Consider the following 72,089-nt stretch of genomic DNA (forward strand, 5'->3'; position numbering starts at 1 on the left):
AAGACACGAGATTTATACTGGTTCGGGCCACCTTTGTGGTGTAATAACCTCCTCCGGTGTGGTGGTGGTGGATTGCCTCTAGGGCTGATGATGAACAGTACAAAGGGAAGAACAGCCTCCTGAGGTTGAGGTGTTCTTGTGCCTGGCTAACTTGTGTGGGTGAGAGCTGGATGAATTGCTCGATCGGGTTGGATCAAGCTAAGATGAGATGCCTCTACTATGGTGGCTAGCTCTACTTATATAGGCCCTGGTCCTCTTCCCAAATATCGAGCGGGAAGGGAGGCAACAACGGCGGGCAAATTTGAAGGGCGACAGCTAGTACAAGCTATCCTGACAAAAGCGGTCTTCGCCTGCGAAAAGCTCTGGTGGTGACGCTGCCCTGGGCTCCACGATGACCTCCGCCTTGCCGTCCTCCTGGTCTTGGTCTCGTTGCACCAATATAGCAACCTTTGCCTGATGCCTCGGTACTCTTCGCCTGCGCTGGCCTCCTTAGCACCAAAGAGGAAATAAGGACGCTGCGCGTGCTAGCACCCACCTGGCGCCCGCCTGGTGTCGTGCATCATGGCTCACGTCACGAGGGCCTCGTGAGGTTTGCCCTGCCTTGATATCTCCGCTCCTCATGAGCCTGCCTGGCTAGGCTACTCCAGAGGAGGTCTTGCGTCGTCTGCCTTGCGAGGCTTGGACCCTCGCGAGGGTCTTGGATGCCTTGTCGATAAAGATGGGACGTACGGCCTACTTGCTTAGCCACGCCGTGGGCCGCAGGCAGGCAAGTCTGGGGACCCCCATTCCCAGAACGCCGACACACGTAGCAGCCCGGAGACGGTTCTCCTCGAGAAGCACAACATCATCACACCGGTGCTGATCCTGCGCTACTTCATCATAGGCAAGCACTCGAGGCGACCCGCAAATGAGTTTCGTGGGGATAACAGCTTCTACCCCATAAACTAGGGAGTAGTGAGTCTGCCCAGTAGCTCGATTTGGTGTCATTCTGAGGGACCAGAGAACTACCGGCAGCTCATCGATCCATCGCCTGTCGCACTTCAGCAGCGTATCAAATGTTCTTGTCTTGAGTCTTCGCAACACTTCAGCGTTCTCCCTCTCAGCTTGTCCATTGCTTCTGGGATGTGCCACAGAGGCAAATTAGATCTTGCTTCCGAGGGCATGAACGTCTTGCATGAAGGCGCGGCTCGTGAACTGGGTGTCATTATCAGTGATGATCCGGACAGGGACCCCGAAGCGGCACACCAATCCTTTTAAGAACATGATAGCTGACTCAGCAGTCACCTTTCCCACGGCATCTACTTCCAGCCACTTTGTAAACTTGTCGATGGCAAAAAATAAGAATTCAAATCCCCCGGCAGCTCGGGGGAAAGGGTTGAGGATATCGAGCCCCAACACTGAAAACGACCATAACAAAGGGATTGTGTGAAGAGCTGTGGGCCAATAGAATCCTTGCCGGAATGCTTTCCCAAGTAATACCCTTGATCCAATGTGGGAGCAGCACATGCCTTTGTGTATTTCCGCCAGTAGTTCCTTTCCTTCTTTCCGGCAGATGCACTTCAATTTCACACCATTGGCCCATCTTCTGTATAGAGTGTCATCGACAAACTGATACATACTGGCCTTCTGGGCTACTCTTTCAGCTTCCTCCTGCTCATCGGGAAGTTCTCCAGTTTGGAGGAAATGGACTATGTCTCTTGCCGAAGTTGGAGCCTAGGGCTTGGCAACAAGGACTGCGGGAGTGCGTTCCTCGACCACGGGGACCAGTGGCCCGGCAGGAGAGCGCAGCCCAACAATCGATGGGGAGTCGTTTTCGGTAGGGTCCCTACCAGGAGCCCCCGGAGGCTCTACCAGGAGAGGCTTACCGGAGTCCAACTTCCTCCTCTTTCGGGCCATTGTTGCTGGGGATACAAAGGGCTGAGTAAGATGGAGAACAAAAGTTCCTGGTTCGACAGGAAGTTTTTGCGCAGCACACTTTGACAGATGATCAGCTATGTTGTTTTCTGCACGGGGTACATGCTCTGTTTGCAATATGTCAAAGCGCACCTCCAATCTTCTCACTTCCTCAACGTATGCCTCCATGAATGGACTTTGGTAATCCTTGTTGACTTGTCTCACCACAAGTTGTGAATCTCCTCGAATGACCAGCTTCTTGATTCCCAATTATGTGGCAATCCTGAGCCCGGCAAGGAGCCCTTCATACTTTGCTGTATTGTTGGTTGCCTCCTCCCAGGGAAAATGCATCTGGACGACATACTTCAAGTGCTCCCTTGTGGGAGCAATGAGAAGCACGCCAACCCCTACACCTTGCATGGAGAATGCACCATTGAAATACATGCTCCATTATTGTGGCGCTTCCTTGTCAGGTGTAACTATTTCCAGTACTTCCTCATCAGGGGTTGGCATCCATTCTGCAATAAACTCTGCAATTGCGTTGCTCTGAATTGTTGACGTGCTCTCAAATTTAAGCCAAAGCTAGATAAGTCCAAAGCCCATTCCACAATTCTGCCGGTAGCTATAGGGTTTCGGAGTATCCTTTGCAATGGAAAGTGGGTGACAACCGTCATCTCATGGGCTTCGAAGTAGTGGCGCAGTTTCCTTGAGGCCATGATGAGGCCAAAAATCAACTTTTGCACACCTGAGTACCTCAATCCAGCCCTCTGTAACAGGGAACTAACGAAGTATACTGGGCGCTGCACCACTTTCTTCCTTGCCACGTCCTTGGGGTTGCCCGTGCTGTCGTGCTCTTCTTTGTGCTGATCCTCATCCGGTCCAGCCACGCTTTCCTCACTCTCTGTTCCTCTACTTCCCGCTGTGCCACTAGGGCTGCACTAACCACTTGATTAGTTGCCACTAAGTACAGCAGCAATGGCTTTTGTAGTTTAGGGGTAACCAAAGTGGGCAGAGAGGACAAGTAGCTCTTCAAATCTTGTAAAATTGCGTCTCCTTCTAGGGTCCACTTCATGGGCCCCACCTTCTTTAAAATTTTGTAGAACGGCAGGGCGCACTCGATAGACTTGGAGATGAAGCTGCTAAGTGCGGCAACGCACCCTGCCAGACGCCTCACATCTTTGACTGTCTTGGATGCCTGGTTCTGCTCGATAGCCTTGATCTTGTTGGGTTCGCTTCGAACCCATGATGGTACACGAAGAACCAAAGTAGCTTGCCGGAGGGAACACCAAACACACCCTTCTCCAGATTTAGCTTCAAGTTGATCTTGCGCAGATTAGAAAATGTCTCCTCCAAATCCTGCATGAGGGTTGATCCGTCCTTGGTCTTGACCACAATATCATCCATATAAGCCTCAATGTTTCTATGCAACTGTGGTTCAAAACCAATTTGGACTGCTCTTGCAAAAGTGGATCCGGCACTCTTTAACCCAAAAGGCATGCGTACAAAGCAGTACGTACCGCATGGGGTGATGAACGAGGTCTTCTCTTCGTCTTCCTTGGACATGAAGATCTGATGATACCCAGAGTATGCATCCAGAAAGGAGAGCATATCACAAGCCAAAGTGGAGTCCACAATCTGGTCGATGTGCGGCAAGGGAAATGGGTTCTTGGGGCAAGCCTTGTTGAGATCTGTGAAATCTAGGCAAAGCCTCCATTTTTCCTTAGCCTTGTGTGCGACCACTGGGTTTGCTAACCATGTCGGATGCAGTACTCCTCTGACCAGACCAGCTGCCTCAAGCTTCTTAATCTCTTCGGCAATGAACTGCTGCCTCTCCAAGGCCTGCTTTCGAACCTTTTGCGTGACGGGTCGGGCATGTGGGCAGACAGCAAGGTGGTGCTCGATTAGCTCCCTGGGAACACCGAGGATATCAGATGGTTGCCAGGCAAACACATCGATATTTTCCCGCATGATGGCAACGAGCGTGCTTTCCTACTTGTCATCAAGGGTGGCACTGATAGTCAAGGTACCATCAACGCCAGCCAGCCCTGCCGAGACCTTCTTCACATGTGGTGCAGTGACCTTGGATCTCTTACTGTTGGAACTTTCCGGCAAGTCATCAATAGGCGCAGCGCACTCCGAAGAGGTACGTTTCCCGGATTCCTTGCTGGTGTCCCTGCTATCCTTCTTCTTTCCCCTGTTTTCCTTGGCGTGGACTGCTGCTGCTGCGGCATCTGCCGCGACTGCATCCTGGTACATCTTATCCACGCTAATGATTGCGTCTTTCTCGTCTGACGGAATGAAAATGACTCCTACCGGCCCTGGCATCTTCAAAGTGTTGTAGGCATAGTGGGATGCCGCCATGAATTTTGCCAGAGCTGGGCATCCAAGGATCCCATTGTACGACAAGGGGAGGACGACCACATCAAACACAACCTTCTCAGTCTGATAGTTCAATTCTCCCCCAAATGTCACTAGCAACGTGATCTTTCCCTTAGGATGACTCCTGCGGGGATTGACTCCTTGAAACATGCCTGTGGCCTTCAATTCTTCCTCTGCTATCTGAAGCTTGCTGATAACTTTTGGGGAAATCAGATTCAACGGCAAACACCCTACCGCGGTGGTGCGGTCAGTATGGTCCTCTTCTTCAAAGATGATGGGCATGCATGACCATTTGAGCGGCTTCCGAGAGTCTGCCACTGGCACCACGGCATTGACCTCACGCGCCGACCGTTTAAGTTGGCAGTGAGAGGAGTGGAATGATGCACCCCCATCAATGCATAGGGCGACAGTGGCCCTCTGGAATTCCTGCTCGTTGGTTTCCTCTTCATCCCCTCCATCACTCTCATCATTGCGAACTTCCTTCTCTTGGCCCCTGATGAGTTTTCCTTGGTTCTGAAAAGCCTTGCCAGGGTGATTTGCTTCACCACCTCGGCCCTTCCCGCCAGTGCCATTCTGACCTTTTTCCTTATCACGCTTCTCATATTCAGCCCTCTGCCTCTTGATGAGCTGCTCAACCTAATGACGCTCTTGGAGATCGTGGCCTTTGGTCTGATGGATCTTGCAGTACGGACCATCACCTTTCCCAGCCCTCTCGACAGTCGTAGCCTCCCGGCAGTCAGTTCACGTGGCAGCTTCCTTGCTGGGGGCTTCGGCCCTAGCATTCTTGCCGGTACTAAGCGTGCCCGATCCTTCGATGGTCATCACTGCCTTATCCTTGTGCCTCTTGTCGCGCTTCTTGCTCTTCTTCTTTTGACTAGAGGATTCACCGTCATCCTCTGAGTCGATGTCGATGCAATCTTCCTCTCCAGGGTGTTTCCTTCCCTCCTCCATCCGAGCGCATTTTTCCACCAAGGTGTAAAGCTCCTTCACAGTCTTGGGCAACCGCACATTCATCTTAGAACGTATCCTGCGGTTGTGCACATTGGATTGTGTCGGATTTTGGGTTCTGGCAAAACCCTTGAGGTTCGAACACTGGGGTGCGCACGAAGATCTCTCCCTACCTAATCACGCCCTCACCCTCACCGCGATCTCAAAGCCTAGCTCGACGAACTCGCAACACAGGAGACACAAGATTTATACTGGTTCGGGCCACCATTGTGGTGTAATACCCTACTCTAGTGTGGTGTGGTGGATTGCCTCTTGGGCTGAGGATGAACAGTGTAAGGGAAGAACAACCTACTGAGGAGAGGTGTTCTTGTGCTTGGAGATTGCCGGGATGGAATGGATCCAGTCCCCGATGAGATGAGATCAGTTTAGTTGCCTCCTACTCTGGTGGCTAGCCCTATTTATAGAGGCCCGGGTCCACTTCCCAAATATTGAGCGGGAAGGGATGCCACAACGGCCAATTTGAAGGGGGACAACTAATACAGGCTATCCTGACTAAAGGTGGTCTTCGCCTGCCAAAGGCTCTGGCGGTGACGCCGTCTTGGGCTCCATGGTGACATCTGTCCTGCCGTATTGCTGGTCTTGGTCTTGTTGCACCGATATGGAAACCTTTGCCTGATGCCTCGGGACTCCTCGCCTGTGCTTTCCTCTTTAGCACCAAAGAGGAAACGAGGACACTGTGCGCGCTGGCGCCCACCTGGTCTTGGTCGTCATGGCTGACGTCGTAGGCACCTCACGAGGTTCCCCTTTCCTAGATCTCTCCACCCCTCGCGAGCCAGCCTGGGGAGGCTGCCCCCGAGGAGGTCTTGCGTCATCCGCCTCGCGAGGGTCTTGGGTGTTTGCTCGTGAAGATGGGCTGTACAGGGCCGCTAGCGGAGCCACGCCGTGGGCCGCAGGCAGGCAAGTCTGGGGACCCCCTTTCCAGGACGCCGACAGATTGGAAGAAGCTATCACAGCCGCCCGGTGGATATTACAGATATTTCTGACTCTGCTGAATCTGTGCAAATACTTGCAGAGAGTCTCTCCTTCTTTCTGTTGGAGAAGCTGCAAGTTGTTGGGCCATCCTGGTTCTTGATGGCCGCCCATGAAGGTGCCAACGAACTCATGGCACAGGTGAGCCCATGATACAATGGATTTCTCTGGTAGGTGCATCAGCCAAGACCTCACATTGGACTTGAGTGCCAAAGGGAAGTAGTTGGCAAACACCTTCTCATCTCTTCCTCTAGCAGCTTGAACAGCGATGGTGTAATGCTCAAGAACTCTGCCAGGTACAGCCTCCCATCATACTTCTTGGGTATCTCTGGCTTGAACATGCGAGCGAAGGGCCAACGGACTTGCCACAGCTCACGAGTAAAGGTAGGGCACCCAACTTCGAAAGGCAGGCACCCGCTATCCTCGAGCGCAGGCTCGTCAACGTTGGGACCATCGCACCCACTGGTCCGACGGTGGTTGTCGTGGCGTCGCTAAATGTTGACGCGCGCGCCTCCCCTCCGCATGTCCTCTGGGGCTCGCCGTTGGCCGGGATGTGCTCGAGGGTCGGAAGAGGCTATCGAGACGTCTTTGGGTTCTTAATTCCGCAGCTCCCATGCTGGTTGGCATGGTGGGGACTGCACCATGGGGGTGGCCCCTTCCGTGCGGCCAGTAGCGCGAGCCGTTGTCGTCGCTTAGGGAGGCCGCGGCAGGCCAGCTTGCTGTGAGCCCCCTGCCTTGGCGAAGCCAATCAGACTCTGAATGGTGTCTCTCCATTCATCCATCTGATCGGCCGTCAGCGGGAACCTCAACAGCTGCTGGGCCCGCGCCATGGCCTCCATAGCAGTGCTTGGCATTGGTGATGATGATGTAGATCGTGTCGTCACCCTGCTTTTGATGGTGCTGGTGGCGACTGTGTCGCGCCCTCACTGTTGCGAGCCAGGCACTTGGGGAGGCGCATGCCCTGCGGTCGCGCCTGTGGCGGGGGTGGCCGGAGGGTGGCTATTCACCCCTGACCAGGTGCCACCACTGTGGTTGTGCCCATCAGCGAGGGGAAGAGGTACAAACGGAATAAACCCTTCGTTCGTACCTCACGGAGCATGACCACTGGGAAGTTGCTAATGCTGCTTGCTACTTCTTGAGCTTGCATTGGTTTTTCCCTGGAAGAGGAAAGGTTGATGCAGCAAAGTAGAGTAAGTATTTTCCTCAGCTTCTGAGAACCATGGTATCAATCCAGTAGGAGACAATGCACAAGTCACCGAATACCAGCACAAACAAACACCAACCTGCACCCAACGCGACAAAGGGGTTGTCATTCCCTTACAGTTATTTACAAAGTGAGATCTGATAGAGATGATAAACGGTAAAGTAATATTTTTGGTATCTTGAAAGGAAAGTAAAAGATTGCAAAGTAAGTAAATAGGAAACTAAAATTGTAGATTGGAAACTTATATGATGGAAAATAGACCCGGGGGCCATAGGTTTCAGTAGAGGTTTCTCTCAAGATAGGAATTATTACGGTGGGTGAACAAATTACTGCCGAGCAATTGATAGAAAAGTACAAAGTTATGACGATATCTAAGGCAATGATCACGAATATAGGCATTACGTCCGTGTCAACTAGACTGAAACGATTCTGCATCTACTACTATTACTACACGCGTTGACCGCTATCCAGCATGCATCTAGAGTATTAAGTTCACAAAGAACAGAGTAACGCATTAAGCAAGATGACATGATGCATAGGAATTAACTCAAGAAATATGATGAAAACCCCATATTTTTATCCTCGATGGCAACAATACAATATATGCCTTGCTGCCCCTACTTCCATTGGGAAATGATACTGCAAGATTGAACCCAAAGCTAAGCACTTCTCCCATTGCAAGAAAAACCAATCTAGTTGGCCAAACCAAATCGATAGTTCAAAGAGACTAGCAAAGATATCAAATCATGCATATAAGAATTCAGAGAAGATTCAAATAATATTCATAGATAAGCTGATCACAAATCCACAATTCATCGGATCTCGACAAACACACCGCAAAAGAGTATTACATCGAATAGATCTCCAAGAACATCGAGGAGAACTTTGTATTGAGAATCAAAGAGAGAAGAATCCATCTAGATACTAGCTATGGACCTGTAGGTCTGTGGTAAACTATTCACGCTTCATCGGAGAGGCAATGGTGTTGATGTAGAAGCCCTCCATGATCGAATCCCCCTCCGGCAGGACGCCGGAAAAGGCCCCAAGATGGGATCTCATGGGTATAGAAGGTAGCGGCGGTGGATAATTGGTTTCGTTGCTCCCCTGGATGTTTCTGGGGTATAAGAGTATATATAGGAGGAAGATCTAGGTCAGGAGGTCAACGAGGGGCCACAAGGTTGGGGGCGCGCCCTACCCCCCTGGGCGCCCCTCCACCCTTGTGGCTGCCTCGAGGCTCTTCTGACTTGCACTCCAAGTCTCCTGGGTGTCTTATGGTCCAAGAAAAATCATCGCGAAAGGTTTATTCCGTTTGGACTCCATTTGCTACTCCTTTTCTGGGAAACTCTAAAACAAGGAAAAAACATAAACTGGCACTGGGCTCTAGGTTAATAGGTTAGTCCCAAAAATCATATAAAATAGCATATTAATGCATATAAAACATCCAAAATAGATAATATAATAGCATGGAACAATAAAAAATTATAGATACGTTGGAGACGTATCAAGCATCCCCAAGCTTAATTCCTGCTCGTCCTCGAGTAGGTAAATGATAAAAACTGAATTTTTGATGTGGAATGCTACCTAACATATTTATCCATGTAATTCTCTTTATTGTGGCATGAATGTTCAGACCCGTAAGATTCAAAACAAAAGTTCAATGTTTACATAAAAACAAGAATACTTCAAGCATACTAACAAAATAATTATGTCTTCGCCAAATAACATGGCCAGAGAAAGCTTATCCCTACAAAGTCATATAGTCTGGCTATGCTCCATCTTCATCACACAGAATATTTAAAATCATGCACAACCCTGATGACAAGGCAAGCAATTGTTTCATACTTTTGATGTTCTCAAACTTTGTCAACTTTCACGCAATACATGAGCGTGAGCCATGGACATAGCACTATAGGTGGAATAGACGGTGCTAGTGGAGAAGACAGAAAGAAGGAGCTATTTTCACATCAACTAGGCGTATCAATGGGCTGTGGAGATGCCCATTAATAGTTATCAATGTGAGTGAGTAGGGATTGCCATGCAACAGATGCACTAGAGCTATAAGTTTATGAAAGCTCAAAAAGAAAACTAAGTGGGTGTGCATCCAACTTGCTTGCTCACGAAGACCTAGGGCAATTTGAGGAAGCCCATCATTGGATTATACAAGCCAAGTTCTATAATGAAAAATTCCCACTATTATATGAAAGTGATATCATAGGAGACTCTCTATCATGAAGGTCATGGTGCTACTTTGAAGCACAAGTGTGGGAAAAAAGGATAGTAACATTGTCCCTTCTCTCTTTTCTCTCATCTTTTTATTGGGCCTTCTTTCATTTTTTTGCCTTTTTTTTCGTCCGGAGTCTCATCCCGACATGTGGGGGAATCATAGCCTCCATCATCCTTTCCTTACATGGGACAATGCTCTAATAATGAAGATCATCACACTTTTATTTACTTACAGCTCAAGAATTACAACTCAATGCTAGGATAACATATGACTCTATGTGAATGCCTCCGGCGGTGTACCGGGATGTGCAATGAATCAAGAGTGACATGTATAAAAACTATGATGAACGGTGGCATTGCCACAAATACGAGGTCAACTACATGATCATGCAAAGCAATATGACAATGATGATTGTCGGATCTCGGGTTCCGGGAAAACCCTCAAGGTTCGAACACTGGAGTGCACACGAAGATCTCCCCCTACCGAATCCCGCCCTTAGCCTCACTGGATCTTTAAGCTTAGCTCGACGAACTCGCAACACAAGGGACACAAGATTTATACTGGTTCGGGCCACCGATGTGGTGTAATACCCAACTACAGTGTGATGTGGTGGATTGCCTCTTGGGGTGAGGATGAACAGTACAATGGGAAGAACAACCTCCTGAGGTGAGGTGTTCTTGTGCTTGGTGGGTGATGATTACTCAAGATGATATCCCTCCTCTACTATGGTGGCTAGTCCTATTTATAGAGGCCCCGATCCTCTCCCCAAATATTGAGCAGGAAGGGATGCCACAACGGCCAATTTGAAAGGGGACAGCTAGTACAGCTTATCCTGACAAAAGTAGTCTTCGCCTGCTAAAGGCTCTGGTGGTGACGCCGCCTTGGGCTCCATGGTGACCTCCGTCTTGCCGTCCTGCTGGTCTTGGTCTCGTTGCACCGATATGGAAACCTTTGCCCGACGCCTCGGTACTCTTCGCCTGCGCTTGCCTCCTTAGCACCAAAGAGGAAACAAGGACACTGTGCGCGCTGGCGCCCGCCTGGCACCCGCCTGATCTCGATTGTCATGGCTCACGTCATGGGAACCTCGCGGGGTTTGCCTTGCCTTGATCTCTCTGCCCCTCACGAGCCAGCCTGGTGAGGCCGCTCCTGAGGAGGTCTTCTGCCATCCGCCTCGCGAGGCTTGGCCCCTCGCGAGGGTCTTGAAAGCTTGTTGCTGAGGATGAGCCGTACGGGCCCGCTCGTAGAGCCACGCCGTGGGCCGTAGGCAGGCAAGTCTGGGGACCCCCGTTCCCAGAACGCCAACAGTAGCCTCCGGGCCCAAGGCGCGCTCGGACTTGGCTTCGAGGCGAAGCCAAAGGGCAAGTGTGGAGCGCCGTGGGGCCCAACAGCCTGCGTCCTCGGTCAACGTGTGGCGGTTGATTGGACGTGGGCGCCTCCGCTTCCCCACGATGCCTCGGCAACTGCCCGACTTGACAAGTCCCTGCGACATGTAAGGAAAAACCATCATTACCTACGATCGTGGGGGGCGCTGGTTGGCCTTCTCCTGCTATAAATGGGGAGGGGGGTAGAGCCCCCATCGCCCATCTCTTCCCATTCCGCTCACTTCTCCCACTTTGCTCCATTGCCAATAGCGTTACCAATGGCGCCGTCGAAGAGGTTCTCCGCCGCGGAGAAGGGGCAGCCCCCCCCCCCCGCGAGGGGCCCGGTTCTCCGGCGCCCAAGCGTGGGCGCGGCCGTCCCCGCAACCGCACCGCGACCCCGCCGCAGCCCCCCGCAGCCGTGGTGGTGCCGCTTCACGTGGCCGGGGTCGCTCCGGTCGTGGCAGCATTGTCGATGAAGGGAGACGTGATGTGGTCGCGCGGCCTCCTCGGCCACGCTTCCACTCGGCGGAGGTGCTGCCGGAGTTCGTCGTCTAGTCGGAGAACCCGGTCGGCAACTGGCTTCACCTCCCGCGCTTCTTCACCGACGAGTTGCCGGCCTCAGGTCCGGGCGGGCTCTGGCTGCAGGTGAACGGTTGCTGCAGTAGGGCCTCCTGGGCCACGGTTGAGGTCTCTGTCGTGGGCAACATAGCCCTGGCCCGCGGTTGGCAGAGGTTTGCCCACGCGCGCGGCCTCGACAGGCGGTGCACACTCCATTTCAAGTACGACGGCGACGCGACCCTCTACATGAGGGTGTTTGGGGAAGATGGTCGCCGTGTCGGGTGCTGCCCCAAGGTCAATGACGGTGAGCAGGTGCTCGGCCTTGGCGATGGTCGCGACGAGGATGAGGGTGAACCCGTCCTTGGTGCCGACCACGCCTCCTCCAGCTACGACGGCTCATCCCCCGGCGACAGCTCCAGCAGTGGTGGTTACGATCAGCCGCTTTGAAGGCGGCAGCGGGTCGTCTTGTCACCGCGCCTCCGTGAAGTGCTAGGAGGGGTCAGGCTGAGCTCGGGGCGGCGCCAAGAGCCCGCGCGTGCAGACCGCTGTAGGGGCACGCGCCGCTTTTATTTCGTTCTTCCTTTCCTCCCTGTATCAAGAAAGAAACCAGTATGGGCCGCGGAGGGGCGTGCAACAAACTATGTTTTCTCAATTATTGTGCTATCTTTATCGTTCTTGTGCTGTCTCGCAGCATCGTCATTTTATGTGGAGATAACTTAGCTTGACTTGCTCGGAGTAGTCTCCTCCTCATGAGGCGCTTGTTTCCTGGTGCCTGTCGAGGCCTCCTTGGCCTGGTAGGCGCTGAGGAACTGGAAAAATTTTGTTAGGAGGCTTATTGTTCACCCGAGCCTTGGTCACAGGCGCTGCTGGCCTTGATCCAGCGCTTCGTATCATGAATCCCGAGGGGCACAGATTAGGAGAGGTGCGCCAGCTTGTGGGCTCGAACGAGGGTGCCTCGCGAAATGCAAACGAAAGGTAGGAATAGGAAAAATGCTCACGAGGGCACCTGTCCAGCCCCCTCGCGAGGTATGCGAGAGAGAGTACAGGTTGAACTAGAGACGGAAACAACGGCAAAAAGCGACGAAACCAAATCAGCAAAGAGCACCAGAAGTAAACTTCAATTAAAAGAGGGCAAGCCAACTACGGAAAGCAAATGAAAAGCCACGTCCAGCACCTAGTCTAGTCTTCATGTCTTTTCACCAGCGCGGAGCTAAGTGCTACCATTTGGACGCGGGAGGGAGCCCCAAGGCCCGAGGGCGGCACTCCTGAGACTCCGGGGCGTGTACAGACCCACTCATTATTACGTGAGAGTGTCCCGAGCGGAGACCTTCACAGGCACCGGGCCTTCTTCACAGGCGCTGGGCCTTTCTTCATGGGTAGAACTTCCGGAGGTGCTGGATGGTCCAAGCGTTCTGGATGGGTACCTCGTCTTGCGTCTCTAGGCGGGCAACGCCAGGCCTGGAGACATGGACGACCTTGAACGGGCCCTCCCACATGGGTGAGAGCTTATGCAGCCCCTTCCTGGAGAGCACCCGCCTCAGGACGAGGTCACCCACCTCGAGCGTCCTGGAGTGGAAGCTGCGACAGTGGTATCGCCGCAGCACCTGCTGGTATCTTGCCGCCCGTAGTGCAGCTTCGCAACAACGTTCCTCCCCCAGCACGAGGTCCATCCCCCGCGTGGCGTCCTGCTGTGTCTCATCAAATGCCAAGACCCGTGCGGGGCGATGCTTGACCTCGTGAGGGAGGACTACTTCTGCTCCGTAGACGGGGATGAACGGTGTATCGCCCGTTGGCTTGGTGGCGGTGGTGCGGATGGGCCACAGCACGGACTGCAGCTTGTCGTGCCAGCCCCTGCCGCAGGCTTCAAGCTTCTTCTTGAAGGTCCTGGTCTTGAGGCCTCTCAGGACCTCCGTGTTGGCGCGTTTAGCTTGACCATTGCTCCGGGGGTGTGCCACTGAAGCGTAGCAAATCTGTGTTCCAAGGTTAGTGTAGTACGTTTTCAAGAGATTACTGGTGAACTGTGAGCCATTGTCGGTGATGATGCGGTTGGGGACCACAAAACGGCTTACGAGACCCTTGATGAACTTGACCGCAGAGCCACCTGGGATGGTGCGGACGGCTTCCACCTCCACCCATTTGGTGAACTTGTCGGTGGCGACGTAGAGGTATCGGTAGCCCCCTGGCGCTCGTGGGAACGGGCCCAGGATGTCCAGCCCCCAGGCCACGAGAGTGGGATGGTCTGGAGGCCCTGAGCTGGCTGATGGATTTGCTTGGCATGGAATTGGCAGGCCTCGCAGGACCTCACCAGCTCAACTGCGTCGTTGAGTGCCATAGGCCAGTAGAATCCGCTGCGGAATGCCTTGCCGACGAGGGTTCGTGATGACGAGTGGTGCCCGTAGTCCCCGCCGTGTATGTCGGCTAGCAGCTCCTTCCACTATTCCCTGGAGATGCAACACAGTGAAACGTCATTCGGCCGCTTCCTGTATAATTCACCGTCCCGGATGCACCATGCCGTGGCTTGCTGGGCCACACGCTCCGCATCCTCCTCCTTCTCCGGCAGCGTCCCTTGCATCAGGTATTCCTTGAATTCCTTGGTCCAGCATCCCTCCTGGGGCTCGAGCGCCAAGAGTAGACGCGCTCCCGAAGTCGGGCTACAGGCTGGGGCTCCCGCGGCAGGTGGCTGCGGAGCTCCTCCCGAGGCTGCGCTGTCCTTGAAAGCGGTGGTGTCGCCGATGGCTTGAAGAGCTGCTCCTCGAAGACACCAGGCTCTTGGGGCTGTCACTTGGATTGCCTTCTGGCAATGTCGTCAGCTTCCTTGTTGGTGCCATGGGGCACGTGCTGCAATTCCAGGCCCAAGAACTGCTTCTCCATCTTGCGCACCTCCGCGAGGTATGCCTCCATGTGTTCGTCCTTCGGCTCGTATACCTTGTTGGAGAAGTTGACGAGGAGCTGTGAGTCGCCCCTGATGGTGAGACGCTTCACCCCCAGTGCAGCCGCAGCCTTCAGGCCGGCTATGAGGCCTTCGTACTCTACAATGTTGTTGGAGACCTTCTCACCCTACTGGAAGCAGAGCTGCACGACGCAAATAATGTAATGCGAGGGATGAGAGTTTGTGATGGGTACTTGGTATGTCTTGACTTGGCATAGATCTCCTCAACAACGGCGCCAGAAATTATTCCTGCTACTTCTTGAGCTTGTGTTGGTTTTTCCCTTGAAGAAATTGACACCTAACCGTCTAGAGAGTTTGCAGCTCTCAAGAGTAATAGGTGGAGCGTACTGGAATTAGATTAGAGTGATGCTCAACCACTATCTAATTCTTCGGCTCTAGGGGTTTTCTCTCGGTGGATTTTAAACTCAAATGGCTCAGAGAATGGGTTGCTCAACAATCTTCTCAAAATCAAATGGAGCAGCTACCGGACAAAGCCGAAGCAGGGTGGCTATTTATAGCCGCAGCCTTCCCGGATGGTAAATAACCATTTTGGACATGCGATCCAGCCAATGGCCAACCAACACGTTTACAACGGTCGGATTTTTTGATTAAAGGTAACATTACTTGAGGAACAAGTAATGCCGACTCCTCGGTCTAAGACAAATCTCTCGCAGCGAAGAAGATCATAGTCTCTTGCTGGCAAGTATTTGCTCGGAACACAAAGAGATTTCTCTCACAACTTTCATAGGGTTTGGGTTTAACATCAAAGAATCAAAGTTTCGAATGCTACTGTGGAGACCCCGACTCATAAGTCGTGATCACCGAATACACGTGTATAGTGATCCCAGATATCAATGCTCACTGAACACATAAAAGCTGAATAACAAGATTCTTACATCCATACATACCATCTTACACAAATTATGACCATTATGGTCAAGTCTTACATAGATAAGCATCAAGGGCTGAACACCAGATAAAACATAAGCAGCGGAAATCTTCGTTGATAAGTAGAACCCATGCCATCTGCCTTAACCCTACAGGCATTCTGACTGGGAAACATCCTAGTTCGCATGTCCGTCACCAAAGAACTCTTCCTTGAACTCCTGCTCTTCCATGCCTAGCCAATTAAATAACCAGTGGCAAGCCAATGAGTACTTTGAATGTACTCGCAAGCAACCCATGTTTTGGATCAAGGTAACAATGCATGGCATATAACTAAGTAACTTGCCAAAATGTTGGATTGAGTGAAATGACATGATCAAGCCTCTAGTAAAACATGCATCATAAGGATTCAGATATCCGTCTGAGCAGGTTACAAATATCAACATGAATAGAGTTTAGAACAACAATAGCTTAATCAACATGTCAATTCTTTACTTGACCCAAGTAGCTTACACATACCAAGTTTGCAAAATTCTGGACATAGTTTAAGTAGCACCACCCAACTGTCTTTGACCATGGACATGGCTATTCAAATAGTTTACCACTCTGCAGAGGTTGTACACTTTACCCACAAGATCCGGGAATCTTCCATGACATCCGTGACCCGTAGTACCTCAAGTACCCGGGGTAAGCTCCCAGTCACTATCTTTCCCTAGGTGAAACTAACATATTGTTCACTCGTTGGTACACGGCCCTCGTGCATAATCATAAAGATCCTGGGACTTGCCCTTTCATTTTCACAACTACTCGAAGGGACCAACGGTGTATCTGGTGCCCTGTAAAAATAGTCATGGCCGCCTATCCAAGCACGACCCCGTCCCGAGGGTGAACTCATGTAACCACCGTCACTAGTAATGTGGGCACCATGCTAGTATCAAACTAGGTAATTGTCGGCGTTCTGGAAACGGGGGTCCCCAGACTTGCCTGCATGCGGCCTACGGTGTGGCTCCTCTAGCGGCCTGGTACGGCCCATCTTCACCAGCAAACACTCAAGACCCTCGCGAGGGGCCAAGCCTCGCGAGGCGGACAACGCAAGCCCTCCTCAGTGGCAGCCTCACTAGGCTAGCTCGCGAGGAGCAGGGAGATCAAGGCGAGGGGCACCTCGTCAGGTTCCCGTGACGTGAGCAGTGACGACCAAGGCCAGGCGGGCGCTAGCGGGCGCAGAGTACTGGTTTCCTCTTTGGTGTTAAAGGAGCAGGCACAGCCGAAGAGTCCCGAGGCATCAGGCAAAGGTTTCCATATCGGTGCAACGAGACCAAGACCCGCAGGACGGCAGGACGGAGGTCACCGCGGAGCCCACGGCGGCGTCACCACCAGTGCCTTTGGTAGGCGAAGACCATCTTTTGTCAGGATAGCTTGTAGTAGCTGTCCCCCTTCAAATTGGCCGTTCTGGGATCCCTTCCCGCCTAATATTTGGGAACAGGACCGGGGCCTCTTTAAATAGGACTAGCCACCACCATAGGTAAGACGGACTTTGGATCAGATCCATTCCACCCTCACACGCACAAGCTCACCGAGCTCAAGAACAACTCTCCTCAGGAGGTTGTTCTTCCCTTGTACTTGTTCATCCTCAGCCTACAAGGCAATCCACCACACCACACTGGAGTAGGGTATTACACCACATTGGTGGCCCGAGCCAGTATAAACTCTTGTGTCCCTTTTTATCCGAGTTCGACGAGCTGAGATTTGACATCGTGGTGAGGTAGTGAGCTAGGGGGAGGGAGAGATCTTCGTGCGCACACCAGAGTTTGAACCTTAAGCGTTTTGCCGGAACCCGAAATCCGAAATTTGGCGCGCCAGGTAGGGGTGCGCCAAAGCTTTCCTTTCGTCGATCCACGCTCCTCCGGTCCACCATGTCCATGGCAGACGCGCTTAGAGCTCGCGCCGAGCGCCGGGCCGCCCGCGTCGCTCAGACAGGCCCTGTCAGCGGGCCTCCCCCTTGTTCTCCATCACCCGCCGCCAACGCCGCCACTGGCCTAGCGGGAAATGAGCAGCAAGCATCTTCGCTGCACCCCTCGGTGCGGCGGGATGACCGCACCGCCACCCCGTCGCTAACTCCGGCCGGCTCATCGTCCCACGCTCGCCGCGCGCCCACGGATGCGCAGGCCGCGCTGCTCATGGCGCGCGAGCTCCTGCTATACCCTCCGGTCGACAACCTCTACGAGGACTCGCTGGACCGCATCACCGAGCTCGTCAGCGCCGCAGGGGGCTCACCCGTACCGTCTCTCTCGCTACCTCGCCCTCCTCCAGCCGCAGGTGACGTAGCCCGGGGAGCGCCTCCGCCACCTCCGCACCAAGACGGCGCCCTGGCACCAAGAAGCGCGGCCCCTCGGCGCGACCCACTGCGCCGGGCGCCCGCACGCGAAGAAGGAAGCATGCAAGAAGTTCCCTAGCCGCAAGAAAACGCTCCTGCGCTCCCGGCGCCACCACGTCAAGACCGCGTGCCGCCCGCGGTGGCGGTGCGTGGGCATCGAGAGCAGGCTCCGCCTCTACAAAGGGCCCCGGTGGCCAAAGCAGGCTGTCGCGCCTTCACTCCGGAGATGTGTACCGTTGTCTGGCCAGGCGAGTTCAAGCCAGACCTGCCTCCTCGCTACGACGGCACCCCCGACCCTGTGGAGTTCTTGCAGCTCTACGAGCTGAGCATCCAGGCGGCCAACAACGATGAGAAAGTTATGGCGAACTAGTTCCCCATGGCTCTCAGGGATGGTGCTCGCTCGTGGCTCCTGAACTTGCCCCCGGGGTCAATCTCTTCCTGGGGTGAAATGCGCGACCACTTCATCACCAACTTATAGGGCACTCGCGACCGCCCTCCGGACATGGGTGACCTGCGCCGCATCAAGCAGCAGCCAGGAGAGACCCTCCAGAAGTACATCCAGCGCTTCAACAACGTTCGCCTCAAGATCCCCAAGGTGACGGACGAGGCCATCATCTCAGCATTTTCCGGTGGCGTCCGCGACGTCAAGATGAAGGAGGAGCTCGCCATCCACGAGGAGCAATGCACGCCTCTGGACATGTTCAACATGGCAATGAAGTGTGCGAGAGCTGAGGAAGGGCGCATTTCCCTCCTCAAGCTCCCTGCTGCCGACCAAAGGAGAAAAAAAGCCAAGGCCAAGGACGTGAAAGCGCAAGGGGTAGCCGTGCTCGCGGCGGAGCCGGACACAAAGCTCGACCGGTACCACCCCGAGTCGTCCAAGAGCAGTCGTCCGTTCTGCACCTTCCACAATGTACACAGCCACAACACCAATGATTATCAAGAGCTTAGGGCCATCCGAGATGGACGCTTCGGACGACGCCCCGAGCGGAACGACCGGGGCTACTTCCGAGGAGGAGGACGAGGTGGGGGACGCTTGGACGACCGTGGCCCCCGCCAGGAGTGGAGCGACCGGCCTCGTGAGGACCGCTGGCAGGACCAGCCTCGTGAGGGCGCCTGGAGGGACCAGCCGCGCGAGGAACGCCCCGAGGGCAATGCTGGTCTCCCTCCGCTGCCACCACCACCAAGAAGGAATGATGACCACCATCAGGACGAGGGGGCTGGGGGGCTTCCAGGAACAACGCGCTATCGCCTGCATCTTGGGCGGAGCTCAGGCCCCAGCATCCCAGCGCATCTTCAAGCAGTTTGCTCGCGAGGTGAACACAGCCCTTCCTAGGCACAAGGCCATGCGCCCGCTCAGGTGGTCCAAATGCGCCGTCACCTTAAGTTCATCGGACCAGCTCAAATGCGCGACGACTGCCGGCGCCCTCCCGATGCTTTGCTCGGCCGTCATCAGCAACATCCAAGTCACCAAGACCCTCATCGACGGCGGCGCAGGGCTCAATGTCCTGTCCGTCGAGACATTCGATAGCCTCCAAGTGCCATATGATCCGCTGCAGCCTACCAAACCCTTCTCAGGAGTGACCGACGGCTCTACCACCTCGATAGGGCAGGTCCGTCTCCCTGTCACCTTCGGCCAGCGCAACAACTACCGCACCGAGCTCATCGACTTCGACGTCGCCCACATCTGTCTGCCGTACAACGCCATCCTTGGGTATCCAGCATCGGCCAAGTTCATGGTAGTGACCCACCACGGCTACAACATCCTCAAAATGCCAGGAAGCGGCGGAATCATCACGGTCCCCTGCGAAGAAAGAGATGTGGTGTGCTCCCTGCAGCGCGCCTTCCAAGCCGCAGCAATCGAAGACCCCGACAGCGAGGGCGCCCTGTACCCTCCTGAGGCCATCCCCAAGAATAAGAAGAAGAAGCAACTGCTCCGCACAGGGCCTCCGGAGAACGACGTCTCCAGCGGCGCTGCCTCAGGATCAGCGCCCGCACCTGGGGTGCCTCCCTCCCTCGCATAGGAAGGCGCACCCAGCACCCTCCTATGGCGAGGCTCGGGGGCTCTCTTCTGGAGGGCCTCGGACCTAGCCAACATCATGAGAGAGGCGCTCGGGAACCATGTGGAGGCGTGCTTTGCTGCATGTTTCCCTCAAGAGGGCATTGGGCGAGGAGCGCCCGGTGCTCAAGAGTTCATCATCAAGGCCACCCAGGAGCTTCAAGAAGCAAGGACCATGCGCGGCGACCGCCGCCCACCACCTGGCACAGCTCCCCATCCTAGCGAGGACAGCAGGTTGTGCGTATGCATCGACATTCTAGGGCTCAACAGGGCCGCATCTCAGGAGCGCTTCTGGCCTTCGCGCGTCGGGCGATGCAAGGATCCACCTCACAGCTACGTCGCATGCCATTTGGCTTGTCGAGCGTGGCGGCTGCCTTCCAGCGCCACCCGCGGAGTGTCCCGTCGGCTCAGGAAGCCAGGCATCACGCAGTCCGGGTGGAGATGGCGACGGTCCTCGAAGACCCTCCCGGGCCCCCAGAGCCTCCCGAGGCTCAGGGTCCTGGCGGCTCATGAGGAGCGACTCCTTCATCGCGTGCCTTCGGCTACCCCAACTCTCTTTCGACAACGGTACCAGGTGACATTTTCCGAGTTCACTCAGCTGGGAGCGCCCCTCGGGCTCCACGATTCCTAGGTCGCACGGGCCTGTCCCTGCGGCATGAATCCTTTTGCATCTTTAGCTTACTCTGCCGGGGGCGCCCCTCGGGCTGCATCATCCCCAGGCCGCTCAGGTCCGTCCCAGTGGCATGTATCGTTCTTACATCTATCCGAACTAGCTTATCTCTATGCAAGGTTTTCTTACGGCTATCGCTTGTTTGATTACATCTTGCGACATCCCGTGTTGCTGACTGATCTCCTGTTTACCCCGTGGCGAAAACTGCGCATACTGGCACGGCGCTTGTGCTCGGGTCCGTCCCTGCAATGCTGATAAATCTGAGAGATCGAGCTCTGGCTCATGGCCCGCTCCGCACACGTCACCTCATTAGATCCTCAGTGCCTTTGTCTTCTTGTGGAACAATCGGCAGCCAGGTAACCAGCACGATCACGGGCTATGATCTCTCATCAACTAACCTGCAGGAACCTCCCAAGGATGACAGTGGGGGGTACCGCGGGCTCCTTCTTTTCCCATGCAATTCGCTTGCGCGCTAAAAGGGGGGCACCTAAGCATCGCGCCTCAGGAGCTCTTACTGGATCTCCAGCCCTCACCCCCTGGCCTTGACCACGCCATCGCAACCTGGCATACCAGCGGCAGCTGAGCTTGCTCGAGGGCCGGGCCGCGAGGACGTAGAGCACACGGAAGAGCATGGTAAAGAAGGGAAAGCTCGCACAGGCCTAACCTAGCTACACTATGGCCATTGATGCACAAGCCTGGCGCAGCACAAGGAATCGACTCTGGACCGCTAAGATAAGTTTCGCACTCGGGTCGGCCAAGCGCTGCGGCATAGGATTCCCATCTCTTGCAGCCTTGCAACGGCGACACCACCTCCTTTCCAACCCTTAGGTAGCTGCTTGCATGCTAAAGGGGACCTCTTGAGCATCGCACCTCAGGAGCTCTTACTGGACCTCGGGCCACTCACCTCCTGGCCTTGACCACGACATCGCGACCTGGCATACTAGCGATGGCTGCAGCCTGCCTGGGGACCGGGACCTGTCTGCATAGAGCACCAAGCTACCGCGAGGTCGGAAAGGGGGGACTGAGCCGAAGCAGGACATGCAGTCATAAATCTTCATAATAAGGACAATATTAACAAAAGTCACTATAGATCCTTTACACACCCCCACGGGGTTCGTCTCGATTCCTCGCAGGGAACAAAAAAGAAGGTTTCTAGGAGCCCTATCTACAAGCGTCAGTGCTGCCGACACCATCATCAACAGTGGGCCATGGGAGGCTGACGCCAACCCCATCTGTCGGTGTACAAAAGTAGGGGCTCTCCTTTTGACCCCTCTACTTGTGCACGGGCAGTCAAAGCCGCGACTGCGGCCACACTTAGCAGGGCTAAGGGAGGAAGCAGAAGCGCAAGAATACCAGAACAACACTCCAGCTAGGGGCACAAGACAAGCAGAGCAACGCCAACACCAAATACAAAAAGAGCGAGAGGGCGAGGTGGACTCCCCCGGCAAGACCCTTGCCGGGACGGCCTCCGCAGCCTCGGCAAGAGACTTGCCGGGGCAACTTGCCCAACGCCAGCAGAGCATGCCACCCTTGAGCCCAAGGTTTCCAAGACCATCAACCACATTGGAACCTAGGCTTGGGAGGGACCTTCGTGGTGGCATGCAGATCTTTGTGAAGATCATAAGCACACGAGATCAGATGAGGAACAGAAGATGACGATTCTCGACAAGATCCTTGCCGAGGAAATCCACGAGACCCCCGGCAAGATCCTTGCCGGGGACGACCGCGATGCCCCGGCAAGACCCTTGCCGAGGACACCTGCGGGGCCACAGCCAGACCCACGTCTGCCAAGACTCCACCGCCGTTCCCATACAGCTGCCAGCCCAACCAGTTGGGCAGGCACCTGCGTGGCAACGTGCGGCCTCCAGGCCAACTCAGCAAGCACCTGCGTGGTGGCATGTAGATCTTCGTGAAGGCCCTACCACCATGCCATCTCAGCAGCCAGCCAGCCTACGTGGCGCTGCATGCCTCATTGGCCTGGACGCGTGTTGGTGCGAGGCTGAGCGGCGACGGACGGGACGGGCCTCATTGTCGTCCCCAATAAAGCAACGGGACACCTAAGGAGTACATTTAATTTGCCTTGTCCCATAATGACACGCGATAAGCTTGTGCACTGTATACCTTTCCACCTCCTGTGTGCCACTCTGGCAACCCCCACTAGTAGAAAAAGGGTCTAATGTGAAACTCATTAGTCCCGGTTTGCTATTGAACCGACACTAATGTGACCATTAATGCCGGTTCCAACGGCCAGGCAGGCGGCGCTCATAGAGGTGGTGGCCTTTAGTACTGGTTGGTGGCTCCAACCGGTACTAAAGGGGGGTCTTTAGTACCGGTTGGAGCCACCAACCGGTACTAAAGGTGGTGGCCTTTAGTATGGGTTGGTGGCTCCAATTGGTACTAAAGGGGGGGGGGGTCTTTAGTACCGGTTGGAGCCACCAACCGGTACTAAAGGTGGTGGCCTTTAGTACGGGTTGGTGGCTCCAACCGGTACTAAAGACCCCCCCTTTAGTACCGGTTGGAGCCACCAACTGGTACTAAAGGTGGTGCGCTGCCACCCGCAGTGCACAATGTTTATCCCACCTCGCTAGTTGAGAGGAGCTCGCACCGGTTTATAAGCCCCGCCGCGGCTACCGTGTCGAGCTCCTCTCTAACAGGCCTTTGTGGGCTATTGCAAGTCTTCTGCCCTGTGGGGCCTACTGGGCCGTACGGGCCTGCATCCTGGCCCAACTAGAGATTGGGTTTCTAGTCGTATGCAGGCCGTGCCGGCCCAGTAGGCTGGCTGTTTTTGCTTTATTTCAAAAATAAAAATAAAAATAAATCCTTACCAACCGGGACTAAAGGTCCCCCAGACCACGGCACGCCTCGTGCCACGTGCTGGGCCTTTGGTCCCGGTTCGTGTTAAACCGGGACTAAAGGGGGGGACCTATAGTCCCCACTCTTTAGTACCGGTTCTAGAACCGGTACTAAAGGTCCTTCCGAACCGGTACTAAAAATCGTTTTTCTACTAGTGCCCTTTTGTCTATAAAAGGAGGCCCGAGGCGTACTGGAGAGGATTTGGATCTTTTGGACTACGCACGCACCACAACTAGTTCTAAAGCTCAAGAACACTCAAATATACACCAAAGCAGGACTAGGGTATTACGCACCCTCGCAGCCCGAACCTGGGTAAACGATCCCTGTCCTGACTACCAGACCCGCTCTTTGCACTACCCCGCGCCCGCCAACCGTAGAAGGGATCCCGGTGATTCCATAGGTGTCGTTTCCACCGACACCATCCAGATCAACGACGGCGGTGGGCGGACGCCGCCGCCGCGCTCCGGGCACGGCGAGAGCTCGGGGGCACGTAGCTGTCGTCACTCGTCTCCGGAGTCTCGTAGGGCTCGGGCGAGTCGCTGGACTCCCAAGTGCCATCGCTACTGCTGGAGGAACCGCTGGCGAGGCCAGCAGCTAGCCTGGCTCCTGCCGCTGTGTCGTCCGACCGACCCCCTCCGGGGCAGCACTCCAGGCGGTGGCCTTCCCCGTCCAAGACCTTGAAGAACATCGTGGAGGCGCCGTTGTATTCGAAGTAGATGGCGAGGGCGCCCTCCGCACGGCAAACTCGGGCGACCTCGCCCCATCCGCGAGTCATGAAGATCTTGCCCGGGGAGACGACCTCAACCTCCGCCCCCGTCACCGGGGCATCGCACTCGGCGTGCTACAGCCACAGCTCGTGGGGACCCCCCGGCGGCATCTCGGCGGAGAAGAACTGCGGGAAGTGAATCCAAGTGCGCGGTGGCATCACCGCCCACACCACCAGTTCACGCGAGGTGCCCTCGGTGTGGGTTCCTGGGGCGACGGCGCGTGCCACCGCGGCGTGGAGACCATGGCCGCGGCGTGGACGGCGTTGATTGCGGCCTCCTCCTCCGGAGCCCTCGGCCCGGGCGTAGAAAGGCAGCGGATATCCGCGGGGTGGCCGACTCCAGGAAGCCGGCCTCGAGGAAGCGCCGACTCCTAGAAGCCGGCCAAGACCGCAACCACCAAAGCAACGCCACATAACGGTGACAAGACGGGTGTGGCCACAGTGCGGCCCACTACCCCCGAAGCCCGAGGCAGGCATGGCCACAGGAGGCCGTATGGGACGGCCATCTCCCGTCCGGCTCGGCACTGTAGCCATGCTAGCCTCAACGTCATCCACGACAGACGCCCGTATGGCCCACGGGCGGCGGGTCCCTTCAGCTAGAGAGAGGCACGGAGGCGGCCCGGCCTCCCCTAGTCGGCCAAGGGCGTAGCCGGCCCCCAGAAGCCGGCTACCCCTCCCTCGAAGCATGCGCCACATTAAGGAGACAAGACGAGGTAAGGCTATAGTGAGAGCCCTCGAGGCGGCCCACTGTAGCCACGCTTACCTCAACAAAGCCCTCGTCATCAAGGGCGAGGCTACAGTAAGCAGCCGCCGACAAGATCCTAGGCGGTGGGGCCGGCCTGTCGACCAAGAGGCCGGCAGTCGGCGGGCCCCAACAGCCGGCGGAGAAGCAGGCGAGCGTAGACACTGACGGCTGGGACCGGAGCCTAGCCGGATTACAATTGTACACCCGGGGGGTAGGCCTATATAAACCCCCCGGGGCACCCATGCAAAGGGTTGGCTTCTGAGTATAGCACACACACCATTGAGAGAGAGAAGTGCGAGCTAGCCTTGTTCTCCTTCTCCCTTGAACCCAACAGCTCTAGGAGCAATTGTAGCTACTTTTCCTGATCTAGTGATCATGTGGAGACCCCGCAGAGCAGGACTAGGGGTGTTATCTCCTCGGAGAGCCCCGAACCTGGGTAAGATCTGCCGGCGTGTGTGTCTTCGCCTCATCCCGTTTCCAGGCACCGGCGACGTTTTATTGGCACCCACAATGATAAGCCACCCATTGGCATATGTCGCACCAACCACCCGACATTTGGCGCCCACCGTGGAGCCAGGTGCACCGTCGTGCGGAGACCTGTTTTGGACGGGAACCCTCTTCCTCCCCCGCGAGCGCAGCCAGCCTGCTGCGCCCGATGGCGTTTGCCTCGATGCGCTGCAAGGCGTCGACAACGCCTGCGCAGCGAGCTGCCTCGCCGATCTGCTCGGCGAGACTCGCATCTCGGACGAGCCTGCGTCCGACGCAGGCACGGACTACCCCGAGAGCCGCCTCGTCAGCCTCCTCGACCAGCTTCACGTCTCCAGCGAGCCTGCTGCAGATGTGGAGTCGGTCGGCTCCACCGACCCGATGCTCTTCGACTCCGACACGGCATCGCTCGACGCCTACCCCTCCGACGTGGTGGTCTTCGATGATCCCCTCCCTCGAGCTGACAGCGGCAACAGCGCTGTCACCGAAGTGTTGGTCATCAGCCACGTCGCCAACTCAGGCGAGAATGCCCATGATGCCCTGCAAGCGGCGATGCACGACCTCTCCGTCCCCATCCCGGCCGACGCCGACGCCGAGACCCTGGAGGCACGCCGCCTCGCCCTCATCGCGGAAGGCCAGAAGATAGCCTCCATGAGACGCCTCACCGAGGCCCACCAGCGCGAAGTCGACCGCGCCGCCTTCAGCACGGTGCCGCCTAGCGGCCCGAGCCGAGCCGGCTTCGTCCAGAAGCGCGGCGCGGCCGTCGCCAGCATGCTGGGGGAAGATCGCCCCGTCTATGCCACCCCGCTCGAGAATCTGCGAGCCGCTCAGGCGGCCGTAGAAGAGCTCAATGGGCTGGGAGTCGACGAGCTCCCCTACATGACAAGACGGATCCAGCAGCTGATCGACGCGGCTGCAGAATGGCACGAGGCCGGCGCACGTGCTGATAGTCATCCCCCGCGCCGGGAGCACGCCGCGACGTCCCGCTCGCCGACTGCGAGCGGCGCACGCCAGAAGAAAGACATGGAGCCAGCTGCCAGCCACAGCCGGACTCGCATCACCATCGAGCGCGACGCGGAAGGCCGCCCACGAGCGGTGGAGCACCAAGGAAATCTGCCTCCTCCCCCGCCTCGAAGAGAGCGACGTCTCACCCCGCCGCCTATCACCCCACCGACTCGGCCGCCGAGAAGGAGTCGGCGAGAACGACGCCCGCCACCGGATCGACCGCCTTGCTCGATCCTTGGCGTTAGAAGAAGAAGACGATGTCGGCCCGCCATGTTTTGGCCCCCGCATCCGCGACGAGCCCTTCCCCAAAGGGTTCTCGCTCCCCAGAGACACGCCCAAGTACAACGGCTCAGTGAAGCCGGAAGATTGGCTCATCGACTACTCCACGGCCGTCAGCATAGCCAACGGCAACCGGCGCGTCGCCGTGAAGTATGTCCCCCTCATGCTGCAAGGCACGGCGCGCACATGGCTCAACAGCCTCAAGCCCTACAGCATCAACAGCTGGCTGGACTTCACGGAAGTCTTCGTCCGCAACTTCACCAGCACCTACAAGCGGCCTCCCAAGCCTCGCCAGCTCTCCCTCTGCGTCCAAGGGCCCAACGAGTCGACCCGCGACTACCTCACGTGGTGGGCCGAGCTCCGCAACTCCTGCGAGGGGGTGCATGAGGTCCAGGCCATCGAGTACTTCACCGCTGAGTGCCGAGAGGGCACCCTCCTCAAGCACCGACTCCTCTGCGACGAGCCGGCTACCCTCGACGAGTTGCTGGTCATCGCGGACAAGTACGCCACGGCCGACTCCTCGATGAAGACCGAGCTCCGAGTAGACGCCTCGGGGAAGGTGATTGCTCCGGCTCCCAAGACGCCGGCCGGCGAGCCTAATCGGCGCCCCTACCAGAACGATCACAAGCGCAAGGCCCCCATGCCGACTTCCGCCAGTCGGCAGGTGGCCACCGTTGAAGATGAGCAGCCCGACGAACGGCCCCCTGCGGCTCCCAAGAAGAAGGGCGGCAGGCCGGCTTGGCAGCCGGCTTTCTCTTACGAGCAGACTCTTGATGCCCCCTGCAAGTTCCACAGTGGCGCGAAGCCATCTAACCACACGACCCGAAAATGCCACTGGCTCACGCGAATCACCAAGGGCGAGGGGATGTTGCCGCCTCCGCCTCCCGGTCCGCCGCCTCCAGCCCCCCAGCAGCCGGCGGCTCGGCCGGCAGTCGGCGCCATCCAAGACGAATTTCCCGAAGAGCACGCCGCCTACGTCGTCTTCACCAGTCAAGCCGACGACAAGCGCAGTCGGCGCCGACAGCATCAAGAAGTTAATGCAGTCGCCTCTAGCGCCCCCGAGTTCATGCACTGGTCAGAGAAGCCAATCAGCTGGAGCCAGGCCGACCACCCAGAGGTGATGCCTTCTCCTGGCTCCTATGCAATGGTCTTGGATGTCACCCTCGCGATGGAGAGGCGAGCTGCCCGATTCTCCCGTGTCCTGATAGATGGCGGAAGCAGTATCAACATACTGTACGGCGATACCATGGAGAAGCTAAACATCAAGGTGAAGCAGCTAATGCCGAGCCGCACCGTCTTCCATGGTATCGTCCCCGACTTGTCTTGCTCCCCAATCGGCAAGATTAAAATGGATGTTCTCTTCGGAGACAAAAATCATTTTCGCCGAGAAGCAATCTGGTTCGAGGTAGTGGATTTGGAGAGCCCCTATCATGCTCTGCTTGGCCGACCTGCTCTGGCCAAGTTCATGGCTGTGCCCCACTACGCCTACCTGAAGATGAAGATGCCGAGCTCGAAGGGGATCATCACGATAGCCGGCGACTACAAGAAGTCCATCGAGTGCGCCATGGCTAGCAGCCGGCTGGCCGAGTCCCTCGTGGTGGCAGAAGAGAAGAAGATGCTGGAACGGGTTGTGGCCATGGCCGGCAAGCAGCCGGCCCTGTCCCCCAACCCCAAAGATTGTGATGCGCAAGGCTCCTTCCAGCCTGCCAAAGAGACGAAGAAGATACCACTGGACCCGGAGAACCCGGAGAGGTTCGCTGTCATTGGGGCGAACTTGGACAGTAAATAGGAAGGCGAGCTCGTCGACTTCCTCCGTGAGAATCGAGACATTTTTGCATGGTCCCCAAAGGACATGCCGGGTGTCCCGAAGGATTTCGCTGAGCACAAATTACATGTCCGCGCTGACGCGAAGCCGGTCAAGAAACCCCTCCGCCGACTGTCAGAAGAGAAGCGAAGAATCGTGGGAGAAGAGATATCCCGGATCCTTGCCGCTGGCTTTATCATGGAAGTGTTCTTTCCAGAATGGCTTGCCAACCCAGTTCTGGTTCTGAAGAAGAATAACAACTGGCGTATGTGTATAGACTACACCAGCGTGAACAAGGCCTGCCCAAAGGATCCGTTTGCTCTGCCACGGATTGACCAAGTGATAGACTCCACAGCCAGATGTGAGCTGTTGAGTTTTTTGGATGCCTACTCAGGCTATCATCAGATCAAGTTGGACCCAGCTGACCGCCTGAAGACTGCCTTCATCACACCCTTTGGAGCTTTCTGCTACCTGACTATGACATTCGGCTTGAGGAATGCCGGTGCCACTTTTCAGCGTTGCATGCAGAAATGCCTCTTGAAACAACTCGGCAGAAATGCCCACGTCTATGTAGACGACATTGTGGTGAAGACAGAGAAGTGCGCCACTTTGCTGGAAGACCTGAAAGAAACATCCGCCAACTTGCGCCGATTCCAAATCAAGCTCAACCCCGAGAAGTGCGTGTTCGGAGTGCCAGCCGGCCAGCTGCTAGGCTTCCTGGTCTCCGAACGCGACATCGAGTGCAACACCGTCAAGATCAAGACCATCGAGAGGATGGAGATTCCCACCAAACTGCGAGATGTGCAGAAGTTCACTGGCTGCTTAGCCTCCCTGAATCGTTTTATCAGCCGACTAGGAGAGAAGGCTCTCCCCCTGTACCGACTCGTGAAGAAGTCCACTCACTTCGAGTGGAACGACCAAGCCGACCAAGCCTTCCATGAGTTGAAGAAAATGCTGACCACTCCGCCTGTCCTGGCAGCGCCGACTGAAAAGGAGCCCATGCTCCTCTACATCGCCGCGACTAGCCGAGTCGTCAGTACTATTGTTGTGGTCCAGCGCCCGGAAGAAGGCCGAGCCCAGCTAGTCCAGAGGCCGGTGTACTATCTCAGCGAAGTGCTATCCAGCTCAAAGCAAAACTACCCGCACTACCAGAAGATGTGGTATGGGGTGTACTTCGCTGCCAAGAAACTGAAGCCCTACTTCCAAGAGCACCCCATCACGGTCGTGTGCACTGCCCCGCTCGCCGAGATCATAGGCAGCCGGGATGCATCCGGCCGGGTGGCTAAATGGGCCATTGCACTGGCGCCCTACACGATCTTCTACCAACCCCGCACCGCCATCAAGTCCCAAGCATTGGCTGAGTTCCTCGTCGACTGGGCCGAGACCCAGTACCTACCGCCGGCTCCCGACTCTACCCATTGGCGGATGCACTTTGACGGGTCCAAGATGCGCACTGGCTTGGGAGCCGGCATCGTCCTCACCTCTCCCAAAGGCGACAAGCTCAAGTACACGCTGCAGATCCACTTCGCCGCCTCCAACAACGTGGCCGAGTACGAGGCGCTCGTACATGGGCTCCGGCTAGCCAAAGAGCTCGGCATACGCCGGATCCTGTGTTACGGCGACTCAGACTTGGTGGTCCCGCAGTCGTCTGGCGACTGGGACGCCAAGGACGCGAACATGGCGAGCTATCGATTCCTCGTCCAGCAGATTAGCGGATACTTCGAAGGGTGCGAGTTCCTTCACGTGCCAAGGGCCGACAACGACCAAGCAGATGCCCTAGCACGGATCGGCTCCACCCGACAAGCCATACCGACTGGCGTCTCCCTCCAGCGCCTCCTCAAGCCGTCTCCAGAGTCGGACTCTATCTTCGTACCGCCTGCGCCAGATGCAGCCGGATCCGACTGGAGAAAGCCCGCAGGCGGCACGGGGACTTTGACAACTGGCCCGGGGACTGCCGTAGTCGCACCCGGCACGGAGACTTCAGAACCCGGCCCGGGGACTGCAGCAGTCGGCCCGGGGACTGCAACGACACAAGAAGCGGTGGCCGACTCCAATTCCACGCCACCCAACCCACCCACCCGAGTCATGGTGGCTACACTAACAGAAGAAGAAGTCACAGCTCCGTCATGGACCCAGCCCATCCTCAAGTTCCTAGTCAGCAGAGAGCTACCGGCTGATGAGATCTCAGCAAGACTAGTGCAACGACGAGCCGCAGCATATGCAATAATCAACAGAGAGCTTGTGAAGCGCAGCGTCACTGGAGTCTTCCAGCGTTGTGTCGAGCCAGAAAAAGGAGTGGCAATCCTCAAGGACATCCACCAAGGCGAATGCGGCCACCACGCAGCCTCAAGATCACTTGTGGCCAAGGCTTTCCGCCATGGTTTCTTCTGGCCGACTGCCTTGGAGGATGCTAAAGAAATAGTCAAGAGCTGCAGAGGATGCCAAGTTTTTAGTTCCAAGCAACACCTGCCGGCTTCTGCCCTCAAGACCATTCCCCTCACCTGGCCCTTTGCCGTCTGGGGACTGGACATGGTGGGCCCTTTCAAGACAACCTGCGGCGGCTTGATGCATCTACTTGTCGCTGTGGACAAGTTCACAAAGTGGATCGAAGCAAAGCCGATTAAGAAGCTGAACGGGCCGACTGCCGTGACATTCATCACTGACATCACTACTCGGTACGACGTGCCGCACAGCATCATCACCGACAACGGCACGAACTTCGCCAAAGGAGCACTGGCACGTTTCTGCGCGATGCAGGGCATCCGACTGGACTTAGCGTCCGTTGCCCACCCGCAGTCAAACGGCCAGGTCGAGCGAGCAAATGGACTCATCCTCTCCGGCATCAAGCCCCGACTGGTTGTACCACTGGAGCGATCGGCCGGCTGCTGGCTCGATGAGCTGCCGGCTGTCCTCTGGAGTCTGCGCACTACACCCAACAAGTCAACCGGCTTTACTCCATTTTTCCTTGTGTACGGTGCCGAGGCTGTCATCCCAACAGACATCGAGTTCGACTCGCCTCGGATCACCATGTACACGGAGGAGGAGGCCAAAGAAGCAAGAGAAGAAGGCGTCGACCTACTGGAAGAAGGCCGGCTGTTAGCACTCAGCCGGTCCGCCATCTACCAGCAAGGACTGCGCCGCTACTACAACCGCAAGGTCAAGCCAAGATCCTTCCAAGAGGGCGACCTTGTGCTCCGGCTGATCCAGCGAACAGCCGGCCAGCACAAGCTCTCGGCCCCTTGGGAAGGCCCCTTCGTCGTCAGCAAGGCACTCGGCAACGACTCCTACTACTTGATCGATGCACAAAAACCAAGAGCACGCAAGAGAGATGACTCCGGCAAGGAGTCGGAGCGACCATGGAACGCGAACCTCCTGAGAAGATTTTACAGTTGAAAGCAGTATGTATCATGCTCCCCTTTTGTATTAAGCACAAACCAACAGGCCCCCCGAGCAGTACTCGGGGACTGCCTTTGTTTATCTATGAATGACAAGTGTCATATCCATGAATGTATTATTACATTTGATTTCTTGTTGGGCACCGGGCTCGACTAGTCGGCCCAGGGACTGGCCGCCTTGAGCTATATTAAAGGTTCTACCTAAAGTCAGACAAAGTAGTGTGCCGGCTCCGAGTCCTCTATTGTTGAAAGTCGCAGATCGAAGAACCGACTGTCCGACTAGCAAGAGGCAAGGCAGAAAGGATGCCCACACGAAAAACGACTAAGAAACAACGAACTTATATAGCAAAAAGACGGCCTCCAAACACGCCTGCCGGCTGTCAGAACAGCCGGCTGGCCGGCTTCCTAAACGCTTAGCTTTAGTCCAGCAAAGCTAGAGTACTTCCCCACCCCAATTGGCCAAGCACTCCTCCAGCTACAGATTGTAGAGCAACTGTCTGACTGGGGAGGCGGCAACCAAGGGAGGGCGGCAAAGGAAACAACAGAAGGATAAAAAGCAAAGTACAAGGAAAAGCCAAAATGCATGCATAAAATATATATACATATAAAGCCCCCAACAGGCCGGCAATCAACATGGTTCGAATACACCCCCAGTGGGTGGAATTGTGCAGACTTAACAGAGTATTGTTCCAAAAGTAACAGGACAGAAAAACAAAAGACGGCAGACTAGACTAAGGCGCGGTGCGGGGGCCGAGCTGGTCGGTGAAGGCGGCCTCGCCGGCTGAAGGAGTGGCCGCCTAGCGGGTCTCGGCTTGGTCACAACCAGCGGCAGGCGACGCACTCGCGCGCGACGTGGTGCTGGAGGCGCGGTCAGGCTGAGGCTGGTCGGTTACTCCACCAGCCGGCTCGGCGTCTTCACCCTCCTCCTCCTCCTCTTCACCCTCGTCGCTGGAGTCGATCTCCTTCGCCGAGTCTTCACCGTCTGCCGGGTTCAGCCTGAACCACTCCTCCGGCTGGGCGACACCGTTGTCGTCTACCTCGGGGGCGAAGACGCTGGTGTCGGTGTAGTCGGCGATCGCCGAAGCCCGCCGGATGATAGCCGGCCGCGCCGGCTCCAGCTCCGTGTCGGCTTGCTGCCGCCAGGTAGCCAGCTGATCCAGGCTCAGGCCGGGATACCAGGCCTTGACGAACTCCAGCGCCCGCCTGGCGCCGGACCGAGCCGCCGAGGCCTTCCAGGCTTCGAAGTGGCCGACTGCCACCTCCAGCCAATCGGCGGTCCGACTGGGGGTGCGAGGAACCACTTGGCCGGGCCAGAGGGCGGCCAACACTTGCGCCCCGGCACGCTGAAGCCGGCGGAGCAGTCGATGACCCGGCTGGATGCGGGCCTGGATCGCCAAGAGCTGCTCCTCCAGCGAACGGCCGGCGGTTGGCGAAATCTCAAAGCCAGCCTGCCTCCGCGCCTGGCGGCGGGCCTCAATGACCTGGTTGGCGGCGGTAGAATAGCCAGGGAAATACTCTGTGCAAGAAAGAAGAAGAAAAGAAGAAAAGAACACCAAGTCAGAAAACGAGCCAAAAGCGGCAGACGGCAAGAAAGGACGAAGAAGTAGGCGGCTTACCGTCAACCAGATCTTCGATCTGACCATAGGCAGAGATCAAAGTTTGCCTGGCCTCAGCCCAGCCAGCCGCCTCCGTCTCGTACTCGGCCTGGAGGGCGGCTTCGCGGTCCTGCACTGCCTTCAGAGCCGCCTTGTGGCCTTCCTCCTGGTCGGCCAACTTCTTGGCGAGGTGATCGCGTTCCTGCACCAAGGCGGCGAGCTCGGCATCCTTGGCACGAAGGGCAGTCTGAGACTCTCCCAGCTATGCCCTCAGACCGGCGTTGGCCGCTGCAGAGACGGCAGAAAAAGAAAGAACAATAAGAGGAAGTCATCAAGGAAGAGCCGAACCAACTGCTCAGCAGTCGGCCCGAATCTCGGGGACTCCACCCAGTGGGTGCGCTGACGCGCCCCCACATGAGATAAAGAACAAAGCACGTACCTCGGCTCTCAGTAAGGTCGGCGGTCTTCTGGGTCAGCTCCCGATCCTGGGAGTTGAAGGCGGCCGCACGAAGGTTGTGGTAGTCCTGCAAGATAGACAGAAGATTGAAGTAAGAACAAGAATAGCAAAGCCAAATCCACTAAGAAGTTCCAAGCCGCCTGCTCAGCAGCTGGCTCGGAACTCGGGGACTACACCCAGTGGGTGCGCTGACGCGCCCCCACGGAAGAAAGCAAGATCAAAAAGAAGCAAGATAAGAAGACTAACCTGGATGGCCTCCCGCATCGCGAGGAATTCGTCGATGAACTGCCTCAGCGCCGTAGCCTGAGCCTGGAGCCGGGTCCGGACGTCCTGCGCGGCCACGTTCATCACGGCCGTCCCTCCGCCCGGCATCCACCCCGAGGTAGCGCTGGCCACCTCCACATCCTGGGCCGACGAGCTGGAGCCCACGGCCGGCTGCGGCTCCGACGCGGCCTTCTGTGGCTCCGACGCAGCCTTCCCCGCACGACGACTCGGCGGCATCCGGACCGCCATCTCAGTCCTCGCGGCCGGCTCGCCCCCCGCCAACTGCGCAGGCAGCAGATCAGGCCGGCCGCCTTGAGCCACCCCAGTTGGCGGGGTCGGCACCGGCGCCCTCTCTAGGACGACGACGTCGTCGTCCCTCTCCAGCCCTGGCTGGTCTCCGCTGGCTCCTTCTGGCGAGGGCTCCATGGCCCCAGGCGCTACGACGCGCAGCGGGGTGACCATCAAGGCCTCCTCCGCCGCCGCCGCAGCTGCAGCCTCCGCTTGGCCTTGGCTGCGGCATCGGCGAGCGCCTTTGCCGCCTCCTCCTCCTGCGCCGCCTGGGCGGCGGTCGCCTTCCGCGCCTCCGCCTCTCGCGCCTCCCGTTCCTCCCGCGCCTCCCGCACGTTCCGTTCTGTCGCTTCCTGAAGGTCGGCACGGGGGTCCACGCGGCGAGTGGTGCTCCCAGACCCCCTCAGCGACTCGACAACGGAGGCGGCAACCGCCCTCTCAAGCGACAACGGAGCTCTGGTTGTTTGGGGAATAGACAAGGGTTCAGGAACCACCAGAGAAAAGAAAGAAAAAAGAGTATACGAAAGAATTCGAACTTACGCCGACACAGTCTGAGGTTGCTTCACCGTCTTGCGGAAGCGAGCCACCTTCGCGGCCGCCTCCTCCCGCCTGGTTGCTGCCGCCTCGCCCCTGGGTTTCTTCGTCCGACTGCCGAACAAACCCTGGGCGGCGCGACGCTTCTGCCCTCGGCCCCGAGCAGGCGGTGCAGCGGAGGAACCCGCGCCGCGTCCAGATGCCGGCCGGCGGCGCGGGGCGACTTCGGCCTCATCATCGTCCGGCCAATCGTCGAAGGTGACTCCATGCCCGGAGCCGCCTTCTTCGCCGCCGGCTTGGCCACCACCCGGCTCGATGTTGTCGTCCATAGCGGCCGCCCCCAAGTCGGGGTCCTCCAGATCGTGCTCCGTCCGGTCGGGGACGAATCGACGCTCCGCTTCTGACCCGCCAGCAGGCCGAAGAAGAGGGCTCTGTCGAAAACAAGCCGACTAAGTTAGAGTCGGCCAAGAGGAACTCGGCAACAAACTTAAGAGAAAAAGAAGAGACAAGGAGAGCATACCGTGGGCGGTGGATTGGCTCGGCTGTATGGCTCCTTGCCGAACTGCCACTCTTCGGAGAGTTTGCACATCCTTGGTGCACATCCGGCTCGGATCGAGCTGGCCGCTCATCTGACAGATCAGATGAGGACGGCTCTGGAGCAGAAGTACCCGGCGCGTGACGAAGGCGGCCAGCAGGTCGGGCCCCGTCAAGCCCTCTGACTGGGTCATCGCTCGCACTCGGGCGACGGCTGCGGACCCAACCGGCGTCAGAGTCACGGCCCGGAAGGACCACTGGGGCCGCCAGCCCACCGGTGGGCCGGCTACGTAAGCCGGCAGCTTGATGTAGTCGCCCCATGGGGCGATGTTCCGCACGTAGAAGTACGACTTTTGCCACTTCTTCACCGACTGGATCAGCGTGATGACGGGGAAGGGGTTGTCGGCGACCGACCTCCACGATGCGATGGAGGCGCCAGTCTAAGCCAGCACGCCCTGCATGCGCGTGCCCAGCTTGGACTGGAAGAACTCCCCCCAGAGCTCGAGGGTAGGGAGGACGCCGAGGTAGCCTTCGCACAGGGTGACGAAGGCAGACATCAGCACCACCGCGTTTGGGGTGAGGTGGTGTGGCTGGAGCTGGTAGAACTCGAGCGAGGAGCGGAAGAAGGCGCTCACTGGCAGGCCGATGCCGCGCAAGAAATGTGAGCGGAAGAACACCCGCTCGCCCTCCCGCGGCTCCGGCGTAATTTCCTTCGCCGGCGCAAGACGGACCTCCACCTTGTCCGCGCTGGGCAGCCACCGCGTATTGCGGAGGAACTCGACGTGATCCTCGTGGACGTTGGAGCCGTCCCAATCCCCGCCATACTGCTCCGTGGCGGGAGGCATGGCGAAACAAGCGCGGCGGCAGAGGAGCGTGTGGTGGAAGAGCGTGGCGGCGAGGCGCTGTCGCAAGAAACGGCAAGAGAAAGAAGATGGTGGAAGGAGGAGGAGCGTGCGAGAGCCTGCCGCTCTCCCTCCCCCCTACTTATAGCTTCGCGAGGTAAGGCTGGGGAGGCCGGACGTGGGGGGAGACGTGGGATTAACTGCACCCACTCCCCCACTCTTCGCGATTATTACGCCCTAAAGGCGAGCCGAAACTGCCGCAAGGAGACGTGCGGGCGGTTTCGGGCTGCAGAGAATCCGCGCCTGGGCCCGGGCGTGGATGTGGCGGGCCCCCGCCCTGCGGCGACGTCCCGTCGCGCGCGTGAGCTGGCAGGCTTTTTGGCCGAGAGAGGCCACGTGGTTCGCAGGCGGCAAGTGGCCGGCCCGCGGCCCGGTGCACGCACTAGCGAGCTCCCGCCCTCCGACTCCAGAGTTTTTCGACCAAGGCGGCGCACCTAACCAAAGCCGGCTCCCAGCTGCGGACTTGTCAAGATAGGAAGCTGATCGAGCTTCTCAACTCCTACCCAACCTCGAAGCCCAATCAGCTTTGGGGACTACTGTCGGAGTAAATGGCCACGGGTAGCCTAACCGACTGCCCCTGGTTCTTCTAAAAAAATATCAGGCCTTTGGGCCTTCAAGCACTCCAAGCATTGGACCACCTCCCCTGGCCGGCTACCTCTGAAGCCGACTCACGGAAGGCGGCCCAGCATCAGCAACCTCCCCTCCGAGATGACCGCGGGGTGGCCGAGTCCAGGAAGCCGGCCTCGAGGAAGCGCCGACTCCTAGAAGCCGGCCAAGACCGCAACCACCAAAGCAACGCCACATAACGGTGACAAGACGGGTGTGGCCACAGTGCGGCCCACTACCCCCGAAGCCCGAGGCAGGCATGGCCACAGGAGGCCGTACGGGACGGCCATCTCCCGTCCGGCTCGGCACTGTAGCCATGCTAGCCTCAACGTCATCCACGACAGACGCCCGTACGGCCCATGGGCGGCGGGTCCCTTCAACCAGAGAGAGGCACGGAGGCGGCCCGGCCTCCCCCAGTCGGCCAAGGGTGTAGCCGGCCCCTAGAAGCCGGCTACCCCCTCCCTTGAAGCATGTGCCACATTAAGGAGACAAGACGAGGTAAGGCTACAGTGAGATCCCTCGAGGCGGCCCACTGTAGCCAAGCTTACCTCAATGAAGCCCTCGTCATCAAGGGCGAGGCTACAATAAGCAGCCGCCGACAAGATCCTAGGCGGTGGGGCCGGCCTGTCGACCAAGAGGCCGGCAGCCGGCGGAACCCACTAGTCGGCGGGCCCCAACAGCCAGCGGAGAAGCCGGCGAGCGTAGACACTGACGGCTCGGACCAGAGCCCAGCCGGATTACAATTGTACCCCCGGGGGGTAGGCCTATGTAAACCCCCCGGGGCACCCATGCAAAGGGTTGGCTTCTGAGCATAGCACACACACCATAGAGAGAGAGAAGTGAGAGCTAGCCTTGTTCTTCTTCTCCCTTGAACCCAACAGCTCTAGGAGCGATTGTAGCTACTTTTCCTGATCTAGTGATCATGCGGAGACCCCGCAGAGCAGGACTAGGGGTGTTATCTCCTCGGAGAGCCCCGAACCTGGGTAAGATCCGCCGGCGTGCGTGTCTTCGCCTCATCCCGTTTCCAGGCACCGGCAACGTTTTATTGGCACCCACAATGATAAGCCACCCGTTCGCATATGTCGCACCAACCACCCGACAACAACCTATCTCATATCAATTACTAAACGTGGCATGATAAAAATTCAACTAAGCATGAACCAAATCATAACATCTACTAACATGGCAATGACATGGCATATCAGATCCTGCTTCTGACATGGCAATGGCAAAGCATATCATCTCAATCATGGCATAATTTAACATGTCAATCAAAGCATAGCATGGCATCAAGAAACTATGATGAAAATAAACTACCAATAATATCCAATGCAGACATAGCATGTTAACATTATGGAATCATCTTCTATTCAATCATGGTTCTTTAAATGCAAATAATGATATATTATTCCAGCAATGCAACCAAACTTGTGCACCGAGTCCCTCGGACTCTCTTATCAACTGTGATCATCTCTGGATCACAAACACACCACCAAAGTGGTCTTTCTCAAGAACAACTCGTGATCCTTACGGCGATCACAACCACGAACAACACTTGGTCTCCAACCGTGATCCTTACGGCGATCACAACCACGACCAATATTTGGCCCGTGATCCTTATGGCGATCACAACCACTTATCTCATCATCAAAATATCGTCGTGACTCCTCACGACTATCTCATAGTTCAAGTTACCATATTCTTGTTATCACATATTTATTTACCAACTTAATTATTTCGGTTTGTCCTCCATTGCGACCAAGACCTGATAGTGGGACCTACTACGAACTGTGTTGCTATCGATAGACTTTATATACACTCTGCAGAGGTAGCACACTGTACCCACACCATGGAACCCATGGCCTCGTCATCCCATTCGGGTGGACCAACGACATTCCGACGAAACCAACCTACTGCCATGACGCTCTCCTGGCCACTCCGACCCAATCCCCAACGGGCTGGTCCTGGGTGGCCCCGTGTCTACCAAAGACACCCGACCACCCTCGTGGTCAACTCCCACTCGGGGACTGGTACCAAAAATCTAAAAAACGAGCACACAAGGTTATGTCCGCTTACCTGATCAGGGTAAGCACGCCCATAACCTTCCCAAGTGGGAGGCACCGGCGAGAGGTCACGACAATAGATCGCATTAAGGCCTTCCCAAAAAGGCAAATGTGGCTGCACTGAAAAAGTTTGGTTTGGCGGCACTATGACTCGATCCCATCGATGACGGAGGAGGTTTGTTATTATTAAGTCATTTTATTTCCTTCTCCATCATCATGAACATATTTAACATGAGTGCAACATGCCGCATACAAATGCACGAACAAAATATTGAACTCCTTAAGTGCACAATTATAACATAAAGGACACGACAATAGTATATCAACGGTGCATTACAATCCTCATAACAATTTATAACGATGACATGCAAATAAAGTAGAGTAGTGACATGGCATTATCAATAACAACATTTTAATTAGCATGGCAAAAGATATCATGAAAACGCAAGCATGCATGACAGGCATAAAGGAATAACTGCAGATGAAAATGATATGAAACAACTGCAACTACACACACAAGGTGCAAGCAAAGTCAATATGCAAGTTCGGGGCTCATTATAAGAGGTTGGCTTGCCTAGGGGTCGGCAAATACTTCGGGAAGAAGTGTGAAACGATCGCGGAAAGATTTGCCGGAAACAGTTCTCTCTCGGAGGGGGCTGTTTACGTGCAAGGGCAAAATGGTCATTTTCACTGTGTCAAAACACAATGAAAATGATACGAGCGGAAAGAGCTTGACGAACAAAGAACATGAGTGCTGGAATCACCTTATTCGGAGTTACGCGTAAAAAGATACGGATGTTTAAAGCTCACGGACTAGTCTGTAAAAATACTTCTACAAACAGGTCCCTGGTAGTTTAAACAGAACGTGTCTTTTCTGAAAATACGTTTTCTAGAGAGGGAAACGTATTCCCGGCTGAAGGAGAGGAAAAATACGCTTTGTGAGATTGAAAGCGCACTTTCCAGAAATGTGCTTTCGCGCGGGGAAAATGACTTCGCGGCGTGGCGCCGCCACTTATTCGACGTGGCAAGCGGGGCCACGCCCTATGGTCACCGACAGGTGGGGCCGCGCAGGAAGGGGGCCCGCCTGGCCTGGCTTCTTCTTCCTCACGCTCGGGCACGCGCCTGGCCGAGGGAGGAGGAGACCCCGACGGCGACTGCCGGCGATTCGTGCCACGGCGGGGGTCGTGCGACCTACCCAGATGACCAGGGGAGGGAGGCACATCTAGAGGTGGTCTCCGTTGACGGCGAGAGGGGCTGCAGAGAGAGCAGCAAGGCTCGCGGCGGAGAGGAATTTCAGCCACCGGTGGAGCAAGGTGCTCTGGTAGGGGAGAGAAAGTGCCGAGGCTACGGGGAGACTTGGTGGGATCTATAGGTTGCAGTGGTGGTGGAGGAACGGCGAGGAGGGCTCGGGAGTGCCGGAATCGATGGAGGCTCGAGGCGGCGGCCATGGTGGTGATGGGGTCAGAGAGGGGCTCTGAGCTCGGGGAGAGGCTCGGGGAGGGGGTTGTGGACTGCGAGGATGCTCGGGGCATGCTTAAATAGCCACGGGAGGGCTCGAGGGGGAGGGGAGGAGGTGGCACGCGGCAGGCGACGTGTTCGTGCACCGGCGAGGGGCGCAGTGTCGGCAGGCGCGGCCAAGGCTCACGGGAAGCGGCGGGAAGGCGACGAGGAGGGTGCGGACGAGCGCCAGAGGCTCACGGAATCGAGGAAAGCTCGCAGACGAGAGGAGGAAATGGACAGGGGCGAGGAAGAAGACGATGGCCACAGTGGCGTACTGTTTGGTCCTTGGCATGGCTCGCCGGAGAAGAAAACGAAGGGGGCCAGAGGTCCAAAGTGAAGACGACGCCGAGGGGGAGCTGTAGGACATTAATGGCGAGGCCAGAGACAGTCGGAGCAGCGCTGCCGACGAGAACAATGGCTAGACCACCGTTTTGGCTGGCTGCCCTCCTAGTCACCACTGACATGGCACGCTCTGGAGTTTTTACTGAGGCCAGCTCATGTCTACCGCGTAGTCCTTCCAGAGTGGAGTATTACCATGGTAAAGAAACGGGCAGAGACAAATTGAGCTGAGTAAACCAAGCTGCACAAGTTTGTTGTTGCAAACTTGGCAACATCCTAGAGATAAAACCAGAGAGGTTAAATGGTAAAATGGTTGTCTGGGAGGCTTAGGGTAGAAAGGACTACGGTCCTGGGAGTTTTGAGGTAATTTGGACAACTATTTACCATAGTTGTTGTACAACTACCAAATCTGACCCAGAAACTGAATCATGATGAAGCACTCACTAGGAGTGATGGATTGAGCTAAAACTTGGCAAAGCCTGAAGATTTGGACATACCATGATGCTATAAAAAGTTCATACCAAATGGACTTACCAAAATGGTACTTCCTTCACAGCTATCATTTCTGTCCAAAAACTTTAGAAAAATCCTCATGGAAAATGATTAGATGAAATGAGACACAATCTTGTGGAGATAGGTTATATGAGTAAGAGAAGTCCTGGGAAAATTATCAGCCATAATGGAGCAAGATAAAATACACTTGCTTCACAAACTGAAAATTTGGACAGAAAACAAGAATTGCTCCTGTGCTCACATAGTTCAATGAAATGGACTGAATTTGGTTGGAGGACAATTAATTGAGATACTTGAGAGGATGGAAAAGTTTCATCCCATTTGGAAACACTATGAAGGTACTTCCTTCACAAACTTGTGTTCTGGTCAGAAACTTTGAAAAATTTCACAGGGAGCTAGGGTGAATGGATTGAGCTCATCTTTGGTATCCATGGGTTATTTAACAATGTGAAACACCCTGCCAAATTGCAGCTCAATTGGACTTAGCAATAAAGCACTTCCTTTGCAAAATTTCAGAGAAGGCAGAAACTTGCATTGGATCATGTGCCAAATTTTGAACTGTGGAATCATGATATTAGGATGGAACTAGTGATTATATAGCAAGGACAAGCTCCACAATTTATGTGGGAATTTTCTCTGCTATAAAAATAGTAGTTTTGGAAATTGGCAGAAATGCAATATTGGCATTAAATAGGAAAAGGCAATTTTCCTTATTTAATTATGGCCAATATACTTGCCAGAGCTTGGATTAGGCATCAGCATCAACTCCACCAATTCTCATGAATTTAGGAGAAGGCTAGATATGCCTTTGGATTTTATTCCTTAGAAAGGCAAGAAAAGGAATAAATCATAATTCAAAAATATTGCATTGGACTTAGCAATATTTTTGCATATCCAAGGTTAAGAAAGATAGGATGATCTCTGGGATCAATTGGGAGGATCAACAGAACAAGGAAAATGGTGGCTTCTTTGTAATCACAAGGGCATATCCAATTTCCAAAAATTTGGAATTAGGGTTTAAGAGGAATTGAGCTGATGCAAATGAGGTCTTGCCCACTGAAAAAGACATGAGTAGGATTTTGAAAGGTTGGAAATGAAAAAAAATTCTCAGGGTCATCCAGCAAACTCAGGAGAAAATTTTGAAAATGAGTGCCAGGAGAGAATAACAGCACAAAAATTGATAACCCAATTTTGGGGCTATTACAACTCTTCCCCCCTTAAAAAGAAATCTCGTCCTCGAGATTCCTAGGGTTACAGCACAAATGAAGGAATAACAACTCTGGAGAAAAACCTCGGGGTTAATTTTTAACCCTTTGGTTAAATTCAAAGGAGTTGGGGGCACCGAGAAAAAAAATCGTGGATTCCTCCACGAAACGTAGGTGTCGAGGTAGAATCAAGGGTGAAACCTGTATCGGGGTAGATGTACTGGATCGAGTGAAATAAAGTTGGCAGTGTTCCCCCGGAAAGGAAATCGGGAGAAAGAATTAGAGATGAGGAATTTCCAAGCGGAAATGCCTCTGCGGGGTTTCTAGAATTCTAAATCCGGCACACGGCGTATGCACAGATAGATAGGGATATGTGACTTTGCATTTCCCCGAGTACTGCCCGAATGTACTCGTGGGTGAACCGAGTATGCGTGCAGTATGCAGAAAAATCTAAACTAGCAAACAGACAGAGGCAATAAACATGTAATGAAAAACACACCAGACAAATCATACTAGTGTGTGTTCATGCTAGTGGGTATATGTACTCCTGGCATACATATACCTACACTAGCGCGCATTTTATTATAGACCCGAGACGAGTCAATGTTATTTTAGTGTATGTGATCTACTAATTAAAATCTTGTTAGCAACACAGTGTCAACCCTGTCAAACATTTCTGCTCGACAGAGAGACAAGCAAAAACAAGCACAGAAACAAAAGCACAAAAGCATGCATAGAACACAGCATACGGGTTACAACAGTACCGGCATACAACAAAACATGAACGCTCTACGCGCTAAACGAAACAGCTCATACCGGGATACATAGTTCTATCCTCATATCGGGGATGAACCGACAGACTGATCATCTTACTGCTTGACTGAGGTTATGCAGAGGACTTGCCTTGCTGGGGCTCTCCGGGAGGACGAAGACTGAGCCAATCTCCATCTTCATCGTCCGACAGCACTATGGGTTGGGGTTCGGCTGCTGGGGGTGTGGCTGAAATTGATCCGAGCAAATGCTGCTGGTGAATCTGTAAAAGAGCCTTGTCGACGGTGACGATGTTGGGTCTAGGCGACAACACCGGTTGAGAGGACAGCACTGGTTCGGATGGCGTTGGACAAATGACTTGAGATGCGAATTTACGAGCCTCACTGTAAGCTTCCTTGACGACTCGCACCGCATCGTTGTCCAGAGTTCGAAACTCGGCAAGCATCTGGGAAATCATCATCCCCTGGGCGGTAATATACTGCACCAGGCGAGCGATTGCGGGGTCATCTCCTTGGCTAGCGGGAGAAGGATGCATTCCTACCTCTGTCACAATGGGGTAGAAGCAGAAATCACGCCTTGCTGCCATATGCGGGTATCTGGTTCGGAGGTGAAGCATAGCCTCCACAGCAGTGGCCTGAATGGCTAAATCAGAGGTAGGCATAGATCTACCCTGAAAAACCAACGGCTGGCCATCCACTGCTAGGCTGATGCACACTCTTGCATCGAAGCGATGAAGGTGAGGGACGGGTGATGATTGGAACACCAGGTAATCGGGGCTAGCCTTACAGCCAAAGGCTTTGGTGAGCATCTCAGCAAGAAGGGGTGGAAAGCCGGTGTGGTTGACGGCATCGGTGCGGGTGTAAAACTTGGGAGGTTTGAAGGTGCCAGTCATGGCTGGAGTGCTACTAGCTAGGCTTCTCTGCAGGGACATGGCTGACTGAGGGGTGAGCGATATGGCGAGCGAAAAGGAGGCTTTTATAGGCAGCTATGCGAGACATGCCCGCATGGTGTGGCCCCTTTCCCTTAATGGCGAAGGATGAGTGATGCGGCCGACCAGAAAGGATATGGTTGCTATTCGTTCCAAGGATAACTAGGCCGGGACAGCGGGGTGAGGACGTGTCGGTCCCGACGGCGCCACCTGTTGATTAACAGTGGCCATGCCGTATGCAGGGATGGGTCAAATCCCTTAGGGCCATTACTGGTTAATGGTAGTGGTGATCTAATGCTAGGATAACCTATGCCAGCCTGGCTGCTCTGATACCATGCCCTGTGGCACTCCAATCTGCATGGAGCAGGGGGCCTTCGCACGTCAGCCCAGGATAACACCTGACGCACGACAGGTCCATAATACAGCATTCCAGGTACAAAAATATTCATCAAATACATGTATATGAGATTACATCATTGATGAATACAATTATCTGGCATAGCCCTAAGGCTATTAAATGACAGCGGAAGTCTTCGTTTGGTAGCATAACCACTCTGGCTGGGCTCCACAACTCACAGGACTGGCAAGGTTACGGCCTAGCACGACGGATCAAGCAAACAACTCGGGTACGACCTACAAAACCATCATGACACGCCAGGTCAGTACATTGAATGTACTTGCAAGACAACCAAATACATAGCATCCAAACAAGCTGCAGACAAAACAAGAACCAAGCGCATGCAACAATTTATCTCATATCAATTACTAAACGTGGCATGATAAAAATTCAACTAAGCATGAACCAAATCATAACATCTACTAACATGGCAATGACATGGCATATCAGATCCTGCTTCTGACATGGCAATGGCAAAGCATATCATTTCAATCATTGCATAATTTAACATGTCAATCAACGCATAGCATGGCATCAAGAAACTATGCTGAAAATAAACTACCAATAATATCCAATGCAGACATAGCATGGTAACATTATGCAATCATCTTCTGTTCTATCATGGTTCTTTAAATGCACATAATGATATATTATTCCAGCAATGCAACCAAACTTGTGCACCGAGTCCCTAAGACTCTCTTATCAACTGTGATCATCTCTGGATCACAAACACACCACCAAAGTGGTCTTTCTCAAGAACAACTCGTGATCCTTACGGCGATCACAACCACGACCAACACTTGGTCTCCAACCGTGATCCTTACGGCGATCACTACCACAACCAATATTTGGCCCGTGATCCTTACGGCGATCACAACCACTTATCTCATCATCAAAATATCGTCGTGACTCCTGATGACTATCTCATAGTTCAAGTTACCATATTCCTGTTATCACATATTTATTTACCAACTTAATTATTTCGGTTTGTCCTCCATTTCGACCAAGACCTGATAGTGGGACCTACTACGAACTGTGTTGCTATCGATAGACTTTATATACACTCTGCAGAGGTAGCACACTGTACCCACACCATGGAACCCATGGCCTCGTCATCCCATTCGGGTGGACCAACGGCATTCCGACGAAACAAACCTACTGCCATGACGCTCTCCCGGCCACTCCGACCCAATCCCCAAGGGGCTGGTCCTGGGTGGCCCCGTGTCTACCAAAGACACCCCAACCACCGTCGTGGTCAACTCCCACTCGGGGACACTCCCACTCGGGGACTGGTACCAAAAATCTCAAAAACGAGCACACAAGGTTATGTCCGCTTACCTGATCAGGGTAAGCACACCCATAACCTTCCCTAGTGGGAGGCACCAGCGAGAGGTCACGACAATAGCTCGCATTAAGGCCTTCCCAAAAAGGCAAATGTGGCTGCACTGAAAAAGTTCGGTTTGGCGGCACTATGACTCGATCCCATCGATGACGGAGGAGGTTTGTTATTATTAAGTCATTTTATTTCCTTCTCCATCATCATGAACATATTTAACATGAGTGCAACATGCCGCATACAAATGGACGAACAAAATATAGAACTCCTCAAGTGCACAATTATAACATAAAGGACACGACAATAGTATATCAACGGTGCATTACAATCCTCATAACAGTTTATAACGATGACATGCAAATAAAGTAGAGTAGTGACATGGCATTATCAATAACAACATTTTAATTAGCATGGCAAAAGATATCATGAAAATGCAAGCATGCATGACAGGCATAAAGGAATAGCTGCAGATGAAAACGATATGAAACAACTGCAACTACACACACACAAGGTGCAAGCAAAGTCAACATGCAAGTTCGGGGCTCATGATAAGAGGTTGGCTTGCCTGGGGGTCGGCAAATACTTCGGGAAAGTGTGAAACGATCGCGGAAAGATTTGCCGGAAACAGTTCTCTCTCGGAGGGGGCTGTTTACGTGCAAGGGAAAAATGGTCATTTCCCTGTGTTAAAACATAATGAAAATGATACCAACGGAAAGAGCTCGACGAACAGAGAACGTGAGCGCTGGAATCACCTTATTCGGAGTTACGGGTAAAAAGATACGGATATTTAAAGCTCAGGGACTAGTCTGTAAAAATACTTCTACAAACAGGTCCCTGGTAGTTTAAACAGAACGTGTATTTTCTGAAAATACGTTTTCAAGAGAGGGAAACATATTCCCAGCCGAAGGAGAGGAGAAATACGCTTTCTGAGATTGAAAGCGCACTTTCTAGAAATGCGCTTTCGCGCGGGGAAAACGACTTCGCGGCGTGGCGCCGCCACTTATCCGATGTGGCAAGCGGGGCCACGCCCTACGGTCGCCGACAGGTGGGGCCGCGCGGGAAGGGGGCCCAACTGGCCTGGCTTCTTCTTCCTCACGCTCGTGCACGCGCCTGGCCGAGGGAGGAGGACACCCCGACGGCGACTGCCGGCGATTCCGGCCACGGCGGGGGTCGTGCAACCAACCCAGATGACCAGGGGAGGGAGGCGCATCCAGAGGTGGTCTCCGTTGACGGCAAGAGGCGCTGCAGAGAGAGCAGCAAGGCCCGCGGCGGAGAGGCGTTTCGGCCACCGGTGGAGCAAGGTGCTCTGGTAGGGGAGAGAAAGGGCCGAGGCTACGGGGAGACTTGGTGGGATCTATAGGTTGCAGTGGTGGTGGGGGAATGGCGAGGAGGGCGCGGGAGTGCCGGAATCGATGGAGGCCCGAGGCGGCAGCCACGGTGGTGATGGGGTCAGAGAGGGGCTCTGAGCTCAGGGAGAGGCCCGGGGAGGGGGTTGTGGACTGCGAGGATGCTCGGGGCGTGCTTAAATAGCCGCGGAAGGGCTCGAGGGGGAGGGGAGGAGGTGGCACGCGGCAGGCGACGTGTCCGTGCGCCGGCGAGGGGCGCAGTATTGGCAGGCGCAACCAAGGCTCACGGGAAGCGGCGGGAAGGCGACGAGGAGGGTCCGGACGAGCACCAGAGACTCACGGAATCGAGCAAAGCTCGCGGACGAGAGGAGGAAATGGACAGGGGCGAGGAAGAAGACGATGGCCACAGTGGCGTACTGTTTGGTCCTTGGCATGGATCGCCGGAGAAGAAAACGAAGGGGGCCAGATGTCCAGAGGGAAGACGACACCGAGGGGGAGCTGTAGGACATTAATGGCGAGGCCAGAGACGGTCGGAGCAGCGCTGCCGACGAGAACAGTGGCTAGACCACCGTTTTGGCTGGCTGCCCTCGTAGTCACCACTGACATGGCGCGCTCTGGAGTTTTTACTGAGGCCAGCTCATGTCTACCGCGTAGTCCTTCTAGAGTGGAGTATTACCATGGTAAAGAAACGGGCAGAGACAAATTGAGCTGAGTAAACCAAGCTGCACAAGTTTGCTGTTGCAAACTTGGCAACATCCTAGAGATAAAACCAGAGAGGTTAAATGGTAAAATGGTTGTCTGGGAGTCTTAGGGTAGAAAGGACTACGGTCCTGGGAGTTTTGAGGTAATTTGGACAACTATTTACCATAGTTGTTGTACAACTCCCAAATCTAACCCAGAAACTGAATCATGATGAAGCACTCACTAGGAGTGATGGATTGAGCTAAAACTTGGCAAAGCCTGATGATTTGGACATACCATGATGCTGTAAAAAGTTCATAGCAAATGGACTTACCAAAATGGTACTTCCTTCACAGCTATCATTTCTGTCCAAAAACTTCAGAAAAATCCTCATGGAAAATGGCTAGATGAAATGAGACAAAATCTTGTGGAGATAGGTTATATGAGCAGTAGAAGGCCTGGGAAAATTATCAGCCATAATGGAGCAAGATAAAATACACTTGCTTCACAAACTGAAAATTTGGACAGAAAACAAGAATTGCTCCTGTGCTCACATAGTTCAAGGAAATGAACTGAATTTGGGTGGAGGATAATTATTTGAGATACTTGAGAGGATGAAAAAGTTTCGTCCCATTTGGATACACTATGAAGGTACTTCCTTCACAAACTTGTGTTCTGGTCAGAAACTTCGAAAAATTGCACAGGGAGCTAGGGTGAATGGATTGAGCTCATCTGTGGTATCCATGGGTTATTTAACAATGTTAAACACCCTGCCAAATTTCAGCTCAATTGGAGTTAGCAATAAAGCACTTCCTTTGCAAAATTTCAATGAAGGCAGAAACTTGCATTGGATCATGTGCCAAATTTTGAACTGTGGAATCATGATATTAGGATGGAACTAGTGATTATATAGCAAGGACAAGCTCCACAATTTATGTGGGAATTTTCTCCGCTATAAAAATAGTAGTTCCTTTGGAAATTGGCAGAAATGCAATATTGGCATTAAATAGGAAAAGGCAACTTTCCTTATTTAATTATGGCCAATATACTTGCCAGAGCTTGGATTAGGCATAAGCATCAACTCCACCAATTCTCATGAATTTAGGAGATGGCTAGATATGCCTTTGGATTTTATTCCTCGGAAAGGCAAGAAAAGGAATAAATCATAATTCAAAAATATTGCATTGGACTTAGCAATATTTTTGCATATCCAAGGTTAAGAAAGATAGGATGATCTCTGGGATCAATTGGGAGGATCAACAGAACAAGGAAAATGGTGGCTCCATTGTAATCACAAGGGCATATCCAATTTCCAAAAATTTGGAATTAGGGTTTAAGAGGAATTGAGCTGATGCAAATGAGGTCTTGCCCACTGAAAAAGACATGAGCAGGATTTTGAAAGGTTGGAAATGACAAAATTTTCTCAGGGTCATCCAGCAAACTCAGGAGAAAATTTTGAAAATGAGTGCCAGGAGAGAATAACAGCACAAAAATTGATAACCCAATTTTGGGGCTGTTACAAAGTGCAACAACAACTGGGAACTACGCTCACCGCCATTGTGCCTAGCTTGATTGAGGGGCTGCAGGCGTGGATTGCGGGCGGCCAACAGGGGCCGCCCCCGGTTCCCAGCTTCACGGCCAGCAACTCACACAATGCGTAGGCGGCGCCATTGGTGTCTCCGGCGGAGGCGGTATTGGTGTCTCCGGCGCCGGCACGGGCATTGGAGCTTAATGCACCCGGGTGTACGCCGGCCGGCACCTCGGCAGCAAGCGGCCCCTCCGTTAGTTGCACGCCCGCCGTTGGCGGTGCCTCGACATTAGCCGAGCTCGACGCCATCACGGTAACTAAGCCTCTCGGCCGATGACTTCATCTCCTTGCCTTTGACTGGGCATCCCTGACGCCCTACATATTTTCGCAAGGCGCCGCCGACGTTCCATGCACTCTCCTGCACTTCGTGTGCGGCGAGTTGATCGATGTCGCCAAGGGCAGAATCGTTCAACCGGGCAACCCCGTGTACCACGGTAATCCGATGCCACCCACCGTGTATAGGGTTGAACTGGTTCGGGTGCTGCCAGGCTGCGACGAGTTGTTACCTCCGATTCGACCCGCTGGGGCCGACGAAGATTATGTGATGACCCTCAGCGCCTGCGTAAGCTGGCCCCTGCTTTGGCCGAAGAGCCGGATTCGTTTTGGGGCGGGGGACACCACCCCACAGAGAACACCGCCAGTCGTGCCGGCGCCAAGCCATGGCAAGACCGCCGCAACGCTACCGGATATGCCGGACATCACTATGGCACAGGATCCGGACATGCATATGGCACAGAATCCGGACAACGATGACAACGACGACGGTACATTTACCAACGTTGATAAGTACTTTGCGGAACATGGGTACGGTGACGAATTCTTAGGGCCTCCTTCTCAAGAACCCAACCCTGAAAAAGACGACCGCGATCGAGCTGGTACCGCGGAGAAACCCAATTGCAACAGGCGTCGTCTGGCATTCAGTTCTCAGGAGACGCCTCCAGCTGCCGCCTTCATCGAGCCTTAGATAGCCGAGGTGCGGAATATTATCAGCCCCAACACACTCAAGAAGGCGGTCTCTGAGCAGAACTCGATCCCATTATAGGAGATGAGGAAGAAGGGACGAAAACAGAAGAATAACAAGGGCGGTGCGAGCCAGCCGGCACCGAGTACGATCCGTGCTCAGGACGGGCCACCTTCACCTAAGGATATCTCGAGGAGGGTGCATGTGGCGGGTAGGCCGATGCTACCGACTAATCTGCTCAATGCTGCAACCGGTGCTATGCGGAGTCTGCATGACAGTGTTCTTTCTTTGGAGAAGCAGCGTCTCTCCGATAATGATGTGGCATACCCGGTTTTCGTGGCCAAGGTGCCAGAGGGCAAGGGCTTTGTGGATAGCGCCATCGGGGGTACGATTGTCCTGCGGTTTGATGACATCTTCGCTATGTTTAACCTTCATCCCCTGCACTACACCTTCGTTTGCCTATTTTCGCTGAGTATGGAGATGCGGATCATTAGAGACAAGACCCCGTACATCGTGATAGTCGACCCCTTCTACATGCGTGCCAAGATCTTGGGCAGCGCTGGGGACTGGCAAGACGCGAGTTCATACCTCAAAGGCGTCATTCTGGCAAACCTAGATAAGGACAACTTCCTCGTGCCTTACTTTCCCGAGTAAGTCATCCCCTCACCGCCCCGTAACATATGATTTCTTAGATTTCGATCGTTCTTTTTTTTTAACATTCTGTGTTTTGTGCAGTGACACACATTGCACACTCATGCTCTTAAGCCCGAAATATTCCATGGCCACGTATTTCGACCCGGACCGTCAGTCGAAGATAGACTACACAAATATCAAGAAAGTTCTTGATGATGTTCTCCCCGGCTATGCCAGATCTGGAGGCACCTTCAGCAGGCCAGTTCGTAAGTACGGCAAGCACATCTTCAGCCACAATACGACGTTCTCCTGCGTCAAGCAGCAGCCTGACGATCAGAAGGATGCCTACTACGCCCTCCATCACATGCGGGCCGCACGCTTGTCGGCAATCCAGGACGCGGACATCAGACAAGAATTCTTTCGCATCCAGTGGGAGTTTGCGGAAATCATCCATCAAGATGTCCTTCATACCTCGGGGCAGTTCTATCTCAGACATCAACCGTCCAACAGTGAGATAGAAACAACGCTACAAATGCAGGCTGACAACGCCCGCGATTTCATGACCATCACGAAAGACGGCGGCTTCATCCACGCTCAGGTCCCTGAGTCGAGTCAAAAGTAGTGATGCTATGTAGTTCTGAAATGTCGATTGGCTCATGTTGTAATATTAAACTTTAATGAACTTGTATGTCTCTTTGTAGTTCAATTGGTCAGAGCACCACCCTGTCAAGGCGGAAGCTGCGGGTCCCAAAGTCGTATCTCTTTGGTTAATAAAATCCAAAAGGTTTATCGATCCCAAGGGGTACAGATCCATAATAGACGGTTTGGACAGTCGTTCAACTTATATGTAATCGATGCTATTTATTAGTAGGACCATGAATCGTGCTATTAATGTGTTGCTTTTCTCTTCCCATCCTTTTGTTGCATACTTATATATTGCTTATGTATTGTCTGTGAATTGCTACTAACGTTTTGTTTGGCTAGTGCATATCTAGAGATGCCGTCGTATGTCATGTACAAGGGTAAGGTTCCCGGAGTCTACGACGACTGGGAGGAGTGTCGGAGACAGGTTCACGATTTCAGCGGTAACAGTTACAAAGGGTACACCACTAGGGCGGAGGCGGAAGTTAGATATGTGCGCTGTTTCTAGCGGGAGAGAGGAGGGAGCAGAGGAGGAACCGGATGAAGACCAGTTTCATCGCGATGATGCTAATCGTGATTACCGCAGCTCTCTTCTATGTGATGGTAGTTTAGATGATCGATATCAACTTGTAATGTGAAGACAAACTCGCTACTCGCGGTTTCGAGACTTGTAATGTTATAACTTTGTTCGGTATTTGAAATTCGGAGACTAATATGATGAATTGTATTCGGAGACCAATCTTCTATTGTATTCGATAAATCTGCTGTTTATATGTTAGCTCTCTATATTATGTGCAGTAATATGTTTTGTAACCTGTGCAAATATCAGAAAAGAAAAAAATCCGTAATATTCATACTAATGGCGCACCACTCAGCACACTAATGGCGCACTACAGAAAGGACACTAATGGCGCATCACCACCTAGTGCGCCATTAGTATGCCAAGGTACATGGGTAAATATGGCCCCTGGGAGGCATACTAATGGCGCACGCTAGGCTATACTAATGGCGCACTGCGTGGTGCGCCATTAGTAATTCTAATGGTGTGGTGCTAGTGGCGCACCAGTAGTGCGCCATTAGTAGGCAAAACTGGTGTGCCACTAGCAGGCCTTTTCCTAGTAGTGTGAGGTTCCCGTGACATGAGCCGTGACGACCAAGGCCAGGCGGGTGCCAGGACGGCGCCAGCGGGCGCAGAGTACTGGTTTCCTCTTTGGTGCTAAAGGAGCAGGCACAGGCGAAGAGTCCCGAGGCATCAGGCAAAGGTTTCCATATCGGTGCAACGAGACCAAGACCCGCAGGTCGGAGGTCACCGCGGAGCCCACGACGGCGTCACCACCAGAGCCTTTCGCAGGCGAAGACCACCTTTTGTCAGGATAGCTTGTATTAGCTGTCCCCCTTGAAATTAGCCGTTGTGGGAGCCCTTCCAACGTAATATTTCGGAAGAGGACTGGGGCCTCTATAAATTGGACTAGCCACCACCATAGGAAGAATACGGACTATGGATCAGATCCATTCCACCCTCACACGCACAAGCTCACCGAGCTCAAGAACACCTCTCCTCAGGAGGCTGTTCTATCCCTTGTACTTCTTCATCCTCAGCCTACAAGGCAATCCACCACACCACACTGGAGTAGGGTATTACACCACATCGATGGCCCGAACCAGTATAAACTCTTGTGTCCCTTGTTCTCCGAGTTCGACGAGCTGAGCTTGGAGATCATGGTGAGGGAGTGAGCTAGGTGGAGGGAGATATCTTCGCGCGCACCCAGAGTTTGAACCTTAAGGGTTTTGCCGGGACCCAAAATCCGACAGTAATCAATAATGCCCCGTCCCATAAGAGGTAGTGTGGTTGTTTGTGTTTGGTTCGGTCGGTAGTCACACCTTAAATCTAATCCATCTTTTACTCGCAAAACTGCTTTGACACACCACTTCTTCATCAAGCGGTGACCTTATACATCTCCAACCTACCTATAATTTTTTATTGTTCCATGCTATTATATTATCCATTTAGGATGTTTTATATGCTATTTTATATGATTTTTGGGACTAAGCTATTAACCTAGAGCCCAGTGCCAGTTTCTGTTTTTTCCTTGTTTTTGAGTTCTACACAAAAGGAATACCAAATGCAGTCCAATTGACATGCCAATTTTTGATGATTTTTTATGGACCAAAAGAAGCCCCCGTAGTAAAATAGTTGGGCCAGAAGAGTCCCGAGCCATCCACGAGGGTGGAGGGCGCGCCCCCCTGCCTCGTGGATTGCTCGGAGACCCCCCTGACGTGAGACCGATGCCAAAAATTCTTATAAATACAGGAACCCGCCGAAAAGAAACCTAGATCGGGAGTTCCGCCGCCGCAAGCCTCTGTAGCCACCAAAAACTAATCGAGACTCTGTTCCGGCACCCTGCCGGAGGGGGGAATCATCACCGGTGGCCATCTTCATTATCCCGGCGCTCGCCATGACGAGGGAGGGAGTAGTTCACCATCGGGGCTAAGGGTATGTACCAGTAGCTATGTGTTTGATCTCTCTCTCTCGTGTTCTTGATGTGGCACGATCTTGATGTATCACGAGCTTTGCTATTATAGTTGGATCTTATGATGTTTCTCCCCCTCTATCTCTTGTAATGGATTGAGTTTTCCCTTTGAAGTTATCTTATCGGATTGAGTCTTTAGGGATTTGAGAACACTTGATGTATATCTTGCGTGGGATACCCGTGGTGACAATGGGGTATTCTATTGATTCACTTGATGTATGTTTTGGTGATCAACTTGCAGGTTTCGTGACCTTGGGAATCTATGCGTAGGGGTTGGCACACGTTTTCGTCTTGACTCTCCGGTAGAAACTTTGGGGCACTCTTTGAAGTTCTTTGTGTTGGTTGAATAGATGAATCTGAGATTGTGTGATGAATATCGTATAATCATACCCGCGGATACTTCAGGTGACATTGGAGTATCTAGGTGACATTAGGGTTTTGGTTGATTTGTGTCTTAAGGTGTTATTTTACTACGAACTCTAGGGCTGTTTGTGACACTTACAGGAATGGCCCAATGGATTGATCAGAAAAAATAACTTTGAGGTGGTTTCATCCCCTACAATAATCTGTTCATTTCTTGTCCGCTATTAGTGAATTTGGAGTGACTCTTTGTTGCATGTCGAGGGATAGTTGTATGATCTAATTATGTTATCCTTGTTGAGAGAACTTGCACTAGTGAAAGTATGAAACCTAGGCCTTGTTTCAACGCATTGCAATACCGTTTTCGCTTACTTTTATCATTAGTTACCTTGCTGTTTCTATAATTTCAGATTATAAAAGCCTATATCTACCATCCATATTGCACTTGTATCACCATCTCTTCGCTGAACTAGTGCACCTATACAATTTACCATTGTATTGGGTGTGTTGGGGACACAAGAGACTCTTGGTTATTTGGTTGCAGGGTTGTTAGAGAGAGACCATCTTCATCCTACGGCTCCCACGGATTGATAAACCTTAGTGATGCGGAGCATCCCTCGTCCATCCGCATGGACACGCCATCACCATCGCAAGCACCGAGAGGACCGGTGACAAGAGCACGTGCACGCAACATCGACAACGAGGTCACTTCTTTCCTCTTCGAGTCTCGTTCGGAATCACATATGAATCGGGTCCTACCTCAAACGGAGACGTTATGCATTCTTAGGTACTTGGGAGATCGTCACGAGGAACACGGAAGGAAACACCAAGTTCACCCGGAGACACACGGTGGAAGGAGAAGGAAGATGGGCACGAAGGAGTGGTGCCACTGGACACCCCGGGTGCCTGGCCCCTGCGTCCCCAGGTGCCCGGCCACCGGCTGTGCGGGGCCTGGCCGCCCCAGGTGCCCGGCCAGGAGGCCCCAGGTGCCCGGCCGCCCCAGCCTGGGCGCTGCCCGCCGCCCCGGGTGCCCGGCCACCCCGCTGGGCGCTGGCCATTGCCTCCGGGTGCCTGGGCCGCAACCCCTGGGTGCCCGGCCTCGCTCCTGGGCTGCACCAACAGCCCCCCTGGGTGCCCGGGCTGCAAACCCCCGGGTGCCCGGACCCCTCCAGCCACCTCTCGGGCAGAGGCCCTGACCCGTCCGGGTGCCCGGCCGATCTCGCCCCGGGTGCCCGGACCCCTCCCTATGCCTGCGTGCATTCTGTGGTCTTTGACCATTGTACCCCTCTCTCCCTCATGTTTCACCCCTGGACTATAAATACCCCCCACCTAGCTCATTTAGAGGATAGAAAAGTATATGAGATGATTATGTGAGCTTTGCTCCTTGTACCCACTCCTCTAGGAGATCAAGACCTCCTAGGAGAAGATCCCTAGTGGATATCAAGCCCCCATCTTGGGAAGGATCCCCATCATAGGATCATCAAGACCTCTCTCCTCATAGGATTGGGATGAACTAGTTAGCTTGTGTCTTTCTTTTGTTGTCCTTGGATCATTGTGACCTCTTGTGTGTTCTTGGATCTAGCGTATGTGTGATTGGATCTAGTCAATTTGAGTGTTTTCCCTCTTGCGTTCTTCGTGTTCTTCGTGTTCTTGGGGATTTCCCCTCCAATTCGTGAAAGATCTTCATCTAGGGTTCCACCCTACAACATCTTGGTATCATGAGCCATGGTTTATCACGAAATTGGAGCCCCCTTCTTATTCTCTAGCCTAATTTTGTTGTGTTCTTCCCCAATTTCGAAAATTCCCAACCAAAAATAGCCCCAAATTTTTTTGTGATTTGTTGTTTTGATGAGGTTTTGTTGGATTTGATCCATGGTTTTGCTTGGTTTCAAGTGGATCTAGCTTTCCCCCCTTCCATCTCCACCTTTCCCTCCACGAAATCCACCAATTTCCCCCATTTTCCCACGAATTTCCTCCCAAATCCATCACCCCCGGGCACCCGGACCTCAAACCCCGGGCACCCGGACCACCGCGCATCTCCGTTAACCACCCCGGGTGCCCGCACCCCGAGCCCCCGGGCACCCGCACCCCGGGCTGTTTACCTCGGACCACCCCGGGTGCCCGCACCTCTTGCCCAAGGGCACCCGGACCCCCGAGCCTCTTCTTCTGCCCAACCTCGCTGACCACCCCGGGTGCCCGCACCACCAAACCTCGGGCACCCGCACCCCCCTGAATCAGCCCAACACCATCACCATTTCGGCCATAACTTTAATCTCCGGAGTCTGATATTCGCGTTCTTTAGTTCGTTGAGTAGCTATTAACATACCCCACCCATCTAGATAGGTTCCAACACCATTAGACTCCATTAAAATTTTGTCATTTTGGCATCTTTGCCTAAGCCATCCACCATATCATCCGCAAAACCACTATAGCTTTCCGCAACCTAACCCATTTTGATCCATATAGCATTTGTGGTTGCTTGAGGGGTGACTTGAGTCTCCTAAGGTGTTTCGGCTACTTAGGAACGGTCGCTTCGTCATCCACCACCACGACCACTTCCGCATTGCTAACTCCGGAACCACCTATGCATTCTGCTACCACCATTTGACATTTGCCTTTGGAGATTTTGAGCTTGCGGTTTTTACTGTTTCCGAAGGTGTTTCGGCTACTTAGGGACGGGTCTACATCATCTTGGTATCTACATCAAGAACACCGCCACTCATCATCGCCACGAGGTCGTCTTCGACATCGACCACTTCACTAATTTGACACCCTAACCGTAAGCAAGAACGGTAACCTCCATATCACATTGGTATCGTGGTATCCCATCATTGTACATTCTTGCCATTACTTTGTTAACCCCTTAGCCCATTTTGCGTCACTTGCCTATCGAGACTAGCCTTTGAGTATTGCCGGCAACGTTACTTGTGCACATTAGTGATCCGTACCTTCAATTGCATAGATACCATATCATATTGGTATCATCATATCATCACTTGTGTCACAAGATTGTTCCCGCATTTACAAAATTGCTATCTTGGTTTGTGCATTTCGCATAGTGTCCATATCAAAAAAAAAAGAGAATAAGCTTTTAAGCAAAAAGGAAAAGAGAGAAAAGAGCATGTAAGCAAGAGCCATAGCATTGCCACATTGCATACCATACTACCATATTGATCATATTGGATAATCTTTTGCGAAACACCAGAACATCATACATATATAGCATACATGAGATAGAAAGTTGATACATTTTGCATCTTATAGGTTGTGCTCATGCTAGCGTCTCTCTTGAGTTGTGCAACATGAGTGTTTTATGTGGATTCCACATTTTGTGCTCATTCCTTGGTTGCACGACCCCATTTATCTATCCGTGTGTGTGTTTCCGTGTGCCACCCATATTGCTATTGGTCTACTTGTTTCACTTGCGAATATGTGAATCTTTTCCAACATTATTGACTCTTGCTAACATTTTGCATCAAATTTTTGTGCCACTATCCTCACCGAGCTCCACCATAAGCCTTACTTGTGTAGGTGCAAGAATTGACAAGATCTGGTACCAATTGTGCTATTTCCTTTATACATTATTGAGTGATCATTGATCCATCTTCAACATTGGATAAGGTACATTGTTCTAGTTCTTTCCTTTCTTCCACTCACATTTGCTTGAGTCTTGTGATGGATAGGCAAAGCATTTCATCTCTAGTCTTCCACGACAATGACGAGTTCGATGTCATGAAGTACAATTTGGACGCCAAGACGGATGATCAAAGGAAGGAGCTCAAGGTCCTCATCAAGTCCTACAAGAGATCTTCCTCATATTCGAGAAGACGCTCTAGTGCATACCCTTCCAACCTACCATCTCCGGCAAGGTCACATCGGCATGGACACCATCACCAACAAGAACGTGAAGGTCAAGAGCTCAACACCAACAACCTCTCAATGACTTCACCATCTACCTTGGCATCTTCGCCAGGCGACTTCAAAGTATCTTCGCCTTTCGACATTCGGCATCTTCGCCTGCAAGCACCTCAAGACTATGCTCAAGAGAAGCTCCCCAAGCTCAAGTCCGCGACTTCCACGAGCTACTACGACCTAGAGGACACGCCATCACCATCACCATCGCATGGACACGCCATCACCATCGCAAGCACCGAGAGGACAGGTGACAAGAGCACGTGCACGCAACAGCGACAACGAGGTCACTTCTTTTCTCTTCGAGTCTCGTTCGGAATCGCATATGAATCGGGTCCTACCTCAAACAGAGACGTTATGCATACTTAGGTACTTGGGAGATCGTCACGAGGAACACGGAGGGAAACCCCAAGTTCACCCGGAGACACACGGTGGAAGGAGAAGGAAGATGGGCACGAAGTAGTGGTGCCACTGGACAACCCGGGTGCCCGGCCCCTGCGTCCCCGGGTGCCAGGCCACCGGCTGTGCTGGGCTTGGCCGCCACGGGTGCCCGGCCAGTAGGCCCCAGGTGCCCGGCCAGTAGGCCCCGGGTGCCCGGCCGCCCCATCCTGGGCGCTGCCCGCCGCCCCAGGTGCCCGTCCAACTAGCCCCGGGTGCCTGACCACCCCGCTGGGCGCTGGCCCTTGCCTCCGGGTGCCCAGGTGGCGACCCCCGGGTGCCCGGCCGCGCTCCTGGGCTACACCAACAGCCCCCTCGGGTGCCAGGGCTGCAAACCCCCGGGTGCCCGCCCCCCTACAGCCACCTCTCGGGCAGAGGCCCTGACCGGTCCGGGTGCCCGGCCGATCTTGCCACGGGTGCCCGGACCCCTCCGTATGCCTGCGTGCATTTTGTGGTCTTTGACCATTGTACACCTCTCTCCCTCATGTTTCGCCCCTAGACTATAAGTACCCCCCACCTAGCTCATTTAGAGGATAGAAAAGTATATGAGATGCTTATGTGAGCTTTTATCCTTGTACCCACTCCTCTAGGAGATCAAGACCTCCTAGGAGAAGATCCCTAGTGGATATCAAGCCCCCATCTTGGGAAGGATCCCCATCATAGGATCATCAAGACCTCTCTCCTCATAGGATTGGGATGAACTAGTTACCTTGTATCTTACTTTTGTTGTCCTTGGATAATTGTGACCTCTTGTGTGTTCTTGGATCTAGCATATGTGTGATTGGATCTCCTGAATTTTAGTGTTTTCCCTCTCTTGCGTTCTTCGTGTTCTTGGGGATTTCCCCTCCAATTCGTGAAAGATTTTCATCTAGGGTTCCACCCTACAACACTTAGGTCATCCACTTGTGGGAAATTTTCTACTGTCCTACAAACCTCTGCACTTGGAGGCCCAACAACGTCTACAAGAAGAAGGTTGTGTAGTAGACATCATGACCTAGTTCAACATCACCCATGTCGGTGCAACAAACCCTAGGCCTATTGCCCAACTATGCACAGGCACAAGATCAAGGTTGAAGCACCAGCTCAAGCCAGAGATTGAAGAACCAAGAGATTTGAAGAACCAATATGTAGCCCAGAGAGACCAAGATCAAGCCACAGAAGCAAGATATCGGCTAGAGAAGGACCTCCCTTGTCGAGCAGGCGAGCCCGGCAAGGGGCGAGGCCACCACCAGAAGCAAGCAACCAAGGCTCCCCAGCAGAGCCTGCCGGGGGACTCACGGGGGTTGAACCACCCCACCAACCACTCAAACATGAATCACGTCGTCAATCATTGCGGTGTCAAGCCGCAAGATGATTAAGTGGCAGCCATTCGCCACATGGCAGCCATTTCCTACAGAAGAAACCCACTGGTGACACCCATCCTGCGACGTGTCAAGGGGACAGGCGCGGAGCTGGCAAGATAGCTCGGCAGGCCTTGCCGGGCAACCAGTGATGTGACACTAAGTGGCACATTTAATGCACCCTGTCAGCCTGCAGAGTTAGGTATGATAGCACTGTTTGCTATCATATCAGTGGATAATGACCACTTTGCCATTGTGGTGGCCCCTTAATCTATAAAAGGAGGCCCATGGCACTCATAGGAGGGGTTAGTTGGTTTTAGAGTTGATGAACCCAGGCCACCATACGCGCGTAGTCGCTACGGCCCCAAGGCAAACCCTGCCGGGCAAGTGTACTATGCATCACCATGCTCATTCCACCATCAATCCACAAAAGCAGGAGTAGGGTCTTATGCCTCGCGACGGCCCGAACGTGGGTAAATTGCTTGTGTGCTCTCTGATGTGCTGCCATGCGTTGATCTGCTATTTGTGCAACGCTACGTCCCCCGCCGAACCAGCAAGGGACCACCCGTTGCCATAGGTGGCCACGGATATCCCGCAACATCTTTGGTGCACCAGGTAGGGGGCTCGCTTTGCGGAAACCTGAAAGCGTGCACAGCGCGTCATCTTCATTGCCATCTTCATCTTGGACGACGCCATTGACCATGGTGCCTAAGAAGAAGAAGTCCGGCCCTTCGGCCTATCCGTCCACCTCGAAGGCTCCGCCACCCATGGCCTCTAGTGCCTCAAAGGCTGTAGAGGCGAGCGAGGACGTGAACGCTGCTGTGGGCGTGACTGGAGCAGGTGGCGCCCTCACCGCTCCCCCCGCGGCCGACACGGGGACTGGAGATGTCGGAGGAGAACAGCGTCAGCAGCGTCTCGACGGTCACGCTCCGCAAGGTGCGGCCGAGGAGGTCACTCCGTTCGCACGCCCTCCTCCCACCAGCGGGGGCAGCCACAGTAACGGCGCTTCTCTGGGGTGAGCCATTGTCCTCCGGCCACTCCTTCTACGGGGGCGATCACGTCGCATGTGCCTCCTCCGGGATGAGCCGACCAGTCTGCTGCGCTCGACGGAGCCACTGACCCTCAAGCACCATCGCCGCGTGACCCCGCTGCCCAAGTGGTCGTCCCACAGCTGCGTGGACGTGACACTAACGCCGATGCCGCCCCTGGCACCATCAGGAGCCAGGCAACGATGTGGTCGACGACATCAACATATATGCCTAGCACAGCTACGGAGGCCATGGCGCGAGCTCAGCTACTACTGAGGTTTCTACCAGCAGCCGAGTAGATGGATGAATGGCGTGCCACCATCCAGAGCCTGGTCGGTTACGCTGAGGCTGGGGGCTCGCGACGAACTATCCCGCCACGACCTCCCCAAGCGACAGCAACCGCCCACACTGCTGGTCGAACGGAGGGGGCTGTCCCCATGGTGCAGTCCCCACCATGGCAGTCGACGTGAGCGCAGCATAATCAAGACCCCGACGACATCTCGATGGCCTCTTCTGACCCTCGAGCACGTCCAGGCCAATGTCGAGCCCCGGAGGATAGGTGGTCGGGAGACACGCTCGTCGTCATGGATCGGTACCCTGACAACCTCCACCAGACCGACGGGTGCGGCGGCCTCAACGTCGACGAGCATGCGCTCGGTGTTGGCGCATGCCTGCCCTTCGAGGTCGGTAGCCCTGCCTTTACACGGGAGTTGTGGCAAATCCGTTGGCTGTCTGTTCGCACGTTAAAGGCAGAGATACCTGAGAAGTACGATGGGGGGCTGAACCCGGCAGGGTTCCTGAGCATCGACGCCATCGTTGTTTAGCCTGCCGGGGGAAGGGACAAGAAGGTGTTCGCAAAGTACTTCCCTCTAGCCCTCAAGTCCAATGTGAGGTCTTGGCTGATGCACCAGCCGGAGAACTCCATATCGTCATGGGCAGATCTGTGCCATGAGTTCATCGGTACCTTCACTGGTGGCCACCAAGAGCCCGGCAGGCCCAGCGACATGCTGCTTCTAGAGCAGAAGGAATGAGAAACCCTCCGTAAGTATTTACAGAGATTCAGTAAAGTTCATAGAAATATTCCAAATATCTATCTGGCAGCTGTTATAGCAGCCTTCCAGTCCAATGTGCGCAACCATCACATTTGTTCTAAGATGAATGTGTGGTTGTCCACGACTGTGAAGGAGCTATACACACTGGTGGATAAGTGTGCTTGGATGGAGGAAGGAAGGAAGTTGTCCAGAGAGGAGGATTGCATCAATGTTGATTCAGAGGATGAGGATGAATCAACCAGTTGGAGAAAGGGCAAGAAGCGCAATAAGAAGCCAAGGGATAAGGCAGTAATGAATGTGGAAGGATTGGTCACACCTACTACCGGCAAGAAGGCCAAGGTTGAGGCCCCCGGCAAGGAAGTTGCCGCGTGCAGAAAATGTTGGGAAAGGTGATGTGCCATACTACAAGATCCACCAGATCAAGGGCCACGACCTTCAGGAGTGTTATCAAGTTGAGCAACTCGTCAAGAAACAGAGGGCAGAGTATGATAAGCGTGATAAGGAGAAAGGTGAGAACGCTGCTGGCGGTAAGGGCCGAGGCGGTGAAGCAAATCGCCCCGGGAAACCCTTTCGGAACCAAGGAAAACCCAGTAGGGGCCAAGAGAAGGAAACCTATGATGACGTGAGTGATGAAGGGAATGAAGAGGAAACTAGTGAGCAGGAATTTCAGAAGGCCACTCACGCCCTATGCATTGATGGAGGTGCATCTTTGCACACCTGTCATCGCCAACTCAAGCGATGGGCACGAGAGGTCAATGCTTTGGAACTAGCGCCAGAGGCCCGGAAGCCGCTCAAGTGGTCTCGCACATCCATCATCTTTGATGAGGAGGATCACCCTGGTCGCACCACAGTGGTAGGGTGTTTGCCATTGTTGGTCTCCAAACCAATTCGCAACCTCAAGGCCACAAAGATGTTGGTGGGCGGCGGGGGCCGGATTGAATTTGATTTCGCCGGCAGTCATCAACAAGCTTCAGATAGGAAAAGAAGAGCTAGAGGTTACCGACATGTTTCACGGAGTCAACCCTGCAGGAGCCATCCCAAGGGGAAGATTACGTTGCCGGTGACGTTTAGGGGAGAACTGAACTATCGGACTGAGAAGATTGTGTTTGATGTGGTTGATCTCCCCCTGCCGTACAATGGGATTCCGGGACGCCCGGCCCTGGCTAAGTTCATGGCAGCATCTCACTATGCTTATAACACTTTGAAGATGCCTGGGCCACTGGGAGTCATCACTGTCCCATCAGATGAGAAGGATGCAATTATCTGCGTGGACAAGATGTACCGGGATGCAGTCGTAGCAGAGGCTGCGGCAGCAGCAGCTGCTGCCAAGGAAAGCAAAGGAAAGAAGAAGAATTGTAGGGCCTCCGGCAAGGAGTCCAGGAAGCGTGCCCCCTTTGAGTGCACGGCACTCGTTGACGACATGCCGGAGTGTCCCAACAGCAAGAGATCCAATGTTTTTGCACCCCAAGTGAAGAAGGTCGCGGCAAGGCTGGCTAGCGTTGATGGTACATTCGCTATCAGCGCCACCCTTGATGACAAATAGGAAAGCGCGCTCGTTGCCTTCCTACCGGCGAATATCAATGTGTTTGCCTGGCAACCATCTGATATCCCCGGTGTTCCCAGGGAGCTAATCGAGCACCACCTTGTTGTCTGCCCACACACCCGACCTGCCAAGCAGAAAGTTCGGAAGCAGACCTTGGAGCGGCAGCAGTTCATTGCCGAGGAAATCAAGAAACTAGAGGCAGCTGGTTTGGTCAGAGGAGTACTGCACCTTACGTGGTTAGCAAACCCAGTGGTGGTCCGGAAGGCAAATGGGAAATGGAGGCTCTGCATTGATTTCACAGATCTCAACAAGGCTTGCCCGAAGGACCCATTTCCCTTACTGTGCATCGACCAGATCATGGATTCCACTTCGGGTTGTGATTTGCTCTCCTTTCTGGATGCATGCTCCGCATATCACTAGATCTTCATGTCCAAAGAAGATGAGGAGAAGACATCGTTCATCACTCCATGTGGTATGTACTGCTATGTCTGTATGCCTTCCGGATTAAAGAGTGTCGGGTCCACTTTTGCAAGAGCAGTCCAGATTGGTTTTGAGCCACAGTTACACAGAAATATAGAAGCCTATATGGATGACATCATGCTGAAAACCAAGGATAAAACCACCCTTATCCAGGATTTCGAAGAGACATTTACTAATGTGCGCAAGATTAACTTGAAGCTTAATCCGTAGAAGTGTGTTCGGTGTTCCCTCCTGCAAGCTACTTGGATTCTTCGTGTCCCATCGGGGGATTGAAGCCAACCCCGACAAGATCAAGGCCATTGAGCAGATCCAAGCACCAAGGAGAGTTAAGGATGTAAGGCGCATGACGGGATGCGTTGCCGCGCTAAGCAGATTCATTTCCAAGTCTGCCGAGCGTGCCTTGCTGTTCTTCAAAATTTTGAAGAAAGCAGGGCCCATGATGTGGACCCCGGAAGCAAATGCAGCTCTGCAAGAATTGAAGGCCTACCTATCGTCTGTGCCTACCTTGGTCGCACCCAAACCCCAAGAGCCGTTATTGCTTTACTTGGCGGCAACCAACCAAGTGGTCAGTGTGGCCTTGGTAGCACAACGAGAGGTGGATGAGGCAGAAAGTGGCCAGATCATGGCAGAGTCAGAAAAGGATCAAAGTAGCAGTGAGCACGGCAACGAGAGCAACCCCAAGGACGCGACAAGGCAGAAAGTGGAGCAGCGCCCAGTATACTTTGTCAGCTCCTTGTTACAAGGGGCTAGATCAAGGTATTCTGGCATGCAAAAGTTGATATTTGGCTTTGTCATGGCCTCAAGGAAACTGCGCCACTACTTCCAAGCCCAAGAGATTACGGTTGTCACTCGTTTTCCATTTCAAAGGATACTCCGAAACCCTGAGGCCACCGGTAGAATAGTGGAGTGTGCTTTGGAGTTATCCAGCTTTGGTTTGAAGTTTGAGAGCACGTCAACTATTCAGAGCATGGCACTGGCAGAGTTTATTGCAGAATGGATGCCAACCCCTGATGAGGAAGTGGCAGAAATAGCTCTCCCCAGCAAGGAATCACCCCAAGAATGGATTATGTTTTTTGATGGTGCTTTTTCCCTACAAGGTGCAGGGGCTAGCGTGCTTCTTGTTGCCCCCTCCCGGGAGCACTTAAAGTACGTCATCCAAATGCACTTTGCCCGGGAAGAAGCCACCAACAATACAGCTGAGTATGAAGGGCTCCTTGTCGGGCTCAAGATTGCAACAGAATTGGGAATTAAGGAGTTGATCATTCGAGGAGATTCACAGCCTGTGGTGAGACAAGTCAACAAGGATTATCAAAGTCCATTGATGGAAGCATACGTCGAGGAAGTGAGGAGATTGGAGGAGCACTATGATTGGTTGCAAACAGAGCACGTACCCCCTACGGAAAACAACATAGCTGATCACCTGTCAAAGTGTGCTGCACAAAAGCTTCCTGCGGAACCAGGAACTTTTCTTCTCCATCTCTCTCAGCCATTCGTATCACCAGCCGCAATGGCCCGGAAAAGGAGAAAGTTGGACTACGGTAAGCCTCTCCCAGTCGAGCCGTCCGCCCCCGGCAGAGACCCTACCGGAAACAACTCCTCACAACCTCGCAGACCACCCCCTCCAGCTGGGCCTATGGACCTCGCGAATGAGTCTGGTGCTCCCGCAGTAGAGGAGGTGCCGCTAGTCCTTGTTGCCGAGCCCCAGGCTCCCACTTGGGCAAGGCACATGGTTCGCTTCCTCCAAACCGGATAACTGGCCGACGACCAAGATGAAGCTGAGAAAGTAGCCCGGGGGACCAGTATGTATCAGTTTGTCGATGACACTCTTTACAGAAGAAGGCCCAACGGTGTGAAATTGAAGTGTGTCTGCCGGGAGGATGGAAAGGAATTGCTGGCTGAGATTCATAGAGGAATGTGCGGCTCAGACATTGGATCAAGGGAATTTGTTGGGAAAGCATTTCGGCAAGGCTTCTATTGGCCCACAGCCCTCCAAGATGCAGTTGATCTCGTCACAACATGTGAAGCCTACCAGTTCCATTCCAAGAAAACACACCCGCCTACCCAAGCCCTTCAGACAATCCCTCTATGATGGCCATTTTCGGACTGGGGGCTCGATATCCTCAGCCCTTCCCCCGAGCAATCGGGGGCTTTGAATTCTTGTTAGTTGCAATCAACAAGTTTAAAAGTGGCCGGAAGTGATTGCCGTGAGAAAGGTGACTGCTCAGTTAGCTATCATGTTCTTCAAAGAATTGGTGTGTCGTTCCGGAGTTCCGGCAAGGATCATCACTGACAACGGCACCCAGTTCACGAGCCACGCCTTCATGCAATACGTTCATGCCCTCGGATACAAGATCTCATTTGCTTCTATGGCACACCCCCGGAGCAATTGACAAGCTGAGAGGGCCAACGCTGAAGTACTTCGTGGACTCAAGACAACGACTTTCGATATGCCGCATCACCCAAAATGGGCATGCAACGCTACGTCGCCTCGGTGGACCGGAAGGCCCGCCCCTCATCGACAACAGCCTCATGACCTCCGGGAGGGGCGATGCTGGGATTACCAATGCTCTCCAACCCCGCCACCCGGCCGAGACTCAAAGAGACCAAGAGACTCACCACGCCAAGGACCAGGCTCACTCCCCAAGCGTCACCACCGGCATGGGGCAACGATTGCTCCAAGCAGGAGCCCGGGGGTGGGCCCCAGGCTCTACTCTTCAACATCAAGAGTAGAAGCCGAGAGCAAGAGAAGAAGAAGGAGAATGCAAAGATGGATGACTTCGCCCTCCTCCGCCCCTCCTTTTATAGGCCGGGCAGGGAAGCGCAGCTGCTCCATCAACGGGTGACCATCGCCCTCCTCCGCCAATTCAAGGCGGCGGACCCACCTCAAGATGCTCTCCTGCGCCGCGCGCCTCTGTTACCTACCCCGCGTGATGCATGCAGCATACGTGGCTAAGGATAAGGGTGTGGTGTGGGAAGATTAATTTGGTGGTTTCTACCCCGTGCGTTAAAGTCATTCACGGGCCATCACTGTCGCGGCCCCACAACTATTGGCTTTACACCACGCACGAGGAAATTGGAAACTGGCCCAAAATCAAGACTAATGAAGCAGCAATGAAAACCTCAAGGGGCCAGCCCCTTCAGCGATTCTGCCTGTGCATTTATTAGGCCCTACCCCGACGATGTTCAGCAGCGCGTTCGGGGCCTTGGGGCTTCTGTCCGTGCAACAAACCCTGGGTCTGTTGCCCAACTGTGCACAGGCACAAAATCAAGGTTGAAGCACCAATTCAAGCCAAAGAGTGAAGAACCAAGAGATTTGAAGAACCAACATGCAGCCCAGAGAGACCAAGATCAAGCCAGAGGATCAAGATATCGGCTAGAGAAGGGTCTCCCTTGCCGGGCAGGCGAGCCCGGCAAGGGGAGAGGCCACCACCAGAAGCAAGCAAGCAAGGCTCCCCGACAGAGCCTGCCGGGGGGCTCACGGGGGTTGAACCACCCCACCAACCACTCAAACACGACTCATGTTGTCAATCAGTGTGGTGTCAAGCCACAAGGTGATTAAGTGGAAACCATTCGCCACATGGTAGCCATTTCCTATAGAAGAAACCCACAGGTGACACCCGTCGTGCGACATGTCAAGGGGACAGGCGCGGAGCTGGCAAGATAGCCTGGGAGGCCTTGTCGTGCAACCAGTGATGTGACACTAAGCCGCGCATTTAATGCACCCTGTCAGCCCGCAGAGTTAGGTATGATAGATCTGTTTGCTATCATATCAGTGAATAATTACCACTTTGCCATTGTGGTGACCCCTTAATCAATAAAAGGAGGCCCATGGCACTCATAGGAGGGGATAGAGGGTTGGAAAGTTGATGAACCCAGGCCACCATACGTGCGTAGTCCCTACGGCCCCGAGGCAAACCCTGCCGGGCAAGTGTACCACACATCACCATGCTCATTCCACCATCAATCCACCAAAGCAGGAGTAGTGTCTTATGCCTCGCGACGGCCCGAACCTAGGTAAATTGCTTGTGTGCTCTCTACCGTGCTGCCGTGCGCTAATCTGCTCTTTGTGCAACACGACGTCCCCCCGCCGAACCAGCAAGGGACCACCCGGTCCCATAGGTGGCCGCGAATATCCCGCGACAACCCACGGGCATTAGGGGCACCCGATGGGGTTTTCAAAATATTGTAACCAAGATAGGATCATGACATAGATGCACCATCATATTACAACATCATGTGTTTATCGTATCTCTAAGCACAAGGTAGAGTTACGAACATTCAAGTTTCAATGGGTAGGAGTTATTGCAATGGTCATGACAAACTCATCATTAACATCATCATCATGCATACGGAAGGTTACCGATGAACAAGAGAGGGGTATCTTGGTCAAAGGGCTGCTTGCCTTGGTTGGCTTGGGCTTCAATGTCTTCAAGTCCTTCTCCTTCTTCTTCTCCAACTACTTCGTCGAACACGTGATCTATTCGTCGCAAAGTAACAACGAGAAAATAAGGTAATAGCAAAAAACAGAAAAATAAAAGTGCTCATAAAAATGTCCACCTATTTTTGTTAAATAGTAGGATGAAAATTAAGAATGCAAAAATTCGTAGTTTTGGATTTTGAGTTGTAGAATAGGAGAAATGGATTTTCAGAGGGGAATATAAATGCTCAAATTGGAATTTAAATTTGAACAGTCCAGAAAAGTTTGATGGATATTTATGAAAGTTACACCATTAAATAGGTGGGATTTTTACAAGAATTTCGGAGTTTGAATTATTGCATTTGGATAAATATTTTATCTTGTGGAATTATTGCTAGATGCATAGAAAAAGAAAGAAAAAGGGCACTGTGCTTACTTGGCCAGAACAGCCGCCGCGCAGCAGGCCGAGAGGGGAGAGGAGGCCCAGGCGAGCTAGCGCGCGTGCCAGATTTCTAAACCTGACGGGCGGGGCCCAACTGCCAGTGTGAGAGAGTGGGGCGAGAGAGAGGTGAGGATGACAGGCGGGGCCTGCCTGTCATCTTCAACCTCACGACCAGAGGGGTCGGCGAGCTCACCGACGATGTTATAGAACACAACAGGTCGAGCTGATGGCACGGCTGGACTCCTCGTCGTGACGCCGTTCGGGTGGTGGTGGTTGCGGTCGCCGGAGCAGCCTAGTTCACCGGTGATGAGGTCACGCGGCGGAGGAGATTCGGGCAGTGATGGTTCTTGCCATTTCTGGCTGTAAAAGGGGCGGGGAAGAGAGGGGAAATGATCAATGAGGTGAGGCAGTTCCAGATCGAGGCCAAGCAAGGGCTGGGGAGGCCTGTACCGCTCGGACGCCGACGAGCCGAGGCGGCGGAGCTCGAGCTCGATCTTGAGCTCGGGCGCTTCTGCAGAGGAGTGGGTGGTGCGGGGGGTTGATTGGGTGCTGCAGATGGCTAGTGGTGGTGAGGGAGAGGCTCGGGGAGGCCATTAAGTACACGGGCAATGGCTCACCTTGGTCCAGTGCACCTTCGAGGCCGTTGCCGTTGCTAGGGGTCACGGGGGCTCGCTTTTGCGTGTCTGGGGTGTTCGTGGAGGTGGTCTATGACCAGGGGAAGGAAAAGAGAGGGTGAATAGGGCCAGAGGCATCACGCATGTGAGCTCGTCCATTGGAGCTCTCGGGCGGCCAGCGCATGTGCGAAGGGTGGCGGCAGGAGGGAGAAGGAAGAGGGGGACATGCGCCTAGCGTGTTGCGGACGTCAATGCGCATCGTCAGGGGTGCGGGGGAGGGCCGAGGTGGCCGGAGGCATGGGGCAGAGGGTGGCCATAGTGCCTTGGCGCACTGTAGCGCGCTCTGGAGCGTGCAAATGGCTGGCATGGCCGTTTTTAAAAGTCCAGGGCATATCCTCTTCTGTCTTGGGGCTACCTTGGATGCCCTAGAGTGGATAGAAGCTAGGTGGGGTGCCGCATATTGAAATGGGAGAGAGAGAAGTTGTTGCCATGGGTGATCAGAGAGAGAAAGAGGTGGGTTTAACCCCCCCCCCCTAATAATTGAGTTCTTAAAGGAGGAGAGTTACTGGAGGTATTCATGGAGATTAGTGGAAGAGGTCAAAATGGTGATTTTGGAAATGTGGCAGAAGGTGTTTGATGCAATTTTGGGTCACTTGCACTCATCTCCTTCGTGTGCCACTTGATGGGGATGGTGCACATGACTATGGCAATGTGGTAGAAATTTGGGCTCATTTGGATAGACCTCACAATATAACTTTTGTAAGCCCTAGAAATCAACAAAAATGGGTTTGCTTAGATCTAGCTAAGATAATCTCTTCACCTTGATGCACCACTTAGTGTAGTGTCATTATTTGGGTATTTGAGCATGTCCACGAAGTTTGGGATCAAATGGACAAAGTTGGCAATGTAGACTTGTTCAAGTTTGGTTTTGGACAGAGAGGGTTTTGGGGCACTTTTGTGAAACAAAATGATTTTGATTGAGATGAAACTTTGCAAGATCATAACTTTATGAATATGTGACTTGCTAGACTTTTCCTGGATTTTTTTGAAAATATTTCTTATAGAAGTATTTAAAATACTTGAAATGAACAGAAATGGTTTTCGAGGGTTTTGTCCAACATTTTGAACATGACCATGTGTTGAAACTCATATATAAGGAAAATATATGTCCACTGAGTTTCCCTAAATTTTCTCAAATTTTTTGAAGCTTTTAAATAATTTTAACCTATTAAAGACTATTTCTGGCCTTAAGAAAAAGCCTGTAAATAAAATAGCAAAATAACTTTTAAAATTATTATTTTGTGGTTTTTGGGGGTCCTATATCTAATAGGAGTCAAATACATCTTTTGAAAGATTTTTACTACCATTAGTTAAGTATTAGCGGTGCAAACCTCAATTCAGGGGTTTTTGGAAAACCTAATTTTAAAAATCCTTTTTGACCAAATTATGTTTGTAAGAAAATTCTATTCTGTCCTATACACATGGCATGGTCAGTGGAAAAAACCTTGGGTCAAGAAGATGAAGTATAGGTTGTGAAGCTGTGATATGACTTTCATGAGCACTTGAAACCATAGGCAAAAATTCAAATCAAATAGAAAGCCAAATAATGCAAAAAAAATTGTTGGAACTAATTTTCATGCTTTATTAATGCAAGTGACATGTTACAAAACACTGGGTGTGACAGCTACACCCCTCTTAATAGTACGGCGCTCCTATGACTCAATAAAGAGAAGAAGACCAACAAAATAAATGCTACATCTTCATTTCGTCTTCAATCTCTTCAGACGCAGTAATTTTCCTTGGACAAACACCGCACCAATTGCTTCACTTCAGCAATTTTTGAGGGGTCACTCTTGTTATCATCATCTTTGGTGATAACCTTCGCTGCAACGCAGGGAGATTAACTTCGTTGTTTACATCAAACTCCTCGTGGTCTCAGGGACCTGTTACTCTGTGTGCACTAGCAAACACATAAGTCCCATACTGTCTACGTCAATAAACTCCAA

Source organism: Aegilops tauschii, chromosome 4 (genome assembly GCF_002575655.3).
Source record: "Aegilops tauschii subsp. strangulata cultivar AL8/78 chromosome 4, Aet v6.0, whole genome shotgun sequence".
Classification (NCBI taxonomy): Eukaryota; Viridiplantae; Streptophyta; class Magnoliopsida; order Poales; family Poaceae; genus Aegilops; species Aegilops tauschii.